The sequence below is a fragment of the Lactuca saligna genome, chromosome 7 (genome assembly GCF_052625555.1).
Source record: "Lactuca saligna cultivar CGN05327 chromosome 7, ASM5262555v1, whole genome shotgun sequence".
NCBI lineage: Eukaryota > Viridiplantae > Streptophyta > Magnoliopsida > Asterales > Asteraceae > Lactuca > Lactuca saligna.
The window spans coordinates 144,548,566-144,620,654 of NC_136423.1; the positions used below are offsets into that span (position 1 = coordinate 144,548,566).

At 35.8% G+C, this 72,089-nt stretch overlaps 5 protein-coding genes and 1 long non-coding RNA gene across 6 annotated transcripts; 2 read left to right on the forward strand and 4 right to left on the reverse strand.

Annotated features, from left to right (window-relative positions):
- Window positions 1-2,367: 2,367 nt before the first annotated feature.
- On the reverse strand, window positions 2,368-10,269 carry LOC145006277 (uncharacterized). Its single transcript, XM_078965371.1, has 15 exons — window positions 9,929-10,269; window positions 9,335-9,737; window positions 9,082-9,259; window positions 8,854-8,993; window positions 7,998-8,772; window positions 7,811-7,911; window positions 7,571-7,715; window positions 6,963-7,031; window positions 6,754-6,799; window positions 5,016-5,497; window positions 3,979-4,058; window positions 3,598-3,733; window positions 3,370-3,526; window positions 2,722-2,804; window positions 2,368-2,622 (listed from the first exon to the last, which is right to left on the reverse strand). The coding sequence occupies exons 1-15, from the start codon at window positions 10,017-10,019 to the stop codon at window positions 2,500-2,502; spliced, it is 3,009 nt and encodes a 1,002-aa protein (XP_078821497.1). The 5' UTR covers window positions 10,020-10,269; the 3' UTR covers window positions 2,368-2,499.
- Window positions 10,270-15,412: 5,143 nt separating this feature from the next.
- On the forward strand, window positions 15,413-16,534 carry LOC145006442 (uncharacterized). The gene is made up of 2 exons (XR_013662901.1): window positions 15,413-15,488; window positions 16,081-16,534. It is a non-coding gene; the product is annotated as an uncharacterized LOC145006442 (long non-coding RNA).
- Window positions 16,535-17,621: 1,087 nt separating this feature from the next.
- LOC145005687 (uncharacterized) lies at window positions 17,622-18,784 on the reverse strand. Its single transcript, XM_078964803.1, has 3 exons — window positions 18,304-18,784; window positions 18,138-18,245; window positions 17,622-18,029 (listed from the first exon to the last, which is right to left on the reverse strand). The coding sequence occupies exons 1-3, from the start codon at window positions 18,592-18,594 to the stop codon at window positions 17,772-17,774; spliced, it is 657 nt and encodes a 218-aa protein (XP_078820929.1). The 5' UTR covers window positions 18,595-18,784; the 3' UTR covers window positions 17,622-17,771.
- A 23,340-nt stretch (window positions 18,785-42,124) lies between these two features.
- Window positions 42,125-42,800, forward strand: LOC145004787 (cytochrome b6f complex subunit (petM)). Its single transcript, XM_078963776.1, has one exon. The coding sequence runs from the start codon at window positions 42,290-42,292 to the stop codon at window positions 42,671-42,673; it is 384 nt and encodes a 127-aa protein (XP_078819902.1). The 5' UTR covers window positions 42,125-42,289; the 3' UTR covers window positions 42,674-42,800.
- On the reverse strand, window positions 42,234-43,869 carry LOC145004785 (transmembrane epididymal protein (DUF716)). The gene has a single exon (XM_078963775.1). The coding sequence runs from the start codon at window positions 43,809-43,811 to the stop codon at window positions 42,933-42,935; it is 879 nt and encodes a 292-aa protein (XP_078819901.1). The 5' UTR covers window positions 43,812-43,869; the 3' UTR covers window positions 42,234-42,932.
- Window positions 43,870-45,865: 1,996 nt separating this feature from the next.
- On the reverse strand, window positions 45,866-48,790 carry LOC145007317 (uncharacterized). The gene is made up of 4 exons (XM_078966275.1): window positions 48,145-48,790; window positions 47,377-48,033; window positions 46,317-46,515; window positions 45,866-46,241 (listed from the first exon to the last, which is right to left on the reverse strand). The coding sequence occupies exons 1-4, from the start codon at window positions 48,788-48,790 to the stop codon at window positions 45,866-45,868; spliced, it is 1,878 nt and encodes a 625-aa protein (XP_078822401.1).
- Between the last annotated feature and the right edge of the window lie 23,299 nt (window positions 48,791-72,089).

A 72,089-nucleotide genomic window follows, 5' to 3' on the forward strand; every position in this document is an offset into this window, starting at 1 on the left:
TCAAATTTTGCATCTCCTTCTACTATGATCTACGAATAACAATCTCTTAAATCTCTTGTTATGTGCTTTGAATTCTGATTTTTGAGGAGTGAGTTTAAAATTGTTGCTAAATAAGTTTCTTTCTTTAAAGGCTAAAATATTAAAAGATTTTTGTTAATTTTAAGTATCGATGGATTGTCGTTATTTTTAAGATTGCTGATAATATTTGAGATTGCTTTATTTTTCAAATGTTGAAACTTTAATGATCGAAAGATTTTTGAAAGCTAAATTGGTATTGAAAGATTGCTGCAACTTTTTTAGATTGAAGGGTTAAACCCTTGAACACAGTACATTGTTTTAGATAATTAGAATCTGGTTAACTGTTAATTTAATTCAATATTGTTTATAGACTAATTGCTTTTAGTATCATTTTTGTTTTGCTAAAATAGGTTAAGCTTCTCTAGTTTGGAATTCTAGTTTGGTAGTTGAGGGCTGCGATCATTGTAGATGGTATCATTGTATTAGTTGATGTTTAATTTAAACAATCGTTCTTTCTTGTTATCTCTCCCAATGTTGATGTTATCTCTCCCAATGTTGATGTTTACTTTAAACAATCAATGTTTCATGTTGGGTTATTTTGATATTGGAATTCTTGAAATGTGATGACATTTTAACAAGACTTGTGGTTCATATGTCTCTGCCTTTTTGTTTTATTCTAAATTACTAATTTACTTTCAATATAGTAGGTAACCATTACAAAGTTTGTTCGCCAGAATTTATCACACTTTTCATAGTTCTTTTTGTTCTTAGTTTAGGCCAATATGAGATGTTTCTGAAATGGGGCACACAATTAACATTTTAGAAAATTGTTTCCAATTTTTTGTTTTAGTGGACCTCCAAAAAAAAGGTATGGAATTGGGTGATTATTAACCATTTTCGGCATATTTTAGACGCCAATTTCATTATGGACCTCCAAAAGGTATCAAATTACTATGAATTATTTGTTGGTTGCGTTTCGTTTTTATGGACGAGGCATTGCTAAGTTTTATGATCATTGAACAATAATAAGGTTGTAAAAACAATTAACATTCAGATTCTAGTTTATTATATATATATATATATATATATATATATATATATATATATATATATATATATATATATATATATATATATATATATATATATATATATATATTTTAAAACAATATTTTAGTTTTGTTTTATAAATTTATTTTGTGTATAGTTTCGGTATAGTATAAAGGCATACTTAATCCCCTTGGCCAAGGGCAACAAAAACCTATGGACCGGCCCTGATCATGCACCTCCTCATGCCTTTTTTTTTTTTTTTTTTTAAACAATTTTGGGATTTCTCTGATGTGAAACTTATTTTGAAAATAGTTTGTAAACAATTATGTTTTTGGGTTTGATTAAAAAGTTTAAAATTTTCAAGAATTTTATGAATGTTACATCTGGCGTTGATGTAAGATCTTTAAAAAGGGGCGACGATGCTCATCCGACGACGTGTGCAATCCTCGGTATATGTAAACCGATCCATATGAGAAGGGAGGTTGCGTATAGAAACCATGATAATGGCAAATGAAAACCCTTGATACTCATCAAATCTTGAAGACAAAAATCCTAGTTCTGGATGAGAAGGGTGGCGGCGCTAGGGTATCGTAAAATTAGAAGGGTGCCAGTGTTAGAGAGAAGGAGAGAGACGATGTCGCCAAAGAAGGAGAGAGACGGTGTCAGCTTTGGCGGAGAGAAAGAGAGACAGTGACAGTGGTGATGTTAAGATATTCCGACAATGAACATATAAGGTTCTGATATTCCGACGGGTGGTGGTGGTGATGTTTTTATTTTTTCAGCAGAGAGTGGTGGTCGAACGTGGTGGTTGTGGCAAAGACTAGTAGTCAAGGGTGGTGGTAGTGGCAAAGTCTGGTGACCAAAAGGTGGTGGTGGTGACAGATAATGATAACAACATATCACACTTTAAAGTCTTATTTTAATCTTTAATCCGAATTCCATGTTTATTCTTGAACGTGATGAATTTGTCATTCATACCACCATCTCCCATTTTAGCCCAAGAAGATAAATGTTTATGCGCATCAAGATGTCGTGGAGAAAAGTCCAACATCTTTTCTTACTACTTCCTACACAAATGCTTAAGGACACGAAGATTCATTGATTAACTTCCATGTCACCCATTTTACACAAACCATTCTTACACCCATCCATATCACGAGATGACACATACTTATTAAGAACTTTGGAAAAGACGATGAGGATGTATAATAGTGCTATAAACTCCCACATATGGCGCCAAATGATGCTACATTGGATTGAACATAAAAGTCTCAAGGAGTCATACAGCCTAAACATGGATTATATGAAAGGAGGTGAATGCGTGTGAATTGAATTGTGAAACGTCTATACAAATTCTAACTACACTTTTTGTACAATTAAATGTCAATTTCTAAACAATAAACATTATCAAAACTTTTGCATTAAAATCTACTACACTCCTTGACCTTTTTGCTTCTCATGAACATTTGATATAATCTCTTGAAGCTCTGGAAAAACCGTTATAAGTACAAGTTCAAGTAAACCATACGCGAGTTGCTTCAAACATACAGCAGACTGCATTTTTAATAATAATAAAAAAAATTCTTTACACTCTTCATTTTTTTTAATATTTAATAATTAATGAAAAAGATTAGTGTTTATTTAATTAATTACCTGGAGAAAATAATACACATCTTTAGCACATCGCTTGTATTGCTTACGTCCAATCAAGCTCACCAATGTAGTAGGTGCACCCTCTGAAAAAAGAAGATTATATATATATATATATTTCATTCAGTTTAACCAATTTGACGGGATATAACATGTCAAATTTGTTAATCTGGAAAAATATATGAAACTTATATAATTTGATTGCCTAAGTTATAATTTTTTTTTGACAAAATTACAAAAATGATCCATGTGATTTGTCATTTTCTGTGACTGAAGTCCAAACATTTGAAAAGTTACAGATATGGTCATTTTCAGTTAGTTTTACAGTAAATTTGGTCCTTGAAAAACTTGAAATATCTATTTTACCTTTTTGGTTTCTTTTTCACTTTATTTTTAATTGTTTTACCATTTTTGTTAATAAAAAATAGAAATAAAGGGAAAAAGAAACTAAAAAGGTATATTAAACATTTCAAATTTTACAGGGACCAAATTCATGATAAAACTAGCTGAAAAGGACCATATCTGAAAATTTTCAAACGTTTGAACCTTATTCATAGAAAATAGCAAACCACAGGGACCATTTTTACAATTTTGTCTTTCTTTAACAAATGAAAACAAAAGGAAAAAAAATAGAAATAAATAAATACTCACTAAATATCATCTTTTTTATATCACTAGCTCTTCGGGCAGCCTCAAGTTGCTCCTCAAACGACCCTTGTTTATTAGCCTTGCTGCCTTCATTTGCTTGAGAAGAATCCGTTTGACTTGACTTTACTTTTAGAAAAAACGTGCCTTCGGGCCATAGAATCTTAACATATTTGACATTTTAGTTTTTAAGTAAATACAAAATTTGAATCATCAAAATTATTAAAAACTTACATCTTGGATCCAACGGATGCCTTGAGCAACAATGTCATCTCTCCTAAGCAATTGAATCTGTCTCAACAGCCAATCATCAATAGCATCTTCCATCATCAGTTGTAATATTTGCTTTGACATCCAAAAAACCTGTCGTCTGTGTAAACAAAATATGATTTTACAAGCTTTTCTATCTAAATTACCATTTTACCCTTACACACAACCATATATGATTGTAGGAGTGTGTGTAAAGGGTAAAATGGTCATTATGTAATCCATTGGTTCTTGTTGAATCTATTAATGGTATCATGGACCATCACTTTGTAATTCTTTGGTTCTTGTTGAAAATATTAAATCAATAGATTTTTTTTTTGACAAAAAAATAAGAAGAAAATAACTAACCTCAACCAACCTCTTCTGTTGAGTTGAAATATCTTGTCTACCAAATTTAGCAAAGGAACACTTACATTAGGTGGGCTCCACTGTAACAAAAAAAAAAAATATATATATATATAAAAGTGAAAAACAAAATAATGGCTTCAGACAAAAATCACAAAAGGCTTTCATAATATTACTTTATATTTATTAGGTTTTTTTTTTTTTTTTGCAAATTTGAATCACATTTTTGTATTGCAATAAATAAATTACGTTATTAGAGATTTACAACATTAGATATTTAATTTTTCTTACAACAAAAGTAAATTATCCGTATGTAATGATTTTCGAATTAATTATCATACTAATAATAAAATTAACACCAAATTTACTATTTTACATATAATAAACTAAATATCCATAACATTATACAACATAATTCATAACAACAAACACCAAGTAAAGAACATTACATATAACATATCATAACAAATAACACACTAAAAAATAATACATAACATTCAAGCTTGAATGACCAAATTTGGTATATATTTTTCAGTTTCATGTTTTGGCCACAATAATTTAATATTTTAGCAGTTTTGGTCTTTATGTATAAAATAAATTACAAAACCAGTCCCTGTAATTTACAGAAAAGGTCCCTATGCATATTGTTTCTACAGAAATTGTCCATGTGTTTAATACTTAAGACTTTTGTATGTTTGCAGATTTAGTCTCTATGTAGAAAATAAATTACAATAGCTGTGCTGATTTTTTTTTTTTTTTTTTGCAGAAACGGTCTATATGTTTATAAAATTTGCAGATTACCCCCTCCCCTGGCAATATATTCCCATGTTTTGTCCCTACACTTATTTGGTTTCACACTTTGGGCACAAGACTTCTGTATATTTACAAGTTTGGTCCCTATACTTTCGTAGTTACCCAAGTTTGGTTCCGATAGCAACTTACTAGTTAAAGCTAAGATTAATTTATATTATAGAGATAAATGAATAAATGATAATCCGAATATAAAATTTATATAAAAAATTTAGAATATATATATTTACCTCTGCCGGCATACCAAGTGGATCTTCTTTAGAAGTTGAAGGAAAATTTGCAGCCATTGTGAGTACTTCAGATCTGACCTCTGAACTATTTTTCTTTTCCAAAACCAAATTTTTATTCTGTTCATCATTTTTATTAACAATTTTTGGTGAAACTCCTGATTTAAAATTCACCTCATTGTCCAAATAGCCCCCGTAAACTTGTCCCATTGATTCCATTTCCTCATTGTTAATGATTGTCTTATTATTATCTTTTTCACTTTCTTCATAATCAGAAACAATGTTATTGTTTCCCATATCAAAAATAGGTTGCTTTAATGGTGAATCATTAGTAGCTTCATTTGTTTCCCATGTCATGTTTCTGTTTGCAGCTGAAGAAGAAGATGAAGAAAATTCGGAAGGGGACCCACCTGGGCCCACGGATTTTCTCATTATTCCACCTTTGAATTGGCGTACAATGTCATCCACAGCATCATCCACGTTGACTGTTTTTGACCAAAATAATAATAATAATAATCAAGTAATTTGAAAAATTGACCTATTGGTTTGAATTATGATGACATGGCGGAAGTAAACAAGTTTTTATGCCATGTCATTGTCCACGTGTAGTATATTGATGATTTTGAAAAAGTTCTTTATATAAACACTTTAAGTTATCAAATTTGTTATTACTTTTTTGTAATAGAATCAAAGGGGTGTGCAAAAAAACCTAAACTATTATGATGTAATAAAAAATAGGGTTGATCTCATCAAAGACCTTGTATTTTGTGTTTTTTCCGGATTAAAACTCAATTTTTTTTTTCTTTCTGAAAAAGGCCTTGTATTTTTTCATTTTTCTGAAAAAAACCTTCAACTTTGTCTTTTTTTTTTTTTTTTTTTTTTTTTCCCGAAAAAAACCATCAGCCTTTTAAATGCTTCCAAATAAACCCTCAACTTTTTTAGTTTTTCTCGAAAAAACCCTCGCATATTACAATTTTTTTTTTTGGAAAAAATGACTAAAGGGCCAGGTCGGAAAAAATGAAAAATACAAGGTCTTTTTTAGGCAAAAAAATAAATAAATTTGAGGTTTAATCCGGAAAAACACAAAATATAAGGTCTTTTTTGATATTAACTCTAAAAAAAAGTTGTAGACTGTGAGGGGTTTTTCTTTAGGAAAAACTAAAAGAGTTGAGGATTTATTTGGAAACATTTAGAAGGTTAAGGGTGCGTTTGGTTGTGGAAAACTGTTTTCATTTTCTATGAAAATGTTTTCAGAAAATAGGGTTGATTTTTCATTTTCAATTTTCAATGAAAACGCGTTTGGTTGGAACGGGTGGAGTTTTTATTTTCCATCTTAGAAATTTGAAAAACTGTAAAAATCACTTTTCTAATTTACATACAATTTGGAAAACTGAAAATTTTCATTTTCTTAGAAAACTTTGGAAAACTGAACGAACCAAATGCGTTTTCAAAATTTCCGTTTTTATTGGAAAATTTTCCTAGAAAACTGGAAAATTTCCCACAACCAAACGCACCCTAAGGGTTTTTTTCGGAAAAAAGACAAAGTTGAGGGGTTTTTTTCGGAAAAAATGAAAAAAATATAATGACTTTTTCATGAAAAAAATAAAAATGAGGTTTAATCCGGAAAAAAACACAAAATATAAGGTCTTTTATTTTATGACCTAAAAAATAATTTGAAAGTAGTGTTGTTTGTTTTTGGAGTGAATGAACTGTTTGGAATATAGATAAAAATTAAACATACCTGCTAAGGCTCTCACTGCAGACGATGACCTTCCAAAAGAGTAACTCTGTGGTGTGTTAATAATAAATATACTTTAAAAATACTAATTTTGAATATTATAAAAAAGTGAATATATATATATATATATATATATATATATATACATATATATATATATATATATATATAGAGAGAGAGAGAGAGAGAGAGAGAGAGAGAGAGAGAGAGACCTTTGAAGACATGCTCAAGAAGTCCCATACTTCGTGTTGCTCAGCAATATTAGCAATAGACAAAAGTTCCTTCAAAACAACAATTTTTTTTTCATATATAAAATTGACATATCATGATTTATAACTAATACTTTATTATTTTTTTTCAATCAAAGCATAAAAGTTTCATATTTTTTTCAAAATGAACCTTTTTCATAGGTAATTTTCCAAATTAGCCAATTTGATATAACATGTAAAAAAAGACCTTGCATTTTTTCATTTTTTCCGAAAAAGCCCTCAACTTTGTATTTTTTTTTTCCGGAAAAAACCCTCAAGCTTCTAAATGCTTCCAAAAAACCCTCAACTTTTTTTAGTTTTTTTCGGAAGAACCCTCAAATTTTACAATTTTTTTTTGGCAAAAAATGACTAAAAGGGCCAACTCGGAAAAAATAAAAAAATACAAGGTCTTTTTCAGGCAAAAAATAAATTTGAGGTTTAATCCGGAAAAAACACAAAATATAAGGTCTTTTTTGAGATTAACCCAAAATAATAAAGTATAAGTGATTAAAGAACAAAATCTCTCAAAATATAATGATTTTTTCAATATAAAGATAAATGTAGGAGCATACTTTGAGATATTTATCAAGCTGTATACATCGTTGGTGAACAAATGCATCTTCTGTGCTAGATGAGAATATTCTTTTAGGTGGCAAATGTAATGTGTAATTGGGAATATCCTTAAGATGTCTGTGTAATCTTTCAAAATTCCTGTATCTGTTTATAAAATGGAAAAATAATACTAAATACAAATATTTGATACAATAAGTAGGAAATTTAAAGGGTAGTTAAAGAAATTAGTAATAACACACCTTCTTTTCACAAACCAAGTTTTGTTATCAGCATCTGTCACTGCAATTGAATACACTGCAAAGGACTTTGAGTCAATATTCTCAAAGAATGCTCCTAAAACCTGTAGAATGAAATGAATTTGTTATAAAATAAAGGGTTTTATAAAATATAAAATAAGAAATTAAGAATAAAGGAGAATAATCTTACCCGACACCTAAGCTTTGGAACATACCCTTCAGTTCTTATCAGTTTATTATCAGAAGCAATATTATTAACACTTTGTGCATCATTATCTCTTCCAGGATTCACACTATAGAACTCTGGGATAATAGTTCCAGTTCCTCCAACTTGAATTGGAGATGCAGTTTCACTTAAAGTTTGAATGTTTGACTCAGATGCACTATTTAATCTCTTCAACTTCCCATTACTTCCAAAATCAAAATTTAAATTGTCATCAACTAAAGATAACCGAGTTGGTGTCTTGTTTTGTCCACCATCAAGAATTTGGTCTCTTTGTTGATCAAATCCTGTATCAAGATTAGAATTCTCATTGATTCCACCTTTTATGATACCTGAAGCAGAATTCTTTTGAGATTTCTTCATATAGTTTCTTCCTTTAGTCCACATGTTTTCAAGATTCTCTGGTTGAAGAACTTCTGTCCTTCTTTGGGTTGCTGCTTCAAGAACACGGGCCCAATCAGAAGTCCGTGTAGGCATTGAGTCATCTTGGATGGGCCCACTAGCCATGGTGGCAGATGGGTTTACAGTTGTAGAAGATTCCTTTTGAATGTTAGAAGTAGATGGTGTTTTCTCTAACTTTTGACTAGAAGAAGACCCACTGTTTGACTCTGGACCTTTTTCATTGTTTGTAACAGAAGGTTGATTCTGGGGTTGAACAGTGACATTAGATTGATCATCAGCTGTTTCTTTCTCTCCCTTATTTGTAGCAAGAAAAATACCCTCAATCAACTCATTGATACGCCTGTTGTAAAAAGTGTATAAATCAAAAGTTGAAAGTGTGGAGAAATAGAAATTAGAAAGAGTAGGATTCTTGAAAACTCACCCAGGGCTTGCGAATCTCATTACAGGTTCCATTACTAAGCATGTTAAAAGCTCTCGTGTAATGCATCGAACTAAAGGGCATTGAGCTTCACGTGGTCTAAGAACTGCAGCCAAAAGTGCTCCCATAATCCGCTTAAGAAACTACAAGATAAGAATCATAAATCAGAAAGCATTCACAAAACATGAATGAAGATAGTGATAATCTTACATCAGAACTCTCATCTCACACCTTGTACTCACTCTCGGGAGATATCAAAGCTGGATGAAGCTCCTTTGAAGCCATGAGATGGTGTTTCAACCTTTCATCTCTTTCTTCAGAAGATAGTGTCACCATAACATCCCTCCCAATAGAAGCTTGGTTTTTCCTGAAAAGCTCTAGGTGATCCCCTATTAGGTCAACTACATCCCTGAAACAATCAGAATATTCCCAATTGATTCAAGTTTCAAATTGCCTACTAAGAAAGGATTCTAGAAGTACAAACCTTGTTAGCATGTCAACAAGGTTTATGTCTTTGACTCTCATGGAAATTTCAGCAAGAATATCCATGATAATAGCATGTATGAGCTGTGGAGCTTCCTTGTCAGGTGTTATATCTGAATACCAGAGATCAACCACAAATTCTTGTAAAATCTTGTTAGTAAAATCTTCCATGGCAGCCTCAACTACTGGAGAATCAATCTTCCGTTTCCATTTAGGTGGAGGAGGCAAGGTGTTGAGACGAGAATCATTCACAGACAATTGTTTTTTCTCCAAGTGTGCTAGATATGAATGTCGCCGTGATTTCCTGATCTTCCAATGGAAATCCACTTCGGTTATTAAAATGTGAACGCCTGATACCAGAAGAATTGCTATAGGAACATTCATCCACATCGATTTACTGGTGTCTGTAACAATTAAACCATTCATTAATCAGCGTTCAGATGCAGTTTTCTCGCTTAACAATTGACGCAATACGTTCGCTAACGCTGAATTATCACAAATTCATACAATAACACATCCTAATTTGAAATAAAATCAACAAAACAGGAAAAAATTTACATGATCAAAAAAAAAAAAAAAAACCGAAGAAACTTACGGGTTAAAAAGTACGTGACAGCAAAAATACAAATAGCCCACCATACAGTACGAAGCTTTGCTTCTTCGATCAGATCCTGTAATGTTTCCATAATGTTGGATTGTATTAAACCCTAATGCTTGATTGAGAACATGGTTCGTTAATCGTTATGAAACAAATAGTAGATTGTGATGAATCTGAATTGTAATGAGGCTGAAGCGAAAATGAATCGATTGGGGGGCATGATCTCATCGAATTCGTAATCCAAAATTTTGGGATCATGAAAACGAGAGTTTGTGGGATTTCTTGTGGCGACGTTGCTGTAGCCGTTTGGTTTCATCCGCCGTGGAAGAGGGAGACCGAGATACAGTTATTGACAGATCCACGTGGTCACTCACAATATCCATCCTGGAAAAAGACAAATAAAATACTAATGAAATTATTATTTTCTTTATGTTTTTTAAGTAAAAAAAAAAAAAGAGTAAACGGTTTGTAGATTGTTTTGAAATGTTTTAGAATTTATAGATATTTTGTAATTTATTGGTTTTGAATTTTTAAATGAATTAGTTGAAAAAATTAAGATGAAATTTAGTTGTAATAATCTTTTAAATATACGATAAATTACAAATTTATTCATTGTCAACTTAGGTACATGTCATTTAAAAAAGAAGTATGTAAAACATAAAGTCTAGTGAGATATAGAGATTTTACATTTTAGACAAAAATCGAATTTCAAAATTTATAAAATATAAAATTGTCTAACATACTTCAAGTTTAAAATATTTTTGTCTAAGATAATATGTAAATATAATATAATATATGAACGTAACACTTGACATACACTTGACATGGAGTAATCTTATTCCCTATCAAAAGGCTCTTTGCTTGTCCTTATCATAATAATCTTAGTTTATTCACTTAAGAAACATCTAAGTTTATAATGATATTAATGTTCTAGACCATTTATTTGACTCTATGCAATCACATTCTATAGATATATATACAAGCACATTAAGCAATCTTTCCATGGATTCTTACAAGGTTGAAGTGGAAAAGGAGAAAGATTTAGGGAAATCAAGAGTGAAATGCTCGTCCACAATCGTGCGTAATGAATTGTGAACAAAAAATCTTGGTTGTTGGTCGTGATTTTGTGATGATCATAGGAATGGACGTGCGTTCCTAAAAAAAATATAAATTGACATGTTTACATGACACGCGTTGTATGATAGGTGCTCTCCTTGTTTTTATTTTTTATGTTATGATACTAATTGTAGGACACACAAAAATATTTGTCTTGAATCTTTCATATTTTGGGAGAGCTGACATTATTTTTAGGACACACTTTTACGTATCATAAAACTAGTACGTCTCATGGTTCGTGTGTCATTAAAGATCTATATTTTAGTAGTGTTAGCTTTAGGTTGGCTATTTGCTTATTGATTTTGACTGAGTCATCATTAGTTGTTTTGTTATTCTGTTTGTTTACCAGTTTTCCTTTGTCTTTCGTCTATTTTAATGTTTACCATCTACCTTAAATCGCCGATTACTTGCAACATATCTTTTACTCGTAGTAAAGATCCTTTGGTTGGGCTTTTTACCAGTTTCCATGGTGTTTCTAAATTTTCATTGAATTCTCCTTCTTTCCTTGTTTGTTTCTTTAGACGTAAGGATTTTCGAATTTTGTCTTTGTGTAGATTTTTTTGCTACATATGGAATTTGGCGTCCTACTTTTTGGGTTGGTGTACGACATGATTTTTTACGTTCATAATTTGTTCTTAACCTTGTGTTGGGAGTGCCAATTATTGTTCAAATTCCTACTCTTGTATGTAATTTAACTACTCCATGAATCGTTGAAGCTACTGCTTGGAATTGTTGCATGACTGTCCTTCTAAAAATGAGCTTTTAAGGTAATGGTGTGTGTGTGTTTGTGTGTGTGTGTATACACACACAAACATACACACACAACTACGAAACACGTTATAGGAATCGCCAAATAGGACCCGATTTCTTGGAAAACTAGGATATATTATGAAAAAACCAGGACTTATAAAGGAAAAGCTATACGACCCGGTTTAACTGAAAGAACCGAGGTATATGTTATACTTAAATAACCCGTTTCCCAGCTTAAAACTGGCACTTTTAGCCAAGGTTGTAGAAATCGTTACTCGGTACCTGTTCAACCGACTATCAAGTAGCGAGTACTCAGGAGTACTCGGATTCTGTAATTCATGTAGAAATATTTTTAGCGAACTTATATATGTCAAAATTATAAGTTAAAATCTTAAGTTGATCGAAATATATAACAAAATTAGATACATGTGAATACACAAAACTTAAAAAACACATAATGATCTCACCTTACGAATAATTACTGAAAATTTAAGATATATATATATATATATATATATATATATATATATATATATATATATATATATATATGGTTATATTGTTTTTAGTAACTATTGTGTGCCAGAATGCATAGATCTGGACCATCAGATGAATAGAATCAACAATCATGATCTGAAGGTCTATAATATTACAATATGGTAACATGTATCATATAATCATACAAATTTCAACAAAAGGGTATTTTGGTCAACTAACCTATTTTAAAAAAGGAAATTTTTGAATTTTAAGGGATCATTAATTCCCTTGTTTTTAAAAAATCTGATTTTTTTAAATTAATTCTAGTTAAATTTTAATATTATTTTTAATAATAACCGATTTTATTCTGTCAGAATGACAAACAGTCAACAATAAACTAGTAAATATATTTGCGGTTTTATTTTTGCATAATATTGTTTCATTCAATATACTTTTTATATTAAACATGCTTAAAGAATTATACAACATATTATCAAAAATAACATTTTCTAAATGATACGAATTTTATTCTTTAAGAATCATTATTTACATTCATCCGTAAAGAAAAACACTATAAACAATTATTATAATCATTCTAAAAAAATTATGACTAATAATGTTTTAAAAAAGAAAAAACATCAAAATCTAACAAAAGCACTACTCTATTCCGAAAGAATATTATCGTTCTCCATGCTCCATGTTTTCTTTATTTTCCACATTAATGACAACCTCTTCAAAACCTAAATTCACAAGGCAAACATAATCAACTTTGAAATATTAAAAATTTTAGTGCATTAAATAGAATAAAACAATAAGTTCTAATAGAATGTGATATACATTCAAATAGAATATAACTGTAATTTCTACAAACCAACATTAACAATCATCCCTAAACTTGCAATGTATATTATTCTGAAAGAATGTAATGTTTCATTATTTAAGATGTTATTCCATAAGAATCGAGACCAATAACAAGAATATAAACCAATTTTATTATGACAGAATTGGTTACAGTGATTCACTGCTTAAGTTGACAACGAATTCAAGATTCTATTATGACAAAATTAGAATTCGGTATTCCATTCTAGCAAAATGATCGACATCAAGATGCATTAAAAAAACCTAGATTTCAACTATGTTTTTTATCGAACACGTGGTGTGCTTCTTCAGTTTTTTAAAAAAAATTAGTGAGAGTCTTACTAATTCAGTTTCTTGGTGGTCGGGAACTGGAGATACAACTAAAAAAACATGTATTGATTAGTACAAGAGCATAGCAATATTCAGATATTTATATCCGAAGAGGGAAAGTATTAAATACCTAGTAGATTGGGGTGCACAATCGAGCAACTGCATTAGGGCCAAGATAGTACTTCTTCAAGATGATTGGCCACTTAACGCAATCAAACATGAGATCCAAATCCGGGACATTTCCGTTAGCGTCTAGCAAACGTATGGAAAGCAAGAGGCCGACGAACATGAATATGAGGAAGAAGAGTAGTCGAATAGAGGATCTAGAAGTTTCTTTCATGATGGTGGATAATAGGCCGACGGTGGTGCTCGGATGTAAGGATCGATTTCTGGTGGAAAGGAGGAACAGAGGTATCGATGATTTGAGGAAGCTGTCGTACTCTTTAAGGTTAGGGATGTTGGCTTTGTAGGGTTAAACTAATTAAGGAGATATTAATTGAATTCTTTTTTACCATAATTAGATATAGTAAGTTTACCATTATACATTTTTTTAATTTTTTCAATGATCTATTATTCCTAAATTCCGATTGGTGCATTTAGGTACACACTATTTGCTAGAAACATTTGAACCTAGCTCTCTCTCTCTCTCTCTCTCTCTATATATATATATATATATATATATATATATATATATATATATATATATATATGTGTGTGTGTGTGTGTATGTGTGTGTGTGTGTTAAATAATAAATCGTTAAGTATATTGTACATATTAATCACCGAGTTGACCAGGTTTTACAACACTACTCATTTCAGTAAGGGGCCGATCGGGGAGTAATCGAGATTTTGTAACTCGCCTCGGTAAGGGGCTGAGTAGCAAGTACTCAGAAGAGTAATCGGCCAACTCGACGAGTTTTACAACACTGCTTTTGGTTGTATGTATATGTCATTGGAGGTGCTTTTAGATGCATGTATATATCATAAGAGGTTTACACGTGAAGCACAAATGAATGCAACCAGATTGATATTTGTGGGAAATGGAAAAGATGTTGATGTCTCTATCGGGTACATTTGGGATCTCCTTAGATGTTTTGTAAGATAGGTTCTTAGTGATGTTAATATGTAAAAATTCATTTAGAAATTAAGTTGGGAACTTTTTATTTGTTGAATTCAAAAATAGCTATAGAATAGTTGTAACCTACATAATTTGTTGATATTGGTATTTATATTTTAAATATTAATATTTTATTAAATAAATTAGTTTACTTAGGACCTTGTTGATTATCAAGTAACCAGACTCTGATTTGCATATGAAAACAATGTTGAGAGTCTTATAAGACCTGGTTATTTACATGGAAACTGGGGTCTAATCTGCATAGGGAAGTGACACTAAAATTGTTATATGACCCAATTATATGATAGTGAATCAAACTCTTTTTGTGATTAAAAGACACAATTTAAAACTAGGCTCTATTATCAACTTCACATAGGACTCGCCAGACATGAAATCTGGTTGCAAACTGGGTTCTTTAACCGATTTAACCGGGTCCGTTGACTCTTTTTGTAGTAGTGATATACATACATAAATACCATGATGAACTTTATCTTTCTTTTAGTGCTTGTTCATCAGGCGTGATCTGCTAATGTTAATGGTAATGTGACTGTTCCTCTTGGCCATACACTATGGCCGACAAAGCTCATAACATGTGATGTTGGTGGTATTAATTTGTCTTGCATGTTGTGGGTAAGTTCTTGAACAAGTGGTTGTACATAATTTCTGTGGAGCTTCCTATGTCAAAATATGTTTTGTCAATGTGGATTTCATTTATGAATCATTCTATAATGAGTGGTTTACCTGCTGTGACTATGCAAAATGTAGCCCCATTTGTTGAATGTGTATTCCTTATATTTTTTGTGATAATCGATTATCGGCTTGTTACTATATTAACTCATCAAGATTCCTCCTTTCATTGACTTCTTTCCTTTATCTTGTGGTGGCACGATGCTTTCTAGCTAATTCATTTGTAAGTCTGGATGTGTTCGTTTAGTTGCCCATGAAATTTATAATATTGGTGTGTCCCTTATATTCCAATGGTGAGGCGATGCTTTCTATAAGCTCCATCTTTTTAGCATACCACATTTGATTGTGTTGTGTCATGTCGTTCCATGGAGTTTACCATATTTTTTGCTGTCCCGTGACGGGTATTTGTTATAAGGATGTCTGGTTTGACTTGGTTGTGTGTCCTTATTGTTTTATATTAGGTATTCTCTTGTTGCTTTAGGGTTTTTCCTTTCTCATCCACCATTTTCATCTTTTTTATCGTTGACTCTTCTTACTTAAAAAAAATATGGACCCTTTCTATTAGGTCCTTTGATTTCGGTGGTTTTCCAACTAGCTTCTTGAATAATGGTCTTGGTCTAAGTCTGTATGTGAATATAGAGACCACCATATCGTTTTCTCATTTGGATGCATTTAATGTTGCCTTGTTGAACCAATGTGTGTATGCTTGTACGGTTTCTTCTTCCCTTTTCCAACCTAATATTTCTTATGTGTCTTCCATGTTTTTTCTTTGCTATATTCAGTGACTGACAAATTCCTCTCTTATTTTATTGAAGCTCCTGATGTTATCCGATTGTAGACTTCTATACAATAATCTTGCTAGTTTGGAGATAGTTGGTGAGAAGAATATGCAAATATACTTATTGTCTACATACGTAGTCGGCATCCATCTTCCATTTGTATTTTTCTATATGGTCATTTGGATCACTAGTGTCATCGTACTTCGTTATTTCTGGCATTATACTTTTTACCAGTGGCGACTTGTCGGACCTTAGAATCCTATTCTAGTTTATCCGTTGTGCTCCTTATTGTTCTTGGGCAACTGATGTTGGCTTGTTTTGTTGCCATTGTATTGGTTGCAATAGAGGCTGGTTGTAGGCTTGCATTTATACTAAACTGTTCAACGTTATTATTAGCGAAAAGCTTTGATACTGGCTTTATGGTAAGGATAGTGCCATTGCCATTGGTATATATATGGTGCTCCACTTTGTGTTGTGCTTGCTGCGAACATATCATAGTTTGGTCTAGTACGGGAATTATTATATTAGTTCACATGATTTCTTGATTATGTTGGTGATTTTGTGTCTTGCTCGTCTGTTCATTATTTCTTCCACGTTTAGTGTTGGAGCTAGTGCATGTTTCCATCAGTACTAGTTTGCTTGCATATTGTGTGGTGCTTGGCATTATTTAGTCGTTTTTCATGTATGGTATGTTTGCTCTTTTCCTTTACTCTTGTTTTTTTTTTTTTTTGTATTGCTATGGTCGGAGTTCGGTTCTCCACTTGAGTTTGCATATCTATGCTTACAATGTTTGTTGATGGCGTTTGCATAGATGTCAGTATCATGTTAATCAGGTTGAAGGGGGTGGATGGTGCGTTCTCAGGTGAATCCTATTGTACCTCTGCTAGCATTTGTTTATATACGGGGCTCGTCTAAGCATTGCGGGGTTTCTATTTAAATAATGTTGCCTTTAGTCCTTTCAGCTAGATTTGTGGGATTTGATTTCGCCTTGTCGGGATTTGGTGTCGATTAGGTTTGTTCGGTATCTGTTTTTTGTGCTTTTGTGCTTGCGTGTCATCCTTTGATGTCCGGTACTTGCTTTTGCTATCAGGAAACTTTCTACCGCTCTTACCTGGGTTTATTTAGGTGGAATCCCCATTAAACGACTATAATCTTATTGAAATAATTTAAAACTTATTGCGCCATGAATTTTGATGATTAACAAACGACTTTGAATTGTGGAGGAAACTCAATGTTAGATCTTTTTATAATATCATATATTCACGGTTTGATTCATTTCCTTATTGCACAAATTACTTTTCATGAATTGTATTGAATTTACACAAGAGAAATTAAATATCATTTTACTTTTTGTTCTTACGATCTCGTTTCTTCTTTCTTTCTTTTTGTATGCCGAAATTTTCTTTTAAAACAGTTTCGGCTGTCATCTCTTGTCTTCCCTTGCCTCGTTCTTATGAGATTCAAGGTTTTGTGATTGTTATTATTGTTAATGTTAATTTTAAACACTAACAATACCAAACTCTTTATATATAAAATAAAACCCTAAAAGGACCGGTGTTTGACTCATCAAAACTCGAGGACATTAAGTATAAATCCTCATAAAAATCGAAAACCTCATTTACAATAACACAAACTAAAACTACATACTTGATAAAGAACTGATCGAACCAAAAAAAAAAAAATGGTTCTACTGGTAGTGACCAATAACCATGCCATCGATATCTATACTAACCAGCCAACAAATATTCTCGAAGCTTTTGCACCTCATACCATGAATCAAGAACACCTAACCCTTTATCTGTACCTGAGAACGCTAACTGTACCTTAAGATTACAATCAACAGATCCGCCATTAATGTCACACTTCGAGATTGGTATAGCACATTCTTGATTGTTCATGCAAACGCCTGATCTTTCTGCACAAGATTTACATCCCACTTTCTTCCAGTATAAGTTTATAAGCCTGCCTTCTTGGAATTCAAGAACCTTTAAAGATCAAAAAGGGTTGAATTAATCGACAAAAATGAATTCAAATAAAAGCTTCGTCTACTCGTGTACTCATGTACTCATGTTCTACAGTTATACTGATCTTACAAGAGTGAAACTTGTGATGATGTTTGATTTATCAGCGACTAAAGTAGGTATCGATCTTGCTGCATACTGTTTTCCGGCGAACGCAACCATATATCCACCAGCTTTCGCCTGTAAAATTTCTCAAATGTCGTTAAAGATTAATTCAAGAGAGGAAATGGTGACCTACCGGATTAAAGTCGGTGTTAACGGTGAGGAAAGTGAGTTCGTCAACTTTTGGGCGGAAGACGGCGAGTGTAGCGTTTCCACGGAGGGAGAGTCGGCGGTCGCAGGGTGAAAGCTGAATTTGGTTGGAGAAGAAGGACTCCTTGGAAGAAAATGCGATTCCGAAGGTAAATCCATCCCACCTTCGAACTTTTGAATCTGAACATGGATCGAAAACGTGGTTTGTATCTAATGAACAAACGGCGATCACCGTCGCCATCATTATCGCCGGAAACATCAACTTCACGGCTGCCATATTGGTTGCGCAATTCTAAACCATAAGAAACGAAGAAAAGCAATTTTGTTAAAAAAAAGATCTCTTTGTTTGATGAATCTGAAGGGTTTTAGGGGACTTTGATTGAAGTTTTACTTGAAAGGTTAGAAATGGAGTTTGAAACGGTTTAATCGGCTGTGCAGGTGGATCTTGTAGCTAAAAGTAGTTATGGAAGTTGAAACCTTACCAGCAAAGAAAAGAGAAAAGAAATTACAAATTTTTATTATTTATTTATTTTTTAGATTTTCACCTTTAGGTTTTTGCTTTTTAAAAGTTTTGAAGTCAAATCATTGTTACATTTTGAACAATATACGTTATTTGGAGAATATCTACCATAGATAAAGATGGTTTAGTACAAAGTATAAGCAAAGTTCTCCCCAAGTCTTAAAAAGCGGATGTGAGTTAATTGGTTATAGGGATAAACACACAAAATGTAAATTGGAAATAATGTTTTTATTGAATATCATATAACTTTTTTTTTGAAATTATCAACAAATTCATGCAATTTAACAACGAAATAAAATGGAATAAAAAAATTATGAAAATTGACCTAAATTTACGAAATTTAACAACAAATCCATGAATAAAACTACTTATTTTAAAAGGTACATAGTGGATCATAATTGTGGGAACAAATATGAAGGAAGACTAATATAAATTGGATTGGTTGGATTTTATAAGTTGAAACTAGAAAAGGGTTGCAACCAAGTTCATAGATACTTGTTGGGGAACAAGTATTGGATATGGCCCGTTTCAAGATCACTTTATGGATCGTCGTTATGAGTAACTCTTGAACAAGCTAATATCTTTGTATCCTTAAACTTGATATACATATTAGGGACTCAAATGAAAGGAGTATTATGTATTGATATGGTTATTCCTTACTCTTTAACCAGACAGTCATAAGGCTATCATTAGGTACGATATGATATACATAAGAGGCATATGTAGTAAATAAGGGATTTGCTCCTCTTATGTGTTGAGAGTGCGACATCTAAGGCACTTGGCTAAAGTTGAACTATAACATCCAGTTTCCAGAACGGACCGATTTAGGCCATCAAGGAATCATAGGCATGGTTTTTGGGTAAAATCGGGTGCTACGACGTGACCATAGAGAGGTCACAACATGATAATTAAATAATTGAAAAATGCAGATTCAGCTGAGCTCATGACGTGAGACACAAGGGCTCACAACGTGAGACACAAGGGACCACAACGTGAGAACTGCTGCAGCCCAAACTCATGATCTTCTAGGGTTTCCGTTGTATTTAAGCTCCTCTAAGTCATTTTTAGAGTTCATTACCAACCTCCTTCATCCTTAAACACAAAAAACCCTAACCCTAGCCTCTCTTTGAGATTTTTGAGCTTTTGGTGGTGTTTTGGTGGCTTGAAGAAGAAGGGATCACCTTTGGAGCATAGATCTAACTTGAAAGTTTCATTTTCATCTTTTAGCAACATATTTGGACCTTTGTGAGCAACCAAGATTCATCCTTTATGATTCCTTGTTTCTAGATCTAACGTTTTATGCATGATAATCCATGGTTAGATGAGTTAAAGTGTTAGGACTCCATAAAGTAGCAACATTATGGGTCCTTAGAGTCCCTTGGTAATTATATGTGATGGGTCTAAAGTTTTGGTGATGCTTGAGCTCATGCTTGAGGTTTTGACCTTCTTTTCTTCATAAATGCCATAATTTGAGCTCAAGTCTTGCATTGAGCATGCAATACCTTAAAGCATCAATTTTTATTGTTCTTGGGGTGTTAGGAAGCCTTCTGGTGGAGGTGGATTAATGGCTTAATGGATTAAGGAGCTTATTCATCAAACTGCCATTTAGACAATTCTTACAACGTGAGACTATGCCTATCACGCCGTTTAATTAGATGTCTAAGCCCATAACTATTATTGGTATGTACTCGACCCGAGAGTAGCATGATCCATTTGGGTTGCACTTCACCGGAACAATTTGTAGGGATAGTCTTTTGGAATAGTATGTCTATGGTTTATTAATATATTATAAGTTGTAATATAATAATATGAAATCATATTATTTAATTAGTATTGATCAAGAATATTTAGAATTAATTTAGTGATCAAAAGGAACTAATTAAATATGGACTCTTATATATATATATATATATATATATATATATATATATATATATATATATATATATATATATATATATAGGATGGGCAAAGTTCATTTAGGTTGGGCTAAGCTTGCATGAATAGTCCATGGAGTTTTTAACCCATAGATCCTATGGAAATGAAAGGTAATGGGTATTAGGGTTTACATGGATGTAACCCTAGTCCTCCATACTATATAAAGAGGTATTTGGCACATGAAATGGCACTAGTGTGTGAGAAAACAAGAGTGAGCCGATTTCTAGTGTGATTACTATTCTCTCAAGTTTTCCAAGGTGTTTTGGTGAGTTGTGATTCCACTTGAGGCATCCACATTATTGGTGCTAGGCTCTTGAAGCTCCAAGGAATCAACCACAAGAAAAAGGTATGTCATCTCACTATGTTTTATATTACAAGTACCCCATGGTATGTTAGTTAGGATGAAAACCTTGGAAAAATCATATTTGCATGTATAATAGAGAAAACATAGATCCAAGATTTCTAGGGCTGCATGTACACCATAGGAGTGTTAGAATGCTCAAAACCCATTAGTGGTATCAGATCCAAGGCTTGTTTTCATAATACTTGATGCAAAATGCTTTAAAAAGTCGAAAAATTGTTCACTATTCAGTGGACTTGCCGAGTCCATGGGAGGAATCGATGAGTCCAAGTATAAACTCATCCTACTTGTCGACTAGGCTCTTGCACTAGGTGAGTAGGAGGCCCTGTTTGCAGATTTTCGAGTTTTGCTGCTGCAAATGGACTAGACTCATTACCCTAAACTATTTTGGACTTATAAAACCTATTTTTGGTGTGGTAATGATTATGCAAATCCATTTTCAATGGTTATTATCAAAAATTCAAGTTTTATATATGTTTGTATGATTCTTGAAATTGTTGATATGAATGTTCATACTTATGAGGGTTTTGAGATCGGAGAGACTGTATGCTAAGTTCTCCAAGTGTGATTTCTGGTTACGAGAGGTCCAGTTCCTCGGACATCTTGTGAACCAGAAGGGGATATTGGTCGACCCGGCCAAGATTGAGGCGGTTTTGAGGTGGGAGGTGCCGAGATCGCCCACCGAGATCACGAGTTTTCTGGGTTTGGCTGGATATTACCGCAGATTTATTAAGGATTTCTCCAAGATCGCTGTGCCACTTACTAGGATGACCCGGAAGGGTGTTACGTTTTCGTGGGGACCGGAGCAGCAGTCTTCATTCGAGACGCTTCGTCAGAAATTGTGCGAGGCTCCAGTGCTTGCACTCCCGGAAGGGATGGAGGATTTTGTGGTATACTGCGATGCCTCTATATCGGGTTTGGGGGCGGTACTTATGCAGAGGGGTCATGTGATAGCGTACGCTTCGAGGCAGTTGAAGCCTCATGAGTCGAGATATCCCACACACGACCTGGAATTGGGGGCGGTGGTGTTTGCCCTCAAGATCTGGCGATACTATTTGTACGGGGTTCAGTGTATGATTTACACGGACCATAAGAGCTTGAAATACTTGATGGATCAGCCAAATCTGAATATGCGACAGAGGAGGTGGTTGGATGTAGTGAAGGATTACGATTGTGAGATCCTGTACCACCCGCGCAAGGCTAATGTGGTAGCCGATGCATTGAGCCGTAGGGCGGATAGCACCCTGATCCGAGATATTTGTATGAGGTTGACGGTTTTGACCCCGATTCTGGATATTATTCGAGGGGCTCAGGTGGAGGCTGCGAACCCGGAACACCAGAAGAAGGAACGGGTTGTAGGTCAGGTATCAGGATTTGTTACGGATGGTCGAGGGCTTATGACTTTTCAGGGGCGGATTTGGGTGCCATTTGTGGGCGGTGCGCGCACTCTAGGCCTTCAATATTCCAGATCTGAGGTAGCAACCTCAGATCTATCCTCCAAACTCCAAAACATTCCAAGACATACTCCCCACAAACCCCAAAATGATGAAACTAGGAATGCACAGCCTAAGGACGAAGGTATTACCTCCAAAAGATGCCTCAATAGCAGCCAAACTCGAATTCAAGCAAAGCCCTTTGATCCAAGCCACTTCTCCTTCAAGATTTCTTCAACCAACACCTTTCAAAGCTCTAATTTGCTCCACAAATGAAAATAGTGCGCGCACCGCCAACAAACGGCACCCAAATCCGCCCCTGAAAAGTCATAAGCCCTCGACCAACACCTTTCATATATTTTGGGTGCCGGATTTGGGTGCCGTTTGTGGGCGGTGCGCGCACTAATGTAACAGCCCGGATCCCCAGGTATCTTCATTTCATATATTTTTGACATTCTGTGAGGGGACTCGGCGAGTTGGTGGTCGAACTCGCCGAGTCGGGTCGCGGTTTTGGGCGGGGGTTCACGTCCGGACTCGGCGAGTCCAAGGGATGGACTCGGCGAGTCCGCGCTGTTTAATGAAACCCTAATTTCCCGGTCCTAAGCCCTATTTAAAGGACCTTATGGCCCTCATTTGCGGCCACCTTGAACCCTAAGAGCCTCTATACGTCTGTAAGCCCTTGTGAGTGTGTTTGAAGGCCATTTGTTCATCATTTTGTGTGATTTTGCAAGGAAAGGAGGGAGAGGAGCAAGCTTGAAGTGTTGGGGAGCTTAGATCTGTTGCTATTTCATCAAGGGAGTCTTCTTGAGGTGATTTTCAGAGCCAAACTTCGTGTTTTGTGTTGATGTGCCAAATCTAGGGTTTCTTCTTGCATTTCTTGGCTTGAATAAGAAGTATGAGAGGTCCCATGGGGATATGGGACCTAGATCTGGACTTTAGCAGGTCCAGGAGACCCCTTACGACAAGCTTTATGTCCATTCTTTTGAGTTAGGAGTTAAACTTGCCATATTAAAGGTTGTTTCTTCAAAATAAGCCTTGTATGCATTGCATGGCAACCAAGACTGAGACTTTACGTGACAAATAAGCTTGGGAAGGCCACATCTATGTATTTATGGAACGGATCTGACCGCAAAAGCCAGTTTTAGCTGGTGCATGGCATGGACTCGCCGAGTCTGAAGAACAGACTCGACGAGTCGCTTGAAGATTATCCTTGAGACCATCCTGTGTGTAGTCCGGACCGAGTTGTGGGCGACTCAGTGAGTCGCAGAGAGTTGGAAAGGTTTTGACAGGTGGACCGAGTCAGGTTGGGACTCGCCGAGTTGACCTTCGACTCGGCGAGTTGAGTCGCGGTGGCCCTGTGATTCAGGCCCAGGTGGAACTCGTCGAGTCGGGGGAGTACTTGACGAGTCAAAGGGAAAATTCTTGAGAGTTGGTAAAAACGCGTAGACTCGACGAGTCACTATTGTGCACTCGCCGAGTCTGGTCCAAATTGATTAAAGACTGTTGACCAAGTTAACCTGTGTTGACTTGATATGGATGGTCCCCCTTAGTGGTACAAGTAATAATTATAGATTTATAATATCATAGGAGGATTGCAGCTCGAGGGTTCGAGCCCGAGTGATTCCAGGATTCACGATTAGCGACTTAGCGAGGCATACGAGGTGAGTCTTCTCACTATACTGTACCCGGAAGGGTTTTGACTGTGTGACCGGAAGGTCGAATATGATATGAAATATATGCCTTATGTGTGTTAAGTTATTTGCTATATGTGTCATGTATGATATGTTTGATATGGGCCGGAAGGCGTGGTCATATGGACTGTAAGGGTTGACGTGGGTAGGACCGGAAGGTTTACCCAGTCGGGACGGAAGTCCCCTGAGACACATGGACCGGAAGGTCAAGGCCCGGAAAGGCGTATGTGCGTATGTTGTATTTTGGGAACTCACTAAGCTTTATGCTTACAGTTGTTGCTTTATGTGTTTCAGGTACGAGTGAGGACCGTGGGAAGGCGCCAGCGTGACCGTACACACACTCAGGGAAACTATTTTGTTATCTTTTGTTATGTAATCGGTTGTGACTACATTGTTACTTTGGAATCTAAACTTATTACTCATGTTTTGATGGTTGTAAAAATGAAAATTTTTGGTTGGAAATTTTATGACGTTACAAGTTTTAGTGAATCATATGAATTATTTGCAAATTGTTTGTTAGTGTAATTCTTGATCTAAATGCCAATTAATGGACTCCATAACTTGTCCTCAAGTTATGGATTTCCAAAAGTCTTTTCTTTAAAAACCATTAAAACTCATAAGTTATAGAAATGAAAAGTTTTTGAATAGTCTCAACTTGCCATCAAGTTTTGGAATTTGTAAAGTCTCACACACACTTTAATTCCAAACCCTAGAGTTTAAAAGTTAAAATTCAACTCTTATACTTTATACTATTATAAGTTAATAATATATATATATATATATATATATATATATATATATATATATATATATATATATATATGTATAAGAGCAAGTCAGTCTTACCGTTAGTATGCCTCATTCATGAAGCTGGTCTATAAGGGGGGGGGGGTATAAGGTTGTTTCCTATAAAATGACAACTTAATGGGTGTCCACTCTCACCCACCTCTTCTTTGACTGGTGGAGGGTCGTTAGCCAAACGGGTAGGACAAGGAATATAATTCTCATTATAAGTATAATGATAAATATAAAGTAACTATACCTTTTATAAATTCCTAATCTTAGTTACTTTAGGAAAATGTGAATTTGGTGCTAACCCATGAAATTACGATTTGTACCTTACCAAGTCGTTGGTGGAGTATGTGTGGGTAACCGGCACACTAACATGGGCTAGTAAGAGTGACAAAGGGTGACGTAATGTTTATCATAAATCGGTGGAGTGCGTGTGGATAACCGACACATCGATTAGGTGATAAAATTAAGGGTACCAAGTTAATTTGCTTGGTTATTCACACCTTGTTTGTGATCCTCGACATCCCATTCACAACCTTGAGAGGGCACAATCGAGATTTAAACATGCCATTGAAAAGTTCAATGAATCTCAAAAGATCTAGGAGTTTCAATCCAATTAAAACCTAATACCTATTTCATTTTTCATGGTGGAAATTGGTGAATCGTCATTCGCCTACCTTTAAATATTTTATAGCATGGATTATGGTATCCCTCTTCAAAGTTATAAAAGATTGTGTTGGGTCCTAGCCTTAATATTTTATATTGAGTGTTATATTAAGGACTTAAATCAAATAACTTGAATTTCTCTCATTGTAGATGTCTAGATCAGACAAATATGATCTTCCTAAATCCCTTGGAACAAGCTTTCCTAATGAATATGATGTCCTGCGATTGGATCATGGAAAGCATACTTCTTTTCCTCCACCTCCTCCAACTATTCTCCTTGGACCACAAGATCAAAGACTTGAAAAGTTCAAGATCACTCAAGCCCTACTTGCAATGAAACATAAAGATGGAAGACTTGTGTGCACTCATGTCTTAGAGATGAAGTCACACATTGACAGGTTGAGAATGTTGGGTGTCGTTGTCCCAAGGAAGTTGGCTATTGACTGGGTTCTTCAGTCACTTCCTGAGTCATATAGTGAGTTCATTAAGGACTACTATGTGATAGACCATGACATGACCCTTATTGATCTTACCTATTTACTTGTTGCTGCTGAATCAATAATGATTTGGCGCACTGGAAAATAAAATTTGGGTGGAAAATCTACTTCTCAAACTTCCATGGGCATTGATAATGGAAACATTGGAAGTCCAAAACAGATTTCTCTTTCCAAGGGAAATAGAAAGGCTAAGTCTGTGATTATCTCGTATACTATTTTTAAACAGTCTATATGTTTCTATTGCTTCAGGTAAGTACACTATCTAACTCTGTTAAGTTTCTTGATTCTTAATACAAGATGTGACTAGGTTGCATTTTGATGTTTGATAGGATCAGACAAAGAGAAGGAAACTTAAAGGAAGAGTATGCTGAATCTGATCGTGAAGATGGATTTCAATCGCATGGTTCGAAGATCGGATTTTTGAGCTGCTGCTTAGGAGTTATGATAGATTGCTAGGAAATATGTAATAGTATCGTTTTCATTTAAAGTTGCATTGTAAGGAAAAAGTTTTTCCGTATTTTATAAATAAATGCAATTTTTTTTGCTTTATTTTATATCTCCTTGCAATGACATTTATGAAAAAAAATGATGTTTGTATGTTTCTAGCAATATTGGAAATATGAATTTGATTGTTTCATTTGTGGTAGTGTCTAAATTTACCAAATAAGGAAAGATTCTCATCACCCAAGATTCAATTGGATCGAAACTTAGAATTATACAAGTTGTATTGTATGATGAATGAGAATTTTCATCTTTGGAAAATTAAGACTAACTCCTTGTTCACATGTATATGTGAGTCAAGTGAAAGACTATGGGATCGAGTACACATTCTTGTGCACTAGTCAAGTCCAACACAAAGATCGATAAGACTATTCGTCATGATTAACTAAAGGTTAGTAAATATATGTTATACTTTATTGAGAGAAAAACTTGAGACACACTTGAACAAACATTAGAACAAGTATAGTTGCGGAATTAGTTAATCTCAAAGGATCTAAAAGCTCAACAATAATAAGTTAATATGTTAGATAGTTAGATAGTTAGTTACAGAAAAAAGGGAAACATAAATGACAACAGGTGATATATCAAGTAAACACATAAGTTGATTCATAACATGGAATGCATTCAAACCAAGTTAGTGAGTGAGATCAATCTTAGTGATAAAGTCACGAATGACTTGCTCCGAAGAGAAGTATTAATTGGTTATGTTCGAGAGGATTTTAGAGAGTAAGAAAGATATGAGATGTGTAAGGAAAACTCGAAGATAATTCAAATTTAGAGATGAGTAAAGAGAGATCTGTATTGATTGATAAAGCGTGAGCTCTATTTATAGAGACTCAAGAAATACAAGTGATTCACTCTATAAGAGTAGCCATGCAAGGCATGCTGGACAATAGAGAGTATTACAGAAAGATAGATAAAAGTAAACTAAGTATAGAAAGATGACTGCGGTCGTCTAGAAGACTTCGGATGTGGCTGCTGATGGAGGCTTGACTGCGGATGCTTGTAGACTGCGATAGGCAAAATTAAGAGGGTCACTTCATGCATCAACAATTTCCCCCTAAGTGACCTATAATTTTCTTTACTTATCAAGTTTAAGAAACTTGATCAGGATCCACCAAAACCTCCTAACATTTTCCAACCAGGTGATCCTCCTTAAAATCTCGAACTTGACTTCTGCAGTTGTATGTTTCGATTTTTCAACTGTGGTTCGACAGATTTCAAGTGGTTTCTTTGTGAATCGGTTCATGGAGACCATGGGAATGAAGTATTTGACTTGATCAATCTTCCTTTGAAGATGACTCCTAGTTCAGGGAAGTTTTTTGCACCTAAGGATCTTTCTTCATAACCTTTGTTTGGCATCGGTGCGGGATCAAGTGGAGGTAGATCAAACTTTTTGGCAATGTCTGGGTGGATATCCGCATAAATCTTTGCGAAGTCACAAACAATTTTTTTCAGGTACGTACTTGCCCTTTCAAGTGCTATCTTCATCTTCAGATGCTTTTCACACTTGTTCTGGAACACCTTTGCTATCAGGAAAACTTCTTCTGGGTTCATACAGGGGAAGTCAGCTTGGGTGCGAGCATAGTCCTGATTCCTTCTAGTGAGTGTGTATTACACAAAGTCAGCCTTTATGAATTTGCGAGGTTTGAAGTTCTTGACTGTTGATGGTCTGTCGTTGGACCAAATCTTCTCAATGGGAGAGGCATGCTTTGCATAGAATCAGTTTAGTCTCTCGAACTCCATTGGCAGTCTTTTGTGATCAAATTTATCTTCCCATGCATTAAATCCCTATATATTCTTAGGCCCTGCAAATCAGAACAAATGTGAAAACCACATCCTGTATCAAGTGCCCAAGAAATGGAATGTGATGAATCATTAGATTTAATTGTGTAAATACCCGCGTAGGATGGCTTGATCTTCCCATCCTTGGTTGCTTGCATATATTCTGGGCAACTTCTCTTCCAATGCCCTATTTTGTGGCAGTGGTGGCACTCTTCCTCCTTGGAGTTTGAGTTGGGTTTAGCAGAACCAACTTTGATTCCACTAGAAGAGGTGCCATCTTGGGACTTTCATTTGTGGTGGCTCTTTGAGGGAGCCTTCCTCTTCTTACCCTTCCCTTGCCTAATAACCAAAACAAGGGCAACATTTGGAGCGAGAGTTGATGCAACAGACTTATCCTTGAGATCGCTCTCAGCAGTCCTTAGCAAGCCTTGGAGCTTGCTCAAGGTGACCTCTTCCTTATTCATATGGTAGGTCATGCGGAACTGGTTGTAGCAGGGAGGCAAGGAGTGAAGGATGATGTCAATTTTTAACTCTTCATCAAAGTTAACATTTAACTTCAGCAGGCGATCAACATATCTCTGCATCTTTTGCAGATGGGCGGTAAGGGACTCTCCGCTACCCATTTGGGTAGTGATCATCAAAGTGATGATCTCATACCTCTCTTGCCTCGCACTTTGATGGTACCGGTCCAACAAGTATTGATGCATCTCATAGGGATACATGTCCTCATAGGACTTTTGGAGTTCGGAAGTCATTGTCGCTAGCATGATGTAATGGAATTTCGTGGCATCACGCTTGTGGGCCTCAAAGGCAGCAATCTCTTCGAGAGTAGTAGTGTTCATGTCAATTTCCTTCAGCTCCTTATCAAGGACATACTCTTGGTCCTCGTAACAGGTGACCATTCTTATGTTATGGATCCAATCGTTGAAATTGTTTCCATCGAATATCACCCTCCCACACAAGTTCATGAGTGAGAATGAGCTGGAGGAACTGGAGCCAGAAGCATTGTTATTGCTCATGTTTGACATCTGAAAAAGGAAAAGAACAAAGTTTGATTAGAAAAGAATCCCCAATTAATCACCCAAATGAGAAATTAGGGCTAGGATCCAACAACATTATTTACAAATTAGAAAAGGGATGTCGTAATCTAACAAGTAATAATTTGAAGGCAAGTGAATGACGATTCACTAATTCTCCACCATGAAAAAAAAGAATTAAGTTTTAAATGTATTGAAAACTCCTAGATCTTATTGAGATTCATTGAACTTTTCAATGGCATGTTTAAATCTCGAGATGCCCCTTTATTTTGTGACTGGGATGCCGAGGATCATAAGGCGGGTGTGAATAGCCATGCAAATGTACATGGTGCCCTCATTGTTACAGTCACATATTTGATGTGCCAGTTAACCACACATGCTCCATCGAACTATGGCAAACAATGAGTCACCCTTTGCCACCTTTGCTTAGAACCCAATTACTGTGCGGGTTAACTACACACGCTCCACTAACGTCTTAGATAGGGTAGACAGTGTAATTTCATGGAGTTGCATCAATTCACTTTTGCCTAAAGTAACTAAGATTGAGAATTATGTAAAAACATTTAGTTACTTTAATAATTCATTATACTTATTAATGAGAAAGAGTTGCTCTATCCTACACGTTCGGCTAACGACCCTCCACCAATCAAGGAAGCGGTGGGTGAGAGTGGACACCCATTAAATGGCCATTTTATAGGCTATAACCTTATACCCCCTTATAGATCGGCTTCGTGAATGAGGCCTACTAACGGTAAAACTAGCATTTTTAGTTATATATATATATATATATATATATATATATATATATATATATATATATATATATATATATATATATATATATATACCTATACCTATACCATATTATAAAGCATACATAATCAATGTCTTAATTACAAATTTTTAAACTTATGGTACAATACAAGAAAGCATATTTAAGATAATTGTCTTAAAGACAACCTATCAAGCATGATGTACAACCCCTCACTTTTGGTAAATTGCATGCTCGATCTAATTTTGAAATTCAAACCCTTTTTACCTTTTTCTCTGTCAAAAAGCTGTTACTTGAAATATACAACTTTTAAAGCTAAAAATACCTCATATTAACCACAAATAAACACAAAAACTATTCAACCAACAACACATATGTGACCCTTTTATAAAATACTCTCTAATAGAGACTCTCATCCAAGATATTCACCCAAACACTCCCATTATGAATTTACAAACAAACATGTAGAAACACGCTTATACACACATTCTCTCTCAAGCTCAACCATCAACCTCTCATTAGAAACCTTAATCTAGCAATCTTTGCTGTCACCACCTTAAGCCACCACCTTCGTTATTACCTTAAGCCATTACATCCGCTTGTGCTATGTACCCACGACATTCTCTACATTTCATCACCATCATCAAAACCGGCAACTACTACTATGCTAAATCATCACTCCCACTATGAACATCTTTTTTTTTCCATCTTCAACCACCCACATCTGCCGTCGTCTCTAGCCTGACCTTCACCAACATTGTTTGCGTCACTTTTGCACACCATTAAACCTCCGTTGACACCCCTCTTCCACCTCACTTTCACCACGTGTGAACCACCGATAGCCTCCACTTGAGATGCCACTTGCAACCTTCGATCTTCATTACCCCGTCTCCATCGATTCAGCGTTCAGCCTCAACAACCATCCACCTCATCATCATCATAGCAGACTAGATCATACATGGCTCATATGGTTTGAAATCACCACTTCCGAACCAAAACATTGTCACCGTCGTTTTTACCTCCAAATCAAAACCCACCAACCACAACAATTCTAGCTTTTACCTTCGAAACCTACACTTCATGAAAGCCATTAAATCCGACAACCACTCACCTCTTCGTTTGTTCCAGCTTCTCCGAACACATCTTAGCCAACCTTCACTTTGCCAAGAGTCATCTCAACCCAAGATCCTCCTGCTGCCATCCAAAAACAAAAAGGAAGAAGAAAGGAAAAAACCAAATCGGTTCATTTGTTGTTGATGTTGTAGATCAAAACAAATAGGAGAAGAAAGAATGAATTGTTGATGTTGTTTTGGTGTTGTCGATCAAACCAAATCAAAAGAAAATGAAACAAATAAATCTGTATTTTGTGCCCCTATGATTTTCCATTAATGCAAAAGGCAAATAAAAAATGTTATAATGTGTTTGTTTACAACAAAAGAAAAGGAAAAATAATATTTTGATTCTTATTAAAAATTGTCAGTCATGATGAGCCCAATTGCATATCCAAGTAAGTTTGTGAAAATAAATAGATTTTTATTTGTTATTTACAATTATCGTTGAAGAAATTTCTTTTTTATTAAATTATATTCTATTGTATTTTCAACACTATGATTTATGATGTTGATGTGTTTAGAATATTTTTTAATACTTAATTTATATGCTTGTATTTGTCCAAGTAATATCAATGAAAACGAATTTATTTTTATGGATAAGTAGGATTATCTTTATGGATAAATAATTAGATAAAATGGGTGGAAAAACATCTATTGTGAAAGTTAAAAAATGATGTTCTACATATATTAAAAAAAAGATTAATTACATGAATAACTTTAAATTGTTTTTCCCATAATTAAAAAAGATTTATTATGATTCTGGACGGTAGTGGTTATTCATAGATATAGAAATCGTTATTATATTAAAAGAAATTCGTTATGATCTAGATGTCAGAGAAATTCTAATTATCATGGAGGAAGATTTTAAATAGCATTTTCACTCGGTTAATAATTAAATTTCTTTATTTTCACTGAGTTTTGTCTTTGCTTTCACTTTCTGCAAATGCACTAAACTTTTGTTTTATCTTTATAAATGAATAATAAAAGTTTAAAGGATAATATATTAAAAATATTGGGTTAGTAATAAAGATTTAAACAAAAAGTATAACCGGAAATTTAATATGAGAAGTTACGTCCTTAATAATATGATATTTAACAATTTTGAAGTTTTCTACTAAAATATGCATATATCTTGAATGGATATTCATTTAATAGCTAATAACTTTGAAAATTTTGTTAAAAAAAAGATAGGTAATTTATATTTTCGTTTGCATTTAAAGTTCTACTAAAACCATTTTTTAAATACATAGTTGTCTACTTTTCAAATCTATCTCATTTGTTGTAGAATAAAGTTTGAAGTACAACTGAAAAATAAAAGGAATGAATAAGATGATAGTATGGCTGATTATTTTTTAGAGTTATAGGAAATTAATTAAAGAATAAATGTATGAGTTGTTAGGAACTAAAAGTCAATGGAATAGAGAATTAAAAAAAATAAAAATAAATAATAGCCAGTTAATCATTTTTAAAAATAATAAGAAATAACTATGAGATGTTAGGAACTAAAAAACATTGGTAGAGAGAATTTAAAACTTTTGTGGTTAGTAAAAAATAATATAACTTTTTTTTTTTGTTAACTGACTTTATAAAGAAAATTAATCATCAAATAGATATTTTTCACCGTCTAATAAAATAAATTATCCGTCGACTATTAAAAATAAATAAATAATCAGTTACCGTATCTTATTCTATTCTTATATTTTTATCCCTAAATAGGTAGCGAAAACAGCACTAACTGTCGAAACAAACTATTTGGCACCGCAGATGCGCGTCGCATCACATAAGTGTTCGTTAAATGAACTAATCGCTGTCCGATGTCAGATAGAGAGTAATAGGCTGAAGTCACTATTTGTTGTCCATCTAAAGATAGCTGATCGCCGAAAGGAACAAATCGCCGAAAAGAATCAAATCCAAACGAAATAATTTTGATGACCGCCAAAATGACATTTACTTTCGCTCGGAAACTAAACGCCAGAATGAAACAAATCGCCGCCGCCGCATCGCGCGGGTACTGTACTAGTGTGTGTGTGTGTGTGTATATATATATATATATTAATCTTATAATAATATATAGTATAAGGTTGAATTTTAAACTTGTAAAGTTCTAGGGTTTGAAATATAATTAGTTCAAAATTAAACATTTTAATCACAAAGTTTAAATTTCAAAATTTGAGGGCAAGTTTCAAACATTTCAAAACATAGGGGATCAAATAGAAAATAATTTTAAATTAAACAATTAATTTAATGATTATCTAAATTTGACCTAACCAAGATTATTAACAAGATAATTTACCAAATTAATTTAATAATTAACTTTTATCATATAAGGAAATTATTATTCAAATAATTAGAACTTATCTTTTGTTTTGGTAAGGATAATCACATAGAAACAATTAATTTAATGATCATTTAGCAAAACAGCAACAAATCCCAAAATATCCTCTGCTTGACTCCCGGACTTGCCGAGTCACTACTTGGACTCGCCGAGTCGGGTCAGGCAAAGGCCAGAAATTCGATTTTCAGTAGATAAACAAACATTGCATCACATACAACAGAAACAAATCATGGCTCTGATACCACTGATGAGTTTTGAACAAAAGAATTTTCCTATGTGCACATGCAAACCCTAATACTTGGATCTAGGTTTCTCTATTGTACATGCAATTCATCCAAGATTTATAGCCCTAGATCTAGCATACATATTACAAAACTAACATAACTAATGAGATCTAGATGACTACCTCTTCAAGAACTCTTGATATTTCTTCTTCCTTGAGCTTAGAGTCACAAGTGTAACTCCTCTAATGACTTACAAACACCAACTAGCAAGAGAGTAGTATATGAGAGAGGGAGGATGCACACAAAATCGGCTCTAGGGTTCTCAGAGAAACAGTGGCCGATTTCTATAGCCTAGGGGTTCTATTTATATTGTGAGCAATTAAGGTTTCCGTCAAAACCCTAATGGACAGCTTAAACATTAAGCAACACATGGAACCTTCTGGAATAAGGCCATGGACGAAAATATGATGGGCCCCCATCATAATTTCGTTCACCCCTTTAATCCATCAGGTTTCCCAGCCCAAAATTCAATTATCACACATTTGATAGTTTAAGTCCCCTTTATTCAATTAATCTCTTTTAGTCACTAAATTAATTCCTAATTAACCTATGACTAATATTAATTAAATAATATTATTTCTCTTTTAATATATTATTCTTATAATATATTAATAAACCATAATATCTTCTCTCTCTCTCTCTATCTCTCTCTCTCTCTCTCTCTCTTCATAAATTACCCTATCAAGTTGCTATGGTGAAGGCAACCCAAAAGGACCATGCACAACCGGGTCAAGTACTTACCAAATATAGTTACAGACTTAGACACTAATCCAACACAAACCACCAAGATCTAGACTTTAAGTCTAAATGGGACACAAAATCTATCTTTCTCAACTTAATCCATTAAGTCCAAGTCTCCAAATTCCCTATCTAAATCAACAAGATGTCTAGATGGATAAAGTCTCCAACTTTATCTATAATAATGTCAAAAGCTTTCAAGATCAAAACTTTAATACACCAAAATGACCTAAATGACCAAAATAACTTGCATGGCTGAAATGGAAGACAAAATATCAAAACTTTCCTAGTCCACAAGGTTAAAGAAAACATTTTAAAATGATCAAAAGGTGTTGGAGTCCAGATTTGAAACATACAATGTTCTTGGGACACCGGAGAGTAATAAAGTTGCAAACTTTATTCCTAACTCTCACTCAAAACTCATTGAAATGGACCAAAACACCAAATACACGTAGATCCAAGATGAAAATGCAGTAAAGCTTGGAACTTTATAACTTACAAGGGTCTAGAAGGTAGATGAAAGTTGAGATGTTTAATTGCTAAGCTTCAAGGATCAATCTTGCATGAAAACATTGCTCCTAAATCACCAAAAACTCCAAAAACGGATGAGAGATGAGAGAGGAGGCTCAAATCTTGAAAATTGAGGCCAGGGTTTCTCCCAAGAGGTTCTAAATACGATGGAGCCTAAGAAAATATCCTAAGACATGAATCCTTACCATTAAATACCTTGAAAACCCTAAACATTTCATGGGATTTGGTCTGCACAGTTCTCATGTCGTGAGACTATATTCTCACCTCGTGAGAGCGAGTTTTCACCCAATTTAACTCAAACTTCAAACAATCATAACTTCTTCATTTCAACTCCGTTTTCGGCATTCTTTATATGCATAGAAAGGTATTAACAAGCCCCACAACCCTAGTCCAATTACTTTTGACTTAAAATGCATCAAACTAAATCCTTAATTCCTGAAAGAAGTCTAAAACATCTTTTTTCCCATTTTACCCTTTAACTCCAAGACACAAACCAAGGATTTAATCACTTATCCAACATTATCATCATACAATAAGGTCTAAACCCTATTCCCTTGCAGCCCAAGACCTTTACTCAATCCATTTATATCCCGCAATCTTGAAATAAGAAACTTCTCAAAATAGTATGTTACAACTCTCCCCCACTCAAACTGGATTTCGTCCATGAAATTCGTCTTGGTTAGAAGCTTTCAAAACAACGCCAACATATTTCATAAGCTCCCTCTAACCACTTCGTAATCAAGGCATCTTATAAAGAAAACTCGAGAGACCACTCGGAAACCCATAACTGTCAACGAACAACTCAATAACTTGAAAATACTCAATCGCAACCACTATGCTCCTCTCCTTAGCTAAGGCCCAAATCCCAGTGAAAACTACTCAAACCAAGAAACTTCTCAAAAACTGGAACTACAACTAACTCTATCAATAAACCCCCAAAATCGGGAACCTAGGGGTGAGCATGGTGCGGTTTTAAGGGAAAACCGAACCGCAAACCGCATGGTGCGGTTTTTGCATTCTTAAAACCGTTTGGTGCGGTTTTTCAATGGTTCGGTTTTGTGGTTTTTAAATGCAGTTTCGGTTTGTATTGGAGCGGTTTCGGTTTTAAACTTGTAGACTGTGATGGAGAATGGTTGCTGGGAGTGATGTCGTAACTTGCAAGACAAGACGCTCATAAACTATATTATAATTTCGTGTGTAACAGAAGCCAAAAGGTAGGAGGGAAGGTAACAAAAAAAAAGGTAGGAGGGAAGGTTAAAAAAAAAAAGAAACGGTGGGATTGGAGCTAGTCGGTAGTCGCTGGAGGTAAATTGAATTCCTTTTCAATATGTGGATTGTGGAATATGGATTAAATTTATACCCAATGTTAATTTGTAAAACTCAAAGAATGACAGTCAACATTTAGTTTATATATATATATATATATATATATATATATATATATATATATATATATATATATATATATATATGCGGTTCGGTTTTGGTGGACCGGTTTTTGGATAAAAACCGCACTACACCGTTGACCTTCGGTTTTTGCATAAATGAAATCCGCACCATTGGTTTTTGCATCGATTTCGGTTTGTCAGTTGCGGTTTATTGCGGTTTCATCGGTTTTTTTAATCGGTTCGGTTTTTGCTCACCCCTATGGGAACCCATCAGTTTAACTCTAGGAACCATACATTAAGATTGATGATTATCCATCGCCGTACCTACCCCTAGTCCCTGACTAGAATGACCACCAAATCATGTAAAAAGAATACACAAAACATACCGGTCATGAATTTCAATCAATCCCAAATTTGGAAGTTGCCTAAAAACCTTAAATACACACTTCACTTCCTGATAATTCTTCACCTACCCATTAATCCCATGAGCATAATCATGGTCCATCCAAGATTCTCACGCTGCATCCAAATCCCTTATTAGCTCAAGTGAACATACACCTAACAAATCACTCAAGGCATTTATAATGAATTTCATGACTCGAGATTTCAGAACCAATACCTAATAATGGTAACTAAACTCCTAATAATTAACTAGAAATCAAACATGGTTCATAATGAAAACATTCAACAAGAGACTCTAGTGCACAAATAATACTTCCAACAACCTCTTGCTGTCCACATGATCCAAACTAGTTGGTCACTGAGTCTCCTGGCTCCTAAAAATGCATTGAAACTCAACCATGCCAAAGACTAACGATCTGATACCTAATAGTCTCAATCAAATGACTATTGGGTTCCAACTACATGAATCATGCAACCATTGGTTCACGATACATCATGACACATTCTAACGCCAATCTTGCTGTCATACCATCATTGGCCTGAAGACTTGCAACCAGCACCTCATGTGCCTAAAGATACACAACCATCAACCCAACGACTTTCAGGAACCCAATCAACCTCCTTCTAAACACTAACCAAACACCACATGATCCATACCCTTATATAACACATAATTCCTTTCATAGTATTGGCTGCTACCAATGCAAAATTACGTAAAAACGAGATCATACACAACCAGAGAATGAGATAGTTGTGTACTCTTGTTCTATTTCGAAGGCTACAATCCAACTAAGAATGGAAAATATATTTATTAAAATGTAGTTTTTAAAAGTTTGAATTCATTGAAATTTTTGCGACGTTACGTCTCATCTGTGTTTGGAACCCACATATATTTCTACGTATTGATGTGATCATCAAATCTTATTATATTATTGTTTCTAATTATTTGACTGGTATGGATGGCCTTCTTAATGTTGTTAATGTTTATGCTCCTGTTGGTTATGATGATCGTCAAAATCTTTAGAATCGCCTCAAGCATTTAATTAGTTCTAAACAAGGCCTATACTTGTTAATGGGGGACTTTTTAGACTCAGTTATGGAGAAAATAGAGTTCGGGTGGAAATGGAGAAGATGAATTAGGGGTTTTCTTTCTTCTAGTTGTACATCCATTTCAGTTAATGGAAACCCCTGTATGTAGTTTGAAATTTTGAGATGGGTTAGACAAGGTGATCCTTTGTCCCAATATCTTTTCATTCTTGTTATGGATGGACTTCACGTTTCTGTGTGTGACATCCCCTATTCTTCAAAACCAAAAAAAACTTTTATTTACGCTTTAAAAATCACAATATCTTTGTTTGTGGAAATCCTAATACAATAAAACATTTTGAGAAAACTGTATCGTTTTATTAAAATATCTTGAGTAAAGATGTTTCAAAATACAAAAACCCTAAGGATATCATAATTAATACACAACATTTGTTATAGCGTAAAGACATAATGGTCATAAACACTATTGCAGGTTGTCTCTTAATTACTCAACATCGTAATCAAGTTCTAGCAGCTTTAACTCTATTACATGTGATACATATAATTTGAGTGGGTCAAGTTGGAAAACCTGGTGAGACACGTAGGGTTTTCAATCCCACAATATTATTATGATAACAATTTATAATTATTAAACGTAAAAAACTAATTGTTACCAAACAATATAGATGTATCCTATAACTTAGATATCTATAAAACATTACACCCATACATACCTATCCCAACTAGTTCTCACAAATCCTAGACCATGATTATCAAGGAGAATCAAGTCACCTGATAAATCATTTGGAGTAATGGTTTGACTAAACAGTTAGGGGATTCCTTGGACATTGTAAGTTATAAAGGCAATTTAAGTCATCCAAATATCTGATGAATATGGTATCCCATTTCATCTACGTCCGTTGGTTATAAGTCTACACTAGCAACGTATTTACAAGACCGTCTAGAATGATCAAGTGTTGTCATCTCACTCTGGTAGATGACCAAACATACCATTTTAGTTACCTGATCAAATCCACCATATATGGTTGTTCAAATAAATACTATATCATACTCCGGTACGTAGTTCGTACATCGACATCTAATAGTGTCACATAATAGATTTCTGCTCTTCGTTTATATCATACACACCCTTAATATGATGCTACCTAATATCTAAACTTAATTGAACTAAGTATCCCCTTAAGTCCTAGTGTATAACTAGACAAGATTACCATGTCTGTAATCAACTAAATTTCCTGTCAATGTAATACTTTTACGATACAGGGTGTGACTAAACACTCATTTGATTTAAATCGAACTAAGTATCCTTTATAAATCTTATTTTATTACTAGGTAAGTCTAAAATTCTTATAATCGATTTCCAAAACAATTTTCCTGTTTATACCATACTATCATAATATAATATGTGGCTATTCTTTTATTCAACTTAATGGAATCTAAATATTCTTTATACCTCTTCATTTTAAACTTAGAAAAGATTACGTTCCTTGAAATCAATTTTTAATACTGACTCTGTTTAGACAACACTTTCGTAAGTTACTGTATATATTTAACGCAGAGTATCATGTATTATCATATACAACAATCTATTAAGTAATAATACTTGTTTTCTAAGATTATCATGTAATAATATCATATAAGCACTTTAACACATAAATAACCATATATGGTTCACACAATATATGTTATCAAATATACGTTTAACAAATATTCCTAATAATAAACATTTAACTCACATATAAACTTTCAACATATATTTTATACTTTTTAATAATTACTTGCATTAGATCGTGTTCATGAGAATAACTATGCACTCACCTGCTTTAAGTGGAAGACCCGCAGGAAAGTCAGCTCTTTGACTAACACTTTAGATCACCCTTTTAAAACGACCTAAATATGAATATTACTAACCTTTAGTATTTGTCCGTATTTATAAAGTTTAATCGTTATAAGTTAACCATAGAGTGTTTTAGAATGACAACCTTTTGAGCCTTTGAACCCACTTGGTTTTGGGGTGTATATGAAGATATGAAGATCAAAGAGCATAATCTTCTCTACAAGTACCCACCATCAAGATTAAGGAACTTGGAATGCTAGTTTCTTTTTGTATTCTTGAGTGTCTTAAGCCTTTAAGTATTTAACTCAAATAAACACTAAAGGAGACAACTCAAGGAAGCTTTAATTCACCAAACTAGCTTTAAAAGAGAGAAATACGTAGGAAGAAGTGTTGATTCGACCACTCTTATTTTGGCAGAAAACAAGATAAAAACTAGCCAAAAACTCATGCAAGATACTTTCTCATATACTCCCATGCAATACATGCATTTATATTATAATAATATAAATTAACTCTAGTTTTTTAGAAGCATAGGAAAGAAAGGAGGGAGGTTGACAAGCAACCTTCCATGCCTTGTTGATTTTCGGCCATGGTCTTCTAAAGAAGACAATATGTTTTTGCTAGTTTATTAACCATGATACATTAACTTATTAACTTAATCATAGTTAACTAAAGTGTCCAAAACTTTGCATATGACTTATTAAATAATATCATATGATACAATAACTAGTTATACTCTCTTTGATTATTAATTGCACAAAACAATAATTATTCCCTAATTAAATACAAGAATCAATATTATTTAGTAATAATCATGTTAATAATCATAATAAATATAGATTCAACAAGCATTACCTTGAAATATAATTTCTTTTTATCCACCTTGGTTTGATGATTCATTCTTCTTTCCTAAACATATTGTCTACTTTTACAAGTAATTTGGTAAAAAAATTGTACTTTTCTTGTTTTTTTTTTCTCAAGTAAACAAAGGTTGTCACAATCTTCTTTCTTCTTTCTTTTTTTCTTTCATTTTTTTTTGTCTGGTGGCCTTGTCTGCAGTAACGATGTCTTCAATTCTTCATACGGTTTGTCATGAAATCGCCACTTGCTTTCTTTTAATCGAGTCATGGTTCTGATACAAAATGTTGGAAATCAAGCCCTCAATTTCACTTTCAAACACTCTATTGTTTATTACGTAAGAAAATAAGATGAAGAGAAAGTATAATTGTAACTCATACGGCTGCAACTTTATTCAGAAACTAACAGACTTTTATAGCCTATAAAACCTAAGGGCACTAAACAAGACCAAATCCATGTTCCCTAATTCTAATCATCACACCTAACATTCTAAAAAAGTACCCTAAATATGCGTTCCTAATCTGATCCATTCCACCTGATTATTTAACTCACAAAATAAAACAAATACAAAAATAAACTAAAAACGTGTGTCAAGATTAAAACCTACATGCTAGAGTGTTTTTGTGCTTAATATATGTCTTGCCGTAAAATAATAATAATAATAATAATAATAATAAATAAAAACTTATGTTTCCAAACGCTTATACATTCTTGTTACATCAAAGTACAATTCATAACAACATTCTTCCACATAAAAGCATGCCTTAACTATGCTAATATTTACTTGGAATTAATATTTCATCAATTTTCTTAATTCTTAGGGTCCAAAATCGATGTTACAATAGGTCAATAGCCCTACCAAGCAATAAAGCATGTAAACTTAACATTTGAATTTTATATTTTCCCACCGCGATTGGGAACCGAAAGTCCGAAAGTCCCTTTCTTCAATTTGGCCCCTTCTAAAATTACAGCTTAGCCCTTACATTACTTTAACCTTTGAGATGCCGGTACTTGTTTAATTATGTGATTACCACCCACTACGCTAATTCCACATAGATTATAAAAGTCATAACTACTATTTTTCTGTTACATTTGTACAAATTGATTATGTTTTATGTATAGCAATAAATTTCACTCTTAAATCATTGAATACTTAAATAACTTTATATCATAATTATGAGTGTAATACCAAAAATACCCCCATACGGATTTTTTCGTGGTGATGATTTGGAGTTGGTGCAAGAATATGTGTAGAACACAAGCTCTCACTCAAGACCCCTCATCTTGGATTCTTGTCATCTCCTTTTCAACCAACCATTCATCAAAACACCTTATCCACATATCTTTCTTTTCTTTCCCTTTTCTCCCTTCACCCACTCATCATCTCTAGATTTCAATCAACTTCCCAAATCCACCAGAATTGTTAACCCAATCTCTCCACTTCCCAATGGCATCCGCCTCAGCCTCCGCCACTCTATCTCCGGTCAACTTGACGGTGGTTGCTCCCACCCGCTCTTCCGGGAGAACCACCTCAACTAAAGTCACTTACATCAAGGGACTCAACTCATTCGGTGGCCTTAAAGCTCAGAACACCGTCGCCGCATTAGGACTCCCCGTTTCTACCGAACAGCAATTCGCAAACTTTGTTTACTCAATGAAGAAACCATCATCCAAGAATATCGCCGGCGGTGGCGGAGCACTCAGCTCCACCTGCAATGCTGCCGCTGAGATTTTCCAGATAGCAGCAATTATGAATGGACTTACTCTTGTTGGAGTTGCAGTTGGTTTTGTTCTTCTCCGAATCGAAGCAGCTGTTGAAGAGGCAGAGTAAGAAATCTTGGGATTTCTGCACTTTTTTCCTAAAATTGTATCTTTGTTTCATTGTTCATTCATGTAGAATCACTCATAAACATGTATGGAGCACAAGTTATATAATACCATATATCATTTATGCTTTCCTATATGTGTAACAAAATTCAACCATAACTAATCAACTATAATGATCAAGAACACAAGAATCATATATTATATTATAAAGTCTGATCATTTCATTAGTAGCATCAATGACTTTTGACGATTTAGACATGTATTTAGTTCTTGAATCCGACAACTGAGAGAGGGACCTCAGCAACTCTGCTATGAAGTCTTTCATATTGAATCGACTGACCCCTATTAGCAATCTTTTTTGGAAAAAATAAACATACACATCCCACAAAGATCAAAACCCCAGCAAGTATCCAACTAAACTGCAAATTCGCAAGTGCTCTAGCTCTTAAAAAAGCGTCATGGGTCCCACACACGACTGCACCATGCATGTCGCTGTCACCACCATGGCCCAACCTTATGGTGCACCCTTTGGGCGCAAACTCAGGAACCCATAACATGAATCCCATGTTAATGAACCAAAACCCCTGAAACGCAACAGAAATAGAAAGAACTAGGGATGAAGGAAAGTTTGATCGGAAAGTGGTGACAGATAAAGATGATAGAAGAGAGATAAACACTATAAGTTGCATTAACCAATGGTAATGTCCCTCAAGTCCAACATGATCGGTTGAGTGATAATAGAGTAAGAAAAGTTCTTGACCAAAAACAGAAGCAGCTAGGATTCCCGACACCTCGAATAGGGTGTCGGATTTGTTATTGAGTTCACTAAAAAGGGTAAAACCGGAGTATATGAGAAGATGGAGGAACATGGTGGCATGCTCGAAGTTGTTGAACTTGAAAGTGAATGAGAACAAAGGGTAGTCTAAAACTTGCATGATTATGGAAAATATGGAGAAAAAGATAATAAGAATGAGCTCCATGTATGCTAGCTTTGAGACAGAGCTCCAAAAGGGGTGCCAAAAGCTTGATCTGAAGTGGGTCGGACCTTTGTGGTGGTAGGATTTGATTGTATTGATGATGTGCCATAAGCCAAGGAGTGCAAGAGCTGAACCCGGGACTAGATGTCCAGCAAGTGTTCCCATGGAGTGTTTTTTTCGTGATAGATGGGGTCGTTCTTGTTTGAGGATAATATATATATGAAGATGATTTTAGAAGATATAAATATGCAAAAGAAAAAGAAAAAGAAAAAGAAAAGGTAGATTGCAATAATCGAAGTAGTGCAAGGTGCGTGAAAGATAATAGGTGAATGTTGCATGTGTTTTCCACAAACAAGTAAATACGAAAAAGACAGCCATTAATCTTGAGTAAAAGCACAACGGAATAAAATGCCTAATCTGATACTCAAAGGGCAAGAACATGATCGAAAGGAAAACAGAAAATAGCAAACACAAAGGTTGCGGTAGAAACAAGACAATCCTACTGTCCATTAATTATTAGCTTTAAAAAGATTATGGGGGAGAAGATTCGGATGGAAGATATGAAAGATCCCTTTCTATGTTTTACATTAAGAGAAGAAAGAAGATTAGTGGAAAAGCCAACGATAGATGATTGATCAAAAAATATTTGATGAATCCCGACTTTAATCAGTTAAGTTACTTGTTGGTGATCAAGTGATACAACAATAACAAGAAAAACTTAACAGGGGTAAAACTGGAATAAAATGGCAGCCGAAGGTTTCTCTTTATTGAATGAAGATTACTAGCAGCCTAATGATTACACTGCTATACAAAATGAACTTTCGACTGATAATTTCTAACTGCCAAGCTACTCTCTATTTAAACTAATTGAAATAACAAAAATTGAAAAATACTAGGAACAGTTTAGTACTAGAACGGTCATCACTGCCCCATGTGATTTATTCTTCCTGATTACCAGGTCAATCCTTGACCAACATTTCTCCCCCTCAAGATTGACCTTTCTTCTTTAGATCCTCAATGCCAATTAATGCCCTCATCTCTGCAAACTTTATTCTTGGCATTGCCTTGGTTAAAACATCAGCCTTCTCTTGATCTCCACTCACATGCTCCACTTGAATCTGTTCCCTTTCAACACACATAGGAATAAAGTGGAATTTGGTGTCTATGTGCTTGCTTCTACAATGAGACACCGGATTTCTAATGAGTGCTATGGTGGACTGGTTGTCAATTAGCAGCTTCACCTTCTGTGCTTTCTTTCCCATTAGTTCACTGAACAAATTCCTTAACCACAATCCTTGACATGCTGCTGCAGTTGCAGCCATATACTCAGCTTCACATGAACTGAGTGCCACATTTTTATGCTTCTGTGAGGCCCATGTTATAAGGTTTCTTGAGTAGTAGAAAGCTACTCCATTGGTTCCCCTTCTATCTTCGCAATCACTGTTGTAACTGCTGTCACTATAACCCACTAGTCTTCCATCACCTCCCTTGTGATACCTTAGCCCATACTGAGTTGTTCCCTTCACATATCTTAGGATATGTTTTATAGCAGCGTAGTGACTTCGTTGGGGACTTTGCATAAATTTGCTCACCACTCCAACACTGTAATTGAGGTCTAGTCTTGTGTGGACCAGGTATCTCAAACTTCCAACAAGCCTCCTGTACATTGTTGCGTTCACGGGTTCACCATCTTCATCTTTGGTTAAATGGAGTTTTGGCTCCATTGGGTACTGGGAACTGTTGGAGCCTTCCATTCCTGAAGTTTTTAGGATCCTTTCAGCATACCCTTTCTGTGTGAGAATTGTTCCATCCTTACCCTGTAATACCTCAATTACCAGATAGTATGATAACAATCCCAGATCACTCATGTCAAACAAACACTTCATTATATTTTTGAACTCTTGGATTCCTTTCTCACTTGACCCAGTGACAATAAGATCATCTACATATACTCCAACTATGAGAATCAAGTTGGATTTGTGTACCTTGTAGACTACTTGCTCTTGAGCACATCTGGTGAATCCGAGTGATTTGAGTGATTGGTCGAGCTTTATGTTCCATGCCCTTGGCGCCTGTCGTAGCCCATACAAGGCCTTATGAAGACGATACACTCAACCTTCCTTCCCTTTGACCGTGAACCCAGGGGGTTGAGTTACATAGACTTCTTCTTTAACATCGCCATGAAGGAAGGCTGACTTAACATCCAGGTGATGTACCAGTCAATTCTCCTTTGTTGCTATTGAGAGAATTAGTCTTATCGTATCCAATCTAGCGACCGGTGCAAATGCTTCATCAAAATCGACACCCCTTTCTTGAACATAACCCTTGGCAACCAAACGAGCCTTGTGCTTGATTACTTCTCCAGCTACACTCTTTTTTAACCTAAATACCCATTTTAGCCCTATTGGCTTGTGATTTGGGGGCAATTTGGCTAGGGACCAAGTTTTGTTCCTTTTAATTGACTCCAATTCCAATTTCATGGCCTGCTTCCAAGCTCTTTCAGTCAGTGCTTCTTCATAGGACGTAGGCTCATCATCAATCAACAGTAGCTCCTGGTTCTTCTCATACAATTCTTGTATTTCAGCCTCGTCCAATCTTCATGTGTTTTCGTAGATTTCATTGAGTGATCGAAACCCTTTCGCTGGTGTGTCATCATACGAGGCTACGAACCCAGTTTCTGGTGATGTTTGACCTGGTGGTGTTGATCTTGACTCCAATCTTTGTATGCTATGATGTGGTGTATCTCCAAGTAGGGGACTGTAGGTGTCGTAGTCTTGGTAAGAGTCACAATGTGCCGGCGTTAGTGGGTCTTCACTCACATTATCTGCTGGATCAATTACTTGGGTTGGTTGGGATTGGGCTTCCATACCTGATACAATATTATTAGTCCAATAAGGGGTCGTAAGAGGCTCCCCCATTGACTCGTCATTCCAAGCCCAAGGTTTTGCTTCATTAAACATCACATCTCTGGCTACTACAATCCGTCGACTACTGGGGTTGTACATACGGTATCCTTTAGTTCATTCTTCAGTTCCCAAATACACCATAGCCTCACTCCGATCGCTCAATTTTGTTAGACCACGCAATTTTTTGACGAACCCTACGCACCCAAAGACCTTCGGGTGTGCTAAGGATGGCTTGGACCCCTTCCAGGCCTCGTATGGAGTTACGTCTTTCAGAGCCTTCATCCCGATTCTATTCTGAAGGTATACTGAGTGTCGTACCGCCTCGCCCCAAAATTGATCTGGTAGTTTCATGGTCTTGAGCAACGATCGATTCGTCTCCAGAATTGTTCGATTACACCTCTCCACAACGCCATTTTGCTGAGGCGTGTGTGGAGTCATCAATTGCCTGCGTATTCCAGCGTGTTCACAAAAATTGGCGAACTGGGAGGAATTAAATTCGCCTCCCCGGTCAGTTCACAATGCCTTGATCTTATACTCACTCTCTCCTTCAACTCATGACTTGAATTTCTGGAACATGTTGAACGCCTCGTCTTTGGTTTTGATCAAATAGACCCACATGTAGTGTGAGTAATCATCTACAATCAACAAGAAGTATAGATTACCTCATTTTGTTGCAGGTGTAATTGGCCTACAGAGATCCGCGTGCAACAACTGGAGTGGGTCTTTTGCTCTCCACTGGGTCACCTTTGGGAAGCTCTGTCTCGTTTGCTTTCCTACCATACAGCCTTCACACACTTGTGATGGGTGAGTCAACTGGGGCATACCTGTCACCATCTCCTTACATGTCATTTCTTCAAGTAGTTTGAAGTTTGTGTGACCCATACGTGCATGCCATAACCATGAGTCATCCTCTATACTCATGGACAAGCATATAGGCTTTCCAGGTGTAAGCTTTATCTTATAAAGTCTGTTCTTGGATCTCTGCACCTTCATAACTAAGCTTCCTGCTTCATCATACATTCTCAAGAACTCCTTCTTCATCCCTATGTCATACCGTTCTTCAGTCATTTGTCCTGGACTTTTTATATTACTGTGTAGGGTAGGAATATAATACACGTTTGGGATGGCAAATTGGTCACCATTCTTGCAATCAAACAGAAGAGCACCTTTTCCTTTGATTGGAACCCTGGACCCATCTCCGAATCGAACCTGCCCTGTTACTTTCTCATCTAGTTCTGCAAATAAGCCCCTGCATCCAGTCATATGGTTACTAGCTCCATTGTCTAGATACCATATGTTCTCTTCATTGCTCTCCTTGAGTTGACTCGGATAGACTTTTTCTTCATTCAAAAGGACCACCTCGGTATTCTTTTCACCACAAACAGTCAACAATAGAGTTGGTTCTGCTTCATCAGCAGCCAAGTTAACTTCTTGGTCCCGTTGCTTCTTTGCCTTGCACTCCGATGCATAATGACCAAGCTCTTGGCATTCATAACATCTAATGTTGCTCCTGTCTCGTGGCTTTTTGTTGACAGTGTTTGTCTCCTATCGTGAGTCACCGCCCCAACGACCACCTCTACCACGAGACGAACCTTGTCCTCGTGTGCTGCCTCTTCCTCCCCGGTTGTTATTTCCTCCTCTTCCTCGGCCACCTTGTGAGTTCGGCTTGCTTGGACTCCGGTGGTTTGATGAACCTTCTGCCTTGGCAAGTAGCAGGGCATTATCAGCCGGTGTGCTTGCCTTCCGGAGTCGGAGCTTGTCTTCATATGCTTTCAAATGCCCAATTGCTTCTTCAAATGGCATTGATTCCATATCACAGCTTTGCTCCATTGATGCCACCAGATTTATGAACTTCTCTGGGACTATATCAAACAGTTTTCTTACCAATTCTTTGTCTTCCAATATTGCCCCTGCACTTCTAAATTTATAGATCATTGCTGAGATCTTTCCAGCATATTCATCTATAGATTCTGTTTCCTTCATCTGAAGTGCTTCAAACTCACTCTTCAGTACCCTCAACCTTGCCTTTTGGACCCTCTCTGTACCCACATACCATGACTTTAGAGAGTCCCAAACTTCCTTAGTTGTCTTCTTCTTGGCAGCATGTGCAAGTATTTCTTCTGGTATTGACTGGAAGATGAAAGCTCGAGCCTGCTTGCTCTTCTTCTCATCCACAACCACACCGGTTGGTGGTTCAATGGCATCCCATAACCCATGGGCATCCATGATTGCTTCCATCTTTATTGACCAGGTATTGTAGTAGAGTGATGTCAACATAGGGCACTGTAGAGTGAAGGGGCTATCCTTGGATTGATTGGATGATGATGGACCTATCATATTGCTGAAACGAGGATACTTGGGCATAAAAAGTGATCAGGATCTGTTGAGGCTCTGATACCAATTGTTGGTGATCAAGTGATACAGCAATAACAAGAAAAACTTAACAGGGGTAAAACTGGAATAAAATGGCAGCCGAAGGTTTCTCTTTATTGAATGAAGATTACTAGCAGCCTAATGATTACACTGCTATACAAAATGAATTTTCAACTGATAATTTCTAACTGCTAAGCTACTATCTATTTAAACTAATTGAAATAACAAAAATTGAAAAATACTAGGAACACTCTAGTTGTAACGGTCATCACTACCCCGTGTTCTTTATTCTTCCTGATTACCAGGTCAATCCTTGACCAACATTACTTGAAAGTAAGTTTTTTATCAGTCGGATGTTAAAGGTAAATCATGGGTTTCCAAAAGTATGCAAACATCTTGAGCATAAACGAAAGCAAAAGTTATGTTTAGAAAAAGATGTACGATAGTGTTTTCTCAAATCAATCAAGTTGAAGCAAAAATTTTGCATGATAATTTATGGTAAGGTATGAGTAATCATGAAACATATAGAATTCTGCCTAATCATGCCTGAGTAACAAATATTAAAGAGTTGATTTTGGTTTTTTTAATCAACATGTTCACTTTAAGTCGTAACAAATTTGTTATGCTGATAAAGTCCCTAAACTTACACTACAAGAAATGTGATCATTACCAGCGACATTCGTCATTGCTGAAGAGTAATGTATGTCGCCGCAAAAAGGTTGTCGTTGTTGCTTCGCTGCAAATTCTTAATGTGTCGCCACCAACGCCCTCTGTTGCCGCAAATGCGTTGTCACCGCTAATATATATATATATATATATATATATATATATATATATATATATATATATATATATATATTTAACATTAAAATTATAAAAACAATATAACATGCATAAAAATTACTATGAAACTTACTTTTGCAGAAAAATAGCTAAAAAAAATTAACCACACTTAATATTATATCTAATCTAAAATATTAATTCATACACTTCCAATCCAAAATATTCATCCAAACAAAATGCAATATATCCAAAATACTAACTCAAACAAAACATTTCAAAAATCCTAAAAAAGTAGCTACTTATCCTCACCACTCCCCTCATTTCCTTCATTTTCATTTTGTGGCGGCAATAAACAAAGCCAATCTTCCAGTGCCACAGAACAGGTTGGGTCCTTTCGTATTATTTGCAGCATTTTCAACTACAAAGAGAACAAAATATATTATCAACATATCATAATAACAATGTATTTTCAAAAAATTACCAAAATACAAAATACTAACATATCATACTATAACCAACATATCATTATAACATTCTACTTTCCAAATACACTTAAACATACATCATACACAATATATACATTATAGCATTGTAATTTATTTATTTATTTTTAAAATTTTTCTATTATAGCATTGTACTTTCCAAAAAAGTACCAAAGTACAAAATATCAACATGTAAAACTATAACCAAACTACATGATACACAATATTGCATATACACAATAACATTGTAATTTTTTTTCATTTTTCCATTATTACATTGCTCTTTCCAAAATTACCAAAATACAAAATACCAACATATCATTATTGCATTCTAGTTTCTGAATACACTTAAACATATATCATACACAATATTGCATATACATTATACACTGTACATTTTTCCATTATAGCATTGTACTTTCCAAAACATTACCAAAATACAAAATACCAACATATCAAACCATAACCAAAATATCATTCTAGCATTCTACTTTACATTATAGCATTGTACTATATATTAAACAAACAAGTACCAACATATCATTACAGCATCCTACTTTTTTTTTTGCTTTTCCATTAAAGCATTATACTTTTCAACTTAATCTAACAATTACATGTGGTTGTGGTGGTTGTTGTGTCATCGGTTGTTCCTGATCATACATAGACATAACCGTAGAAGGTTTACACCCAATACCTATGATATGTCCACGTCGAATGTCCAATACTCTTTCAAAACAATTTTTTATATCACTTAGTGTTAGTGAAATAGCCCAAAAATCCAAGGTAAAAATTTCATTTTTATTATAATCAAAACACTATTGTAACTTTGTTCAAAACATTGAACAACATTTCAAATAGAACAATTATTAGAGTCTAATCCCAAAGATCACATATTGTGGAAAACACGAGTGTATGCGTTGTGATCGTCCCGAGCTTTTTCATTTGAAAACTGGAGTACCTGAAACATAAACTGAAAACTGTAAGCACAAAGCTTAGTGAGTTCTCCAAATACCACATACCATACATATCCAAAGATCTATATGTGTCATACATAACCATGAGCTATACATATCATTCATATACCATAACAAATAAGAGTGTTATGTACCCACCATAGTCTTGCCATTATGCTACGAGCCACCTTGTGGTCTTTCTTGCCAGGACGGGGGCCACAATCATGGGTCTTACAGACGAGTGCTAAGAGCTACCTCCTGGTCTTCCATGCAAGCATCACAAAGGCAACTAGCATACAAACTATACTACTTAACTAATTACTTGCTAGAGTTCATACTCTGGTATTCCATAAAGTATGCCAGGAGCTGCCTCCTGGTCTTTCATACATAATGTCAAAGGCTAACCCCTAGGTCTTCCTACAATACATAAACCAAATGGGTCGGCATTGGTGCCTTCGACCCATATAACTAGTGAGGAGACTCTTACTTGAAAACATTATCGATTCCACCCGTTGGAGGAGTACTTTAGTCTTGTTCTCATCATCATAATCAGAATTGTTTTGAGCTACATCAACATTGTTTTAAAAGTATTGTGAGAAGTCGATAAAAAGTCTAGCACCAGATGAAGAGTTGTTTTAAACTATGTCAACATTTTCGGTCTCCATATTATTGACATTTTATACATAGTAGTTATAATCATTTTGGACACGAGCATTGTCGGATGGTAAATCCCAGATACTTTGAAGATTAATGTTTTGGTTTCTTCCAGAAGGCTCACGGATGTAGAGCACTTGATGGCTTACATAGCATATATGAGTTGATCATCTTGGTATGCTTTTTGTTCTGTGTTGATAGTGATGAAATTATCATCAGGAATATCTCCTGTATCGAACCACTTGCACCGAAATATTACAATTTATTAATTATATGGATATTGCACATCTATAATCTCTTCTAACTGGCCATAATATTTCTCTCCATTCTCACCCACCGCTAGAACCCTAGAATTTTACGTTGTGCATTGTGCATCACGACTAAGTACCATAAACCTAACACCACTGACTATGCATGCAGTGTAAGTATAAACATCCATTTGTGAATCCATTGAAATGGCCAACAACTCTTTGTCGAATTCTGGAGAGTTTTCTTTTTCTATCGAAAAAAAAACTATTAAACATATATTAATGTGTTATGCATTCTTGATTCGTTATATTCATCAAACATATTTGTTTGTTAATTATTATTACCTTTTTAAGAAACCAGTTGGGAAATTCAGTCTTTTCATCACTTTCAGGATTTTCATATTTGAATTTTCTATATTGATGATATATATATATATATATATATATATATATATATATATATATATATATATATATATATATAGGGTAAAGTGAATATAGGTACCTAACCACATTTTACTACATTGTTTTGCATTATATTTCCATTCTAATCGTCTAAGGTTCTTAAACTTCAATCCTTAACTTGATTTACTTCCAAGATTTTCATATATTCACCATTATATTCTTCCTACACCATTTGATTTGTAACGATAGTATATGAAGCCCACCAGGAGGTCTCCGATAGAAAGACATCATTTGAAGGAAGATAATGGTGAATGTCCAAAGATTTTGGAAGCAAACGAGTTATGAGGTTGAATTTTAAGAACTTTAGGTGATTACAATGCAAATATGATACAAAATTATGTAGTATGATGTGGTTAGGTACCTAAGCTTATATAAGGTTGTTAGGTATATTCACTATACCCATATATATATATATATATATATATATATATATATATATATATATATATATATATATATATATATATATATATATATATATATATATATATATATATAAAACTGATTAATAGAAAAATTAACAATAAATAGTGAAAGATAAAGATAAGAACACTTACTTGATGTATTGTCTGAATTCTTGATAGCTATTCAATATAAATCATTCTCTATTACATTTTTCTCTTATATTAAGATGTTTGATTTGCGTTGACTTATACCCCAAAGTTATCTTCTACAATTTCTTTTTGGCTAGATAATATGAATGGGGAACCTTGTTATCTTGTGGAAATGTTGAACTCAACAACTCAAGGAGTTGATCAAATGAAATATCAGTCCATTTGTTGTTGACCTTGATATGCATCAGCTTTGCTAAAAATTCAAGGGAAGAAAACATACAACCATGATATAACGTGGTTTCGATTGCCTCTAACAACTATTCAAAATCATCATCGACACTGCTACCCCCTATATTTGAGGTTACTTTATCAAGGTTGGTATCATTTTTTCTTGATTCCCACATAACATCATCAATAACATCAGACATCTCGTTACTAGGCGCCACAACATCTACAATCGGAGGAATTAAAGGTTCAACGTGATATATCCATGTTTCGTATAACCGACTGAAGCCATATATATATATATATATATATATATATATATATATATATATATATATGAACACGACGTCTCATTACGTTCAGATCCATGAAGTAACGATTATCACATTGTTCACACAGACATATGGTTTCAGCTTTACTATCTACTTCTTACAAGGATCTCTCGATAAAAGAGTTGAGTCCTTACTGGAACTCGGGAGATTGACGATGTGGATTAGTAGTTCAACTTTATTAATAGACATGATGCAACTAAAACATAGTTTAGTGTTTAGGGTTTACTATACGGGAAACAAAAATCAAGTAGAGTATTCATAAAGTCGATGATTCAAAAAGTATCCCTAACACGGGAACACAAGAACAAATAATCAGAAATAGATAGAATATTCACAAAGGTAGGTTTCTAAACCCACTTTTTGAATACCTTATTTCATATGTGAACGTATATGACATGATTGTCTGCTTAAGAAAAATTTGGCAATATTTCCCCTTAGCTCCCAAGTATATATATTTATATATATATATATATATATATATATATATATATATATATATATATATATATATATATATATATATATATATATATAGGAGAAAAGAAAAAATCACAACTGAATCTTTCGTATACAAAGAATATTGTAATCCATGTTCACATCCTAAATAAGATGAAGTATTCAAAAAGTAGTCCCAAAATGGGGACACCTTGAAATTAATTTCTAAATCAATTTTGGGCAGGTATTTCTAGGCTCATGATGATTACAAAGAAGACATGCAAACGAATAGAGATTGGAAGTAATTTTTTTGTCATTTATAGCATCTTACTTTTGTATATTTTTGTTATTTATGGTATATGATTTTGTTTTACATTTTCTACTATAAGATTGTACTTTAAATATTATATTGTTTATTCTATTTAAGCATTATACTTTTGAATATATTTTTAATTTATGATACCATATTTTATCCTATTATAGCATTGTACTTTACAATATTTTTGTTATTTATGACATTTTATTGTTTTAAGTTTTCTATAATAAAATTCTTCTTTAAATATTATATTGTTTTTTCTATTTGAGCATTGTTCTTTTGCTTTTATTTTTTTTAATTATAGTATCATATTTTATCCTATTATTACATTATACTTTATAATACTTTTGGAAAGTACAATGCTATAATTGAAAAAATGAAAAAAAAAGTTTGTGTATTAATATGTAATTTGGAAACTACAATGCTATAATGAAAAAAATGAAAAAAAATATATAGTTTGTAAAGTACTAACTACTTTTTTTTTTCTATTATAGCATTGTGCTTTCCAAGTGGCATACAAGTACATAATCTTTTGTTTTCATTTTTTTCCATTATATTATTGTAGATTTTTTTTTCATTTTTTTTCCATTAGAGCATTGTACTTTCCAAGTTACATATAAATACATAATTTTTTTTTTCATTTTTTCATTATAGATTTGTACTTTCTACATAAATAAACTTAAAAATGCCTCCTACACATATTACATATTTATTATAGCATCATACTTTTTTTTTTTTTTTTTTTTTTTCATTTTTCCTTTATTGCGTCCTACTTTTTTTCATTTTTTTCCATACATATATTCATCATACACACATTTTTTCCATATATCATATACATTACAATATAGATGAATACACTTAAATCTACATCTTACATAAATTACATATTTATTATAACATCCTACTTTCTTCCATTATAGCATTGTAGTTTCTAAAAAATCCCTTGCTCCATATATACACACATTACTGTAACACCCCGATTCCTGGATGTGAGACTTGAGGATTTTGTGCAAGTTGAAGGGCCTACTCGACGAGTTGGTTGGCCCAAATTGTCGTGTAGGAGTTGATTTGGACGCGCGAGTTATGAAGCATACTTATTGATTTGAAGAGCTAGACTCGACGAGTTGAGGTTGTTTAGAGAAAACCCTAATTATTCGGGTTTGCACCCTATTTAAAGGACTTTACTTCCTTTACCCCGCCTCGCTCATCACCCTATCACATGCAGAGAGAAACCCTAGTGAGCTAGCCCATATTTTTAGTGTGTGAAGCCAAAAGTGTGCATTCTTGGAGGAAGCTTGAAGAGTGAAGAGCTTGGAACAAAACGGAGTCTTTAGATCCAACATTCATACGATTATAACATCTATTTGGAGGTAAAAAGTCCTTACCTTGGCTTGTCATTTCTTAGATCTCTTCTTGTGTGAGTTTATGGATATTCTGGTGCAAAATGAGGGCCATTTTTGGGTTGAGCTTGTCTAGGGGGAGTAGTTGTAGATCTGGACTCCTCTATGCCCTCATGTACATAATGTATCAAGCTTCATGAAGATTTGACCCTTATTCATGTCCTAAACCCCTTCTTGAGCATAATCTTGGGTATTATAGCCTTGTGAGGCCTTACATGATCATAAAGTTAGCAACTTTACAAGTAGTTGGGGTTTTCCCGGTCTTCTGGACATTGTGCTGACTCGACGAGTTGGTGAGACAACTCGGTGAGTTGAACTGAGTTTTCCTGATTTTTTCTGAGAATGGAGGGAACTCAACGATTCACATAGATGCACTCGAAGAGTTGAGTCAACATGGACTGTTGACTCATGTGGATTTTTAGGGTTGACCAAAATGCGAACTTTGGAGATCAAGGAGAGGTAAAATGGTCCTTCACCCTTTTTGGTGATTTAGCAAAGGAGTTAGCTTAGCAGTTTAAATTGCTAATTGGAGGTGATTGTGATATATATAGGCGGATTCTAGACCTGTAGTTTGAGTACGGGACATATCTGCTTTAGCTATGAGGTGAGTCTTCTCACTATACTTACCTGAGCGGTAATATTGTGTGACCGGAGGGTCTTATTGAGTTATCGACCAGAGGGTCCTACGTGCTTATACTGAGTTATGTGATATTCTGCATTTTGTCTTTGTGATATACGTTATATTATTCTATGCCTTACTGAGTTAGGACCGGAGGGTCCAAACTGACTTGTGAGACCGGAGGGTCTTCACTGAGATACAAGATCGGAAGGTCCAACCCGAGCTGTGAAACCGGAGGGTCTTCACCGAGACACATGACCAGAGTGTCCCCACCGAGCAGTGAGACCTGAGGGTCCTCACTGAGATGCATGACCAGAGGGTCCATGCCTAGCTATAGCAATGAGAGGCTTATTATTCGTGTATGTGGTATTTTGAGGAACTCACTAAGCTTCGTGCTTACAGTGTTGTGTGATATGTGTTTTAGGTACCTCTCAAGATCGCCAGAGGGCACCGGATTGATTGTACACACCACTTAGAGATTATATTTTTGAGGATTCTGGGATATTATCAAACATTTGTTGCCTTGTGTTTTTACAACTCATACATTTTGTTGTTTTTGAGAAATGTGATTTTGGGTTTTATGTGATTTTAAAAATGAAAATTTTGTTTGAAAATTTAGATCGTTACAAGTTGGTATTAGAGAATTGGTTTCATGGAATCGGATGTACTCTTGGTTATGTCTGGACTCAAACGGTGGATTTGAGAAAATTTTCTGAAATGAAATAATTTTTCTAAAACGAGTAAGAGCTTTTAAGAGAAAACAAGATGGATAAGTGTGTACAATCAGCTAGAGCCCGAATGGTGATTTCCCAAAATACCATTACTTGTTTATATTATGAGATACTTATGAGATATTAGAGTTGCATGCTAGAGGATAGGCTAGGTATTTTAGGAATTTAGAGCTAGAGTTTCCTGATTCATGATGCCTTAGTCTTGGGGATGCTATTGATTGATATTATTTGCTATTTGCTCTATGTATGTGCTGAGTAAGAGTACCTAGCAGGAATCTTTTAGAGAGAGAGAGAGAGCTATGAGTAGAGGAGTAATCTAGGAGAGATACCTAGATGTGCATTTGAGGAATCTACCGAGAGAGTGGTTAGATACCCATGAGCGGTAGGATTGCCTGAGTTCGGTGATGCCTTTTTGTTGTGAATAGAGCAGGTAGGGTTGTATGCTAGAGCGGTTATATGTGCTGGTGGAGGTTATTCGATGCCCGAATGCTGTTTTCTTTGTGCTTTGTGGAACTCTTGAATGATGGGAGTCAGCTACTAAGTGAATATGATGATATTCAGGAGGTACATGGCTGCCATCCTAAGGAGTTTTTCAGCAGCTGATGGCAGAGAAGTGTGAGAACCTAGGAGAGCCTAGGGAGTAATTTTAGGGCGATGGGTATGCTTTTTAGAGGTGATTATTCACTAGATACCGAGCATGTGTAATGGGATTAGTGATCGAGAAGGCTGAGTAGCTACTTAGGAATTTTGGGACACTCCGTGTGGAGAGTATGAGTATATATGGTAGGTAGTATGTGTGACAACCCGAAATTTTCTTTTGGTCAAACCCTAAAAGTCAACCACTTCGTATCATGATTTAATATCATTATTTCTTATTTTTAAGAAATATAAACTTCGTTTAATTATTTTATTATTATTTTTAAACGAACGGGTGAAAGAAAGTGTCGTCTCGGGTTTTTATTTTGAAAACCGCAAACACTTCGCATATTAGAATCACCCGACTAAACTTTTATGTTTTGGGTTTAGGAATCACCCAAAAACCGTAAACTCATGCCTATATATGATTTTACTCCCCAATAAACTAGTCATTGTGTTTACTCCCCAAATAGTGAAAAGAGTAAACTCCCAAAAACTCTCTCAACTATCATCCAACATTTAATTCCAAAACTCCGATCTTGTAAGTGTTCTAACCATTTCAAGTTAGTAAAACACTTAAGCTAGTGTTTGTGCATCTATTCATCCATTCATTTCCGGTTTTTTTTTAGATTTTCCAAAACACCAAGAACACCAAGAACACACACTAAGTGTTCTTGGCCCTTTTAGCTCGAATCAAGCACCATTATAGTAAGTACTCTCATCCTTAAGTGTTTGTAAGCTAGTATATCAAACAAACATCAAGGAAATCAGCCAAAAACACCATGATTGAGGTGTTCACGGTCCAAGAAGATGCTTGGACCGCAAACACCATAAAGTCCCTCAACTTTGGCTTAAGTTCCATTTTAAGCCCTAGTTTGAAGCCCTAGACTTACCTTAACATATTTGAAACTTAAGTTGATATGTTTAAGTTTTGAAAAACATCAAACACCACAACATATAGGTGTTTACGGTCTAAGGATGCCCCAAAACCGTAAACACCCAAAAAGGTGTTTAAATGAGTTATATTCCTTTCCTAACCCTAAAGACTAACTTAGATGTTTACCTAGTTGTGATAAGGACTTAAAACAATGGAAATACGACTTCCCATAAGGGTTTACGGTAGTAAACCCAAGGGAAAATACCCTTAGGCCGTAAACACCTCAAGGAGGGTGTTTTGTGGTCTTTATCCATTCCAAGAGCTAAACCACTTAGCAAGGTTACTTCTATGGACTTGTTAAACTCCAAAACAACTCATGGATTACAATATTTGGAGTTTGGACCATAAACCCTAGAGTTTACTGCCGTAAACTCCAAGGGTAAAGGTCATTTAGACCATAAACTCCTAAGGAGTTTACCCTTGGACCCCAAACACCCTAGTTATGCCCTACTAGCACTCGGATGCAAGCCTCGTGAACTTTAACACTTGAAACAAAGTGTTTTCAGGTTCTAGAGTGTCCCAACTCATATTGTTAGTTATAATAAGGCTAACTAGTAATACATATGTTCATTATATGATAACTAGGCTCGTGCGTGTGTACAAGTCTCCGTTTGCCACCTAGCACGGTATCCGATACTTCAATCCAATCCACTCACCACAAGTGAGTTCATACCCCTTTAATTAACCTTTGAAATGCTTTTAAATGTTTTAAATACTTTATGGGGGGATACAAGGTAAATACTTATAGATATTACAGCAATCACATGTGATTACATTAATCACATGCAATTAATAACTAGAAAACCAAAGATTTTATCACTGTTCTAACTGTTTATCAAACTATTTTACTTCAAAATGTTTTACAAACTCTTTTACTTATCAAATGCTTTTATTAAACTTTGTTTTACTTCTTATAAATTGCATGCCCATATATGTATAGATATATAAGAAATGTTTAAAGGGCTTAGGAAGGCCATCTGCCCTATTTCCTTTTTCTCGATTTGGATGTGGTCTGGTGGGATTTCGGGTAACCGTACGAAGGTCGTTTCAATATTAATTATATATCAATTGTACATATATAGACATAAAAAGTACTTCAATATTCATGCGTATTAGTTACATCATTAGTAAGTTACCATCGGGGTAACACAGGATCATACTACTACAATTTCTAGATCAATGAGTCAGTTCATTTATGAGTCAATACTTATTACTATGAGAACATATACAATACATTACTAAGAGTACATATACAACTATACTAGAAAGAGAACACATGCAACTATACTAGAGAAGAACATATACAACTATACTAGAGAAGAACATATACAACGATACTAGAACAAGTAACAATACATTACATATACATAAACACGTTAACAACTGTGATCCACTGTATCGGAGCATGCCTTAAATGTCATGGCCTGAGTTGTAGCCAGAATTCTCTTGGAGGGAGAGAGTGAGTTTACGTATAGATCTATACTGTATTGACTATCCTACACCTTGCTGCTAGCTACAGCCGGACCTGCAGGTCTGCGGGTGCCAAACGTCATATCATTTTACGACCTACATTTGTCGTTGTTTATCCAGTCGATAGTATGGTACAATTAATCACATGATTCCTTAATATAAATCCGGTTTAAAGTAGTTAGTACAGCAGTAGTTCCTATAATACAACACTACAGTACTACATTAATTTACTCTTTACAAATTAGTTATCTTTTCACTTAATCATTTATGTACAAACTATATTTTGAGAATGATAGTTACACTTGAGTAAATTACACACTTTTACAGTAAACGAACATACAAAACAGTTAAGCCTTGGTAGAAGGCTACTTTAATAGAAAATATAGGTTTTTCTGAGAGATTCAAACTTTTACAAACACTTACAAATATATACATACATTTTACAAACTTACACTTGAGACATGTTCAAACGTTTTGATAACAAACACCAACACTAAAATACTTATGAACTCACCAGATTTATGCTGATAAACTCTTTCAAAATAACTTGTATTCTCAGGTTATCAGTAGACAGGTACCGAGACCAGCTTTTGGGAAGATGGAGCGCATCCAAGACTCATCTTATTATTTTGATTTACATTATTTTTGGTGTTTATAATTGTACAGAACACGCTTGTATTAAAATTATATATTTAATGCAATGGATGATGTTGTTTGCTTATTTACTGTTATACTGTGTTGTGATTCATTACATGACGTCCTCCACCCGAGAACGTTTCCGCCATTCATGGTTTTGGGGTGTGACAGATTGGTATCAGAGCATTGTTTATAGTGAATCAAGTATATCAACCCATAAAAGATATACTAAACTATAAACCCATTTGGGATTAAAACACTCTGACCAAGAGTCTATACATTAAATACTAAAATATTTAATTAAGTATACTTGTTTGCATTCATACTAAAACCAGTGTCACAACGACAAGAACAAGAGTATTACGATTGTTAAATATCACAGGTAAGCTCGGGGATGTATGGTCAGTCCTGGGAATGGCATAGCCTGATCAACTATGCTGGTCCGAGGAGTGATTAGCATATGCCCTAGAATGGCTGTAATATGTTAACAAGTCTAAAAACTTACCAAAAATACCACACATAGATCAGTAAAGCCTAAAATACTATAGGAGTATTTTGTACTACTACGAGCTACTTATATACTACATTCTTTTACCTCTCTTCTCGCGTAGATTTAAATGGTTGGATTCCATCACGGCGACCTGTACTTTCCGAATGAAGGCAACGTAAGATGGCTCGAAGCAGAGTCCAATGATGAGCACCAAATTACGTTGGATGATCATCAAGCTGAAGGCTTCTCGGATGGATCGGACTCTGAGCCCGAAGTCAACAACCTACCTCCAGTAGGACAAGCCCCAAACAACAACACTCAACCAGCTTTTCCAGGTCCCACTCCCTTGTGGGTAAACAACTTGAATTGCTGGAGTGACGAACAAGGTCAAACCTTACCTTACTTTGGGGACTGAAACTTTTACCACGTTAGAAATGGTGGCTCTGCGGATCGAGCTCTGCCCGTCATGATCCGCAGAATAGCACGCAATGATGAACAAGGTCGAGCGGCTATCGACCGGGTCATGGAGATGATGCCAACTCTGGTGTCAACACAGTCCGCATCTGCCGTCTCGAAGAAGACATGGAACGGACCCGGAGAACCAATGAAACCCTGCAGCAACATCTGGTTGCCTCTCAAGCAGAAGTCATAAAACTTCGAGCTCGTCAAGGGGCTCATGAGCGACACCTTCAAGAAGTGATCCGTCAAATGAGAGACCTCGGGGTTCTCCCAAGGAATACTCATCGCCGTTAGAAGATGTCTAGTACATCTTTATCTTTTGGGTTAAGGATTAGCCTTTAACATCTGTGCTCTAGTAGCACTTATCTGTAAAATATTCCTAACTTTCAGTACTCTAATTAGGAATCTACGAACCGTCAAACTTTCCGTATGGTATGATGTAAGACTTACTGTTAGGGCGATTTTCATTGAACTCATTACATCAGTAATACCAGTATTATTGATAACTACCTACTCTGTGGGAAGAATCTTTACACTTGTGTTTTCCTACTAATCTTCCTTGTTATGATCTCAAACACTCATTCAACTGTTGGGCTATGGTTAGTTAGTCCATGTGTCACTCTTACCTTACTTACAAATTGATTCTTACCACTTTGCTTATCTTTATAAACTTATAGCTGAAAGATGCCTCCTTGCAAATCTCCCCGGAATAACCCTACACATCCACCGCCTTCTCCACCTTCGGTCATCGATACAACGGCCCTAAATGCTGTCGTAGCTGCAGCAGTGGCAACTGCCATGGAATAGTATCACTCTACTGATGCCAGCAGAGGTGGAACCCCTGTTAACTCTATTCCGGTTGAAACTCCTGTGCGCTCGAGAGAGTGCTCTTACAAGGATTTCACCAACTGCAAGCCGAAGTCCTTTCATGGGACCGGCAGAGTCATTGCCCTCTCGCAATGGTTCGAGAAGACTGAATCAGTCTTCGAAATTTGTTCATGCCCTGCTGCGAGTAAAGTCAAATATGCCGCATGCACCTTTGAAGGAAAGGCCCTGATGTGGTGGAATGGCCACGTTAAAGCTCTAACCCTCGTCGTAGCCAACGACATAGGCTGGGAAACGATGAAAGACCTCAAGATTGAGGAATACTGCCCAAGGGGCGAAATCCAGAAATTGGAGCAGGAGCTTTGGAGCCTAACCATGAAGGGCACCAACATTGTTGCTTATACCGCCAGATTCAGCGAACTGGTGGCCCTCTGCCCCAATATGCTTCCCACTGAAGGGAAAAAGATCGAAAGGTACATATGGGGGCTAGTGCCTCCGTATCAGGGGAATGTCCTATCATTAAACCCCGCTACCTTTGATAGTGCCAAGTGACTGGCACAGCGACTCATTGACCATGGAGTCAAAACCCCTGCAACAACAACAACCCTAGCCATCCCGGAACCCTCCAAACCCGCTGACACTAAGCGGAAGTTTTGGGAAGACAAGAAGAAATAGCGAGCTGCTAAAAAGCAACAAGTTGTGGCTGTTCATGCCGCGATAACCACTGTTGCTGATACTGCTCCGGTGAGACAGTATGCTGGAAGTTTGCCTAAGTGCAACAAATGCAACTTCCACCACAACGGCCCCTATCGTGAAATGCAGTGCTCTAACTGCAACAAGAAAGGATACACCGTCCGTTTCTGTAAATCCCCGGCGAGGCCGATCACCCAAGTCCCCGGCTATGGTGCGAGCCCAACCTGCTATGGATGTGGTGAAACAGGCCACTATAAGAGGGACTGCCCCAAAGCGAAGAATGCTGGCGGAGTAGGGAGGGTACTGGCAATAGGCCATGGGGAAGCAGTTGCTGACCCGACGGTGGTAACTGGTACGTTCCTCCTCGATAACTCCTATGCATGCATTCTGTTCGATAGTGGAGCGGAGCGAAGCTTCGTGAACCATAAATTTGCCCGCATACTTAAACAATAACCACACGCACTTAAAGAACAATTCACAGTAGAAATGGCTAATGGAAAAACAGAAAACACCAATAGCATATACTTCTCCAAAATTGATCTGAGATCCGAATATCACCAGTTACGAGTACTAGAGGAGGATGTTCCAAAGACAACCTTCCGAACTCGTTACGGATACTACGATTTCGTGGTGATGCCATTCGGATTGACCAATGCGCCCGTAGTTTTCATGGACCTGATGAACAGAGTATATCGACCTTACTTGGATCAGTTCGTCATCGTTTTCATTGACGACATCCTGATCTACTCCCGAAGTAAGGAAGAGCATGGTGATCATATGCGACAAGTTTTAGGAACTTTACGAACGGAGAAACTCTATGCAAAGTTCTCAAAATGTGAATTTTGGATCCGAAGAGTCGAATTCTTAGGACATGTGGTAAGCGAAGAGGGAATCTACGTGGACCCATCCAAAATTAAATCCATTGAGAACTGGTCAGCACCGAAGACGCATACGGAAATTCGTCAATTTCTAGGCCTCACTGGCTACTACCGCAGATTCATACAGAACTTCTCCCGAATAGCGAAACCTCTTACAACCCTGACCCAGAAAGGCGTGGCCTTTGACTGGGAAGAGAAACAAGAAAGAGCGTTCCAAACGCTCAAACGAGCCTTGTGCACCGCACCAATACTATCTCTCCCCGAAGGGATAGAAGACTTCGTAGTCTATTGCGATGCATCGAACCAAGGGCTCGGGTGTGTTCTGATGCAGCGAGGTAAGGTCATCGCCTACGCTTCCAGACAGTTGAAGACACACGAAGTTAACTACACGACCCATGATCTTGAACTAGGAGCCGTGGTGTTTTCTCTGAAGATCTGGATACATTACTTGTACGGGACGAAAAGCACTATATTTACCGACCACAAGAGTTTACAACACATATTCGATCAGAAGGAGCTCAACATGAGACAACGACGGTGGGTCGAGCTACTCAGTGACTACGAATGCGATATTCGTTATCATCCGAGTAAAGCCAACGTAGTAGCAGACACCCTAAGTAGGAAGGAATATTTTGGTCGCAGGGTCAAGTCATTGTCAATAACCATCCATTCACACTTGTCTAAACAAATTAAGGTGGCCCAACTTGAATCCATGAAACCTCAAAATGTGCCGAGTGAATCCCTCAGAGGAATGGACAAGAATTTAGAAGCCAAGGGTGACGGAGTCTTATGTTTCATGGACCGGATCTGGATACCGAAACATGGTGGTTTCCGAGACTTGGTCATGACCGAGGTGCACAACACTCAGTATTCCGTCCGCCCAGGTTCAGATAAGATGTATCTGGATCTTAAAAAGCTATACTGGTGGCCTAATATGAAAGCAGAGATTGCTACCTTCGTAAGTAAATGCCTTACTTGCGCAAAGGTTAAGGTCGAGTACCAGAAGCCCTCCGGTTTACTGCAACAACCAGAGATTCCAGAATGGAAGTGGGAGCGGATCACTATGGATTTCATAACCAAGTTGCCCAAGACAATGGGTGGACTGGATACCATATGGGTCATCGTCGATAGATTGACAAAGTCTGCACACTTCCTGCCTATCAAAGAAACCGACAAGATGAAGAAACTTACGAGAACATACATTACGGAAATTGTATGGCTACATGGTGTGCCTATATCCATTATCTCCGATAGAGATAGTAGGTTCACCTCAAGATTCTGGCAATCACTACAACATTCCCTGGGAACAAGGCTAGACATGAGCACAGCCTACCATCCACAGGCCGACGGACAAAGTGAGAGAACAATCCAGACTTTAGAAGATATGTTGCGTGCTTGTGTAATTGACTTTGGAAAAGCGTGGGATACCCATTTACCCCTCTTCAAATTTTCCTACAACAACAGTTATCACACGAGCATAAAGGTAGCACCATTTGAAGCCCTCTACGGCCGAAAGTGCAGATCCACTCTGTGCTGGGCTGAAGTGGGTGATACCCAATTATTCAGGGGGCAAGCTTCTGAAAGTACTCTCACCGGTCCGGAGATCATTCGGGAAACGACAGAGAAAATCGTTCAGATCCGTGAACGATTGAAAGCCTCTAGAGACCGACAGAAGAGCTACGCTGATAAGCGAAAAAAACCTTTGGAATTTCAGGTGGGAGACCGAGTCCTTCTCAAAGTCTCACCCTGGAAGGGCTTGATACGCTTCGGTAAGCGTGGGAAGCTTAATTCGAGGTACATAGGGCCTTTCGAGATTCTCACAAGAGTCGGCCCCGTAGCTTACAAACTCGAACTACCCGACACACTTCGTAACGTACATTCTACATTCCACGTATCTAACTTGAAAAAGTGTCTGTCCGACGAGACTCTTGTAATCCCACTCGACGGGATCGAGATCAACGAGAGCCTCAACTTCGTGGAAGAACATGTAGAGATCATGGACCGTGAGGTCAAGTAGACGAAACAAAGCCGTATCCCGATTGTGAAGGTTCGCTGGAACGCCAAGCGAGGACCGGAACTCACTTGGGAACGCGAGGATCAGATGAAACTGAAATACCTTCGTCTCTTTGCTTAGTTATTTGTAACTACTTTATTTACTTAGACTTTAATTTCAGGACGAAATTCCCTTAACAGGGAGATGATGTGACAACCCGAAATTTTCTTTTGGTCAAACCCTAAAAGTCAACCACTTCGTATCATGATTTAATATCATTATTTCTTATTTTTAAGAAATATAAACTTTGTTTAATTATTTTATTATTATTTTTAAACGAACGGGTGAAAGAAAGTGTTGTCTCGGGTTTTTATTTTGAAAACCGCAAACACTTCGCATATTAGAATCACCCGACTAAACTTTTATGTTTTGGGTTTAGGAATCACCCAAAAACAGTAAACTCATGCCTATATATGATTTTACTCCCCAATAAACTAGTCATTGTGTTTACTCCCCAAATAGTGAAAAGAGTAAACTCCCAAAAACTCTCTCAACTATCATCCAACATTTAATTCCAAAACTCTGATCTTGTAAGTGTTCTAACCATTTCAAGTTAGTAAAACACTTAAGCTAGTGTTTGTGCATCTATTCATCCATTCATTTCCGGTTTTTGTTTAGATTTTCCAAAACACCAAGAACACCAAGAACACACACTAAGTGTTCTTGGCCCTTTTAGCTCGAATCAAGCACCATTATAGTAAGTACTCTCATCCTTAAGTGTTTGTAAGCTAGTATATCAAACAAACATCAAGGAAATCAGCCAAAAACACCATGATTGAGGTGTTCACGGTCCAAGAAGATGCTTGGACCGCAAACACCATAAAGTCCCTCAAATTTGGCTTAAGTCCCATTTTAAGCCCTAGTTTGAAGCCCTAGACTTACCTTAACATATTTGAAACTTAAGTTGATATGTTTAAGTTTTGAAAAACATCAAACACCACAACATATAGGTGTTTACGGTCTAAGGATGCCCCAAAACCGTAAACACCCAAAAAGGTGTTTAAATGAGTTATATTCCTTTCCTAACCCTAAAGACTAACTTAGATGTTTACCTAGTTGTGATAAGGACTTAAAACAATGGAAATACGACTTCCCATAAGGGTTTACGGTAGTAAACCCAAGGGAAAATACCCTTAGGCCGTAAACACCTCAAGGAGGGTGTTTTGTGGTCTTTATCCATTCCAAGAGCTAAACCACTTAGCAAGGTTACTTCTATGGACTTGTTAAACTCCAAAACAACTCATGGATTACAATATTTGGAGTTTGGACCATAAACCCTAGAGTTTACTGCCGTAAAATCCAAGGGTAAAGGTCATTTAGACCATAAACTCCTAAGGAGTTTACCCTTGGACCCCAAACACCCTAGTTATGCCCTACTAGCACTCGGATGCAAGCCTCGTGAACTTTAACACTTGAAACAAAGTGTTTTCAGGTTCTAGAGTGTCCCAACTCATATTGTTAGTTATAATAAGGCTAACTAGTAATACATATGTTCATTATATGATAACTAGGCTCGTGCGTGTGTACAAGTCTCCGTTTGCCACCTAGCACGGTATCCGATACTTCAATCCAATCCACTCACCACAAGTGAGTTCATACCCCTTTAATTAACCTTTGAAATGCTTTTAAATGTTTTAAATACTTTATGGGGGGATACAAGGTAAATACTTATAGATATTACAGCAATCACATGTGATTACATTAATCACATGCAATTAATAACTAGAAAACCAAAGATTTTATCACTGTTCTAACTGTTTATCAAACTATTTTACTTCAAAATGTTTTACAAACTCTTTTACTTATCAAATGCTTTTATTAAACTTTGTTTTACTTCTTATAAATTGCATGCCCATATATGTATAGATATATAAGAAATGTTTAAAGGGCTTAGGAAGGCCATCTGCCCTATTTCCTTTTTCTCGATTTGGATGTGGTCTGGTGGGATTTCGGGTAACCGTACGAAGGTCGTTTCAATATTAATTATATATCAATTGTACATATATAGACATAAAAAGTACTTCAATATTCATGCGTATTAGTTACATCATTAGTAAGTTACCATCGGGGTAACACAGGATCATACTACTACAATTTCTAGATCAATGAGTCAGTTCATTTATGAGTCAATACTTATTACTATGAGAACATATACAATACATTACTAAGAGTACATATACAACTATACTAGAAAGAGAACACATGCAACTATACTAGAGAAGAACATATACAACTATACTAGAGAAGAACATATACAACGATACTAGAACAAGTAACAATACATTACATATACATAAACACGTTAACAACTGTGATCCACTGTATCGGAGCATGCCTTAAATGTCATGGCCTGAGTTGTAGCCAGAATTCTCTTGGAGGGAGAGAGTGAGTTTACGTATAGATCTATACTGTATTGACTATCCTACACCTTGCTGCTAGCTACAGCCGGACCTGCAGGTCTGCGGGTGCCAAACGTCATATCATTTTACGACCTACATTTGTCGTTGTTTATCCAGTCGATAGTATGGTACAATTAATCACATGATTCCTTAATATAAATCCGGTTTAAAGTAGTTAGTACAGCAGTAGTTCCTATAATACAACACTACAGTACTACATTAATTTACTCTTTACAAATTAGTTATCTTTTCACTTAATCATTTATGTACAAACTATATTTTGAGAATGATAGTTACACTTGAGTAAATTACACACTTTTACAGTAAACGAACATACAAAACAGTTAAGCCTTGGTAGAAGGCTACTTTAATAGAAAATATAGGTTTTTCTGAGAGATTCAAACTTTTACAAACACTTACAAATATATACATATATTTTACAAACTGACACTTGAGACATGTTCAAACGTTTTGATAACAAACACCAACACTAAAATACTTATGAACTCACCAGATTTATGCTGATAAACTCTTTCAAAATAACTTGTATTCTCAGGTTATCAGTAGACAGGTACCGAGACTAGCTTTTGGGAAGATGGAGTGCATCCAAGACTCATCTTATTATTTTGATTTACATTATTTTTGGTGTCTATAACTGTTCAGAACACGCTTGTATTAAAATTATATATTTAATGCAATGGATGATGTTGTTTGCTTATTTACTGTTATACTGTGTTGTGATACTTTACATGACGTCCTCCACCCCAGAATGTTTCCGCCATTCATGGTTTTGGGGTGTGACAGTATGGGACCGTACTACTGAAAGCAGAGGACCCATACTTGAAACAGGGAGAATTCTAGAGGTTCTAAATAGCAGAATGAGGGGAGATAACATGATTTGGGTACCATGATTCGTAGCAGAGTGTGCTTCCGTCTTTACCAAGTATGTCGTCGTGGTTGTTTAGACTAAGAGTGGATAGGGTAGATTGTGGAACTAGAGGGCCATGTCTGTCAAGCTTCAATGGAATGCACCTTTGTAACATCCCAATTTTCAAGACAAAATATTTCATTTTTGATATAATGTTTTAGAAAGACATTTATAAGAAAACATCATCAAGTCATATCATTTCATAAACCACAATCACATGTCTCAAAACCATATCATAAAAATAGAAATAATGTCAGAGTACAATCCTATGAATCTCATAATGCGGAAATCTAGTGTGTGTGATGCTCTACTACCGTGCCAGCTCCTTCCCCTTCGATGAAGAGGTACCTGAATACAAAACTAAAAACTGTAAGCATGAAGCTTAGTGAGTTCCCCCATCATACTACATACCATACATAACACATACTGCCAGGCATATTTAGGTGCCCGACCTACCCTGTTGAGCATATCGGGGTGCTCAACCTACCCCTGCTAGGCATACTGGGGTGCCTAACCTACCCTTATCAGACATACCGGGGTGTCCGACCTACCCCTCCGGTTTATCTCAACTGGTTACGGGGACTATTTGACCCTTGCTACTACCAAATAAAAGCATAACATAATCATACTGTTAGGCATACCGGGGCACCCAACCTACCCCTTGATCCTATCGACCGGTCTTGGGGACTATTCCCCCTACTATCAATAACATCATATCAAGCTAACACATAAGTATAACAGGTAACAACATACCAGACAATTATCTCTACTATAACTCTAATTAGTGGGTCGTCCTTGGTGCTTTCGACCCACTCCTACTAGAAGGTAACCCACCTCAATGTTGTGAAGTGTTTGAACTGTCCTCGTTGCTAGGATTAACTCATCTCAACTCCTACACATAGCAATCCTCTTTAACTAGCATTTCAAACTTTTAACCCCTTTCAAGGGTCAATTCAGGTCAAGGTTAAAGTCAATGTCAACACCTTAGTGAAAGTCAACATCTGGTTGACTTAACTCACCAAGTTGATCCACCAACTCGCCGAGTTCCCTAATCCTTAGAATGCTAAAAGCTTCGACCCTACTCGCCGAGTCTTTCAATAACTCGCCGAGTTCTCCTTCATACAAAATCGGGACCTTCTACTACTGACTCGCTGAGTTCATCCTTGAACTCATCGAGTTCTATTCATTGTAAGTTGGCACGTTTGGTCCTAGACTCGCCGATTTCCCTATGAACTCGTCGAATTCTTCTTCATGTAGTTGGGACGTAGTCTTGAACTCGTCGAGTTTTGTTCTTGAACTCGCCGAGTTCCATAACCATCAGGTCCACAATGAACCCAACTAGTTGAGTCTTCTAACAACTCAACACATTGCTCATTATAAAAAAAAGGTTTGGAGGAAACTGCAACCTGACTCGCCAAGTCGTATAAGCAACTCGCCGAGTCCCTCCATGTCCAAAACTATTCAGTGGATTTCAGTCGGCATTAATGCATCCAAAACATAGATCTAACATCCTAGGGTCCTTATTACACGTAAAGTCACAAACTTTACATCCATGCATGGGTCTTCAAGCTCAAAAAACCCAAAAATGAGGTCCACAAGGTGCATGGGACTCCCATGGCCATAAATTAGGCACCTTCATGCCATACGGACCCTCAATGGTTCAAGAGTTGAAGTTATACCCCCTTAGAACCACAAAATCCCAAACATGGCTCTACTAAATCTTAGAAAAGGTAGAAACTTGCCCTAACTAGAGATCTAAGAGATAAATGGTCAAGGTTGAAGCTTTTTACCTTAAACAAGCAGGAAATGTGCCAAAACTTCTGGATCTACTAGCCTTCTCTTGATCTCCCAAGCCTTTTCTTTCTTCTCAAGCTTCTAACACACAGAAAATGGCACAAAGAGCTCAAGAACACTCAAAAATTAATTAGGGCTTCGTAAGGATGGTCTGTAACACCAATGAAAATCATGCCAAATTTAAACTTTTTCAATACATTTCAAAACAATTAATAATTACAAAACTTGTTTTCAAAATTGTATAATATTAGAGTGTCCTAGAAATAAGTCATAAACATGAGGAGTTTTACGATCACACATTTGCTTTCCCATGACCATCTGATGTACCTGAAACAAAAACTGAAATTGTAACCCCAAAGCTTAGTGAGTTCCCCCAAAATACTGATACACTACAAATAACACATATACAAATAACAACATGTACTGGGTCCGCAGCTTTACAGACTGGATTACCCCGGGCCCATAGTGTGAGTCCGGATTGCCTTCCCAACCCACAACTCACATCTGGATTGCCTCCAAGCCCACAATACGAGTCTAGTATGCCCTACCCAGCCCTCATCTCGTATCTGGACTGCTCCTTAGCTCACAGTACGAGTCTGGCATGCCCTACCCGACCCTTCAGCTCCAACTCATCGATGATATGTTGTGCTAAAATGCAGTCTTGTGCCTAGCTCCTCGTGGAATTTCTTCCAGAAGTAGGAGGTGAATCTAACATCTCGGTCGGAAGCAATAGAGACTGGAACTCCGTGGCGAGCAACGATCTCACAGA

Bases quoted from the DNA above. Each gene is read 5' to 3' on its own strand.
- LOC145006277 (XM_078965371.1), bottom strand. From the start codon at position 10,019: ATGGAAACATTACAGGATCTGATCGAAGAAGCAAAGCTTCGTACTGTA. The intron at 3,527-3,597 runs GTAAGTTTTTAA...AAATATGTTAAG, and splicing joins GCATCCGTTGGATCCAAGAT to ATTCTATGGCCCGAAGGCAC. The intron at 2,805-3,369 runs GTGAGTATTTAT...TTCTTTTTTCAG, and splicing joins TATAAAAAAGATGATATTTA to AGGGTGCACCTACTACATTG.
- LOC145004785 (XM_078963775.1), bottom strand. From the start codon at position 43,811: ATGGGAACACTTGCTGGACATCTAGTCCCGGGTTCAGCTCTTGCACTC.
- LOC145005687 (XM_078964803.1), bottom strand. From the start codon at position 18,594: ATGGCAGCCGTGAAGTTGATGTTTCCGGCGATAATGATGGCGACGGTG. The intron at 18,246-18,303 runs GTAGGTCACCAT...GAAATTTTACAG, and splicing joins TTAACACCGACTTTAATCCG to GCGAAAGCTGGTGGATATAT. The intron at 18,030-18,137 runs GTAAGATCAGTA...TGATCTTTAAAG, and splicing joins TCATCACAAGTTTCACTCTT to GTTCTTGAATTCCAAGAAGG.
- LOC145004787 (XM_078963776.1), top strand. From the start codon at position 42,290: ATGGCATCCGCCTCAGCCTCCGCCACTCTATCTCCGGTCAACTTGACG.
- LOC145007317 (XM_078966275.1), bottom strand. From the start codon at position 48,790: ATGGAAGCAATCATGGATGCCCATGGGTTATGGGATGCCATTGAACCA. The intron at 46,516-47,376 runs GTATGCCCCAGT...ATATTGTATCAG, and splicing joins ATGTAAGGAGATGGTGACAG to GTATGGAAGCCCAATCCCAA. The intron at 46,242-46,316 runs GTTCGTAGCCTC...AAACACATGAAG, and splicing joins CAAACATCACCAGAAACTGG to ATTGGACGAGGCTGAAATAC.